Source organism: Epinephelus lanceolatus, chromosome 7 (genome assembly GCF_041903045.1).
Source record: "Epinephelus lanceolatus isolate andai-2023 chromosome 7, ASM4190304v1, whole genome shotgun sequence".
In the NCBI taxonomy this organism is placed as follows: domain Eukaryota; kingdom Metazoa; phylum Chordata; class Actinopteri; order Perciformes; family Serranidae; genus Epinephelus; species Epinephelus lanceolatus.
Genome location: NC_135740.1, coordinates 3,901,065 through 3,973,153, shown reverse-complemented (window position 1 = coordinate 3,973,153; position 72,089 = coordinate 3,901,065). Strand labels below are relative to the sequence as shown.

At 42.3% G+C, this 72,089-nt stretch overlaps 1 protein-coding gene across 1 annotated transcript; it reads right to left on the bottom strand.

Annotated features, from left to right (window-relative positions):
• Nucleotides 1-21,583: 21,583 nt before the first annotated feature.
• Nucleotides 21,584-60,421, bottom strand: fbxo38 (F-box protein 38). Its single transcript, XM_033632989.2, has 21 exons — nucleotides 60,301-60,421; nucleotides 56,009-56,246; nucleotides 53,520-53,653; nucleotides 51,136-51,299; nucleotides 48,801-48,966; nucleotides 48,262-48,537; nucleotides 47,443-47,536; nucleotides 45,741-45,871; nucleotides 44,209-44,379; nucleotides 43,841-43,983; nucleotides 41,896-42,124; nucleotides 40,869-41,069; nucleotides 39,803-39,958; nucleotides 38,533-39,270; nucleotides 34,275-34,375; nucleotides 33,773-33,875; nucleotides 32,223-32,389; nucleotides 29,972-30,117; nucleotides 25,910-26,013; nucleotides 24,548-24,661; nucleotides 21,584-24,389 (listed from the first exon to the last, which is right to left on the bottom strand). Exons 2-21 carry the CDS (start codon nucleotides 56,179-56,181, stop codon nucleotides 24,211-24,213), a joined length of 3,690 nt encoding a protein of 1,229 aa, XP_033488880.2. The 5' UTR covers nucleotides 56,182-56,246; nucleotides 60,301-60,421; the 3' UTR covers nucleotides 21,584-24,210.
• Nucleotides 60,422-72,089: the final 11,668 nt, after the last annotated feature.

Sequence of the window (72,089 nt, the reverse complement as noted above, 5' to 3'; positions counted from 1 at the left end):
TGCTAACTACGAGCTAACTTCGCTACTCCACTGCAGCTCGCCAACACCATCCAGCAGCTCAGGTCAAAGCAACAGAGCAAGGACCTGAATGATGCCCTGCTGCAGAAGCTGGATACTGAGACCAGTGTGTTTCTTCATGGGAAGATTTAGTTTTGCACATTCAGTGCACACTTGTCACTTTTATCATTAGCTTGTTTTTTGTATTTAAATAAATTCCCTTCTAAAGAGACATGTCTGCTTCTGTATGTTTTCACTTAATGATGTACAATTTAACTGTGTAATAAGTTCAAGTAAAGCTAGTAAAAACAAGCCAAGACCTCAGCAGGTTACCCATTTATGAAGATGCTTTTCATAGATGTCTTCAGTCACTGTGTTTATAAAGAAATGAGAACATGACAGCCATAATTATTTATATGAATTTATTGAACTAAAGGATGAAACAATATTGGTGACATGAAGTACTCCAGCAAACACAGGTAAAAGTAGTCAGGTAAGCATCAACAAAACAACAAAAACAATGGAGAGCAGCAGTCATAACGTGCAGCATACACAACCAGAACTAAATATAACAAACAATGAATGGCAGGTTTTTAGGAGGCACCTCCACCATCCTTTCAATCTCCCAAAAGCCATTTCCACAACCAACCGTGCACTGCTTAATCTGTAGTGATAGGTGTGTTGTTCAGGGGTCAATCTGCCAGTGTCTGCAAAGGGCTTCATGAGCCAGCTCTGCATGGGGTAGGACAAAAATGTATAGGTAAATAAGCATGTTGAATGGAGAGTGATCAATACTAAAATCAATAGCTAAGCATCCTCTTTTGTCCAGCTGAAACTACAATAAGCCCTCAGTTGTCTAAATAAGTACACAACACATAACGTTACCCATTTGCATTGTGAATTAGCTGTGCTCTGCCAGCTAACGATAGCTTACAACAAAGGCTAATATAACAATCTCACGTTCAGTGTTAGTAAGAGACAAACTGTGTTAGGTTATTACCTGTCTTCTGGAACGTAATTGCCATCCATACAAATCTTGTCGAGCAGCACAAATACGACGTATCTGCTGTGTTTGAATGCCGATGAGGCCTCGTAGCGCCAGGAGTAACAGCTGCACAAGTACGTGGTCCGCTGTTGTTGTTGTTGTTGTTCAACGTAACTGATGTATACAGTGATGCAATGATGTGGCACCCTAACCACCTCGAGCCATGGAAAAGCAAATTGGTTCTCAGCTGGTTCGCAAGTTGAACCAACTAAGAACCAGCACCAGCACTGGCCCTGAACCAGCACTGGAACTGCTTTGGTGGAAAGGGGTTATCAGGGGCCAGGCCCAAAGTTTGAGCCCATGTGGAAAGGGATGGAGCAGAGCCCCCTGTGCCTGACTCAGAAGATCCCACTGGACAGGGAGCTCCCATAGCCTTGAGGGCCAGGAGAGGCACCATCTCCAAGAACCATGTCATGTGGAGCCAGTTCGGGCCACCAGGATCAGCTACACTTCCTCCTCCCGAACTCCGTGCAGCAGATTTGGGAGAAGAGTGAATGGGGAAAACGCATACAGCAGGCCTTGAGGCAGCTGGTTTGCCATGGCATCGAGTCCCACCCCATGGAAGAGAACAGTGGGCAATGGGCATTGTCCCTGGTTGCGAAACGGTTGGCCACTGCCCTGCCGAAGCGGTGCCAGATCTCCCCGACCACCTCCTGGTGCAGCCTCCAGTCCCCTGGACTTGGGCCTCCCATGGAGAATAGGTCGCCCCCTGGCTCACCAATCTGGGCACATGCATGGCCCTGAGGGACAGGAACCGTGTCCATGCCCAGGTCTACAATCTGTGTGATATTCTGCAGAGGTTGAGGAGCCTAGGCCTCCTTGCCTGTTGGCATATGCTGCTGCCACCATACTGTTGGTTCTTACTAGCATGTGATGGTCTTGCAGACTCAGGAGAAAATGCTGTAGGGCCAGGTGAATGGCTCTCAGTTCTAGAGCATTAATATGCTGGCCCTTCCAGCGGGCTCTCTAGACCCCACTGGTGCCCCTGCCCTCGTGGAGTCCCCTCCAGGGACACATCTGTAGAGAACACCTGGCGACGCAGTACTGGACCAAGCATACTCCCCCTCAAGATGTTAGCTGGGTCCTGCCACCACCTGAGGTCCGCACAAAGCTGCATGGTATTGAGCACTGTTGCCTGCAGCTGTCTCTGCGGACAGAGCCCCAGGCTGAAGAGATGCCTCTGGACTAGACACATGTGTAGAGAAGCCAATGGCACCACTTGTACCGAGGCTGCCATAAGACTCAAGAGGCCGAGACACAGCCGCCAAGTGACCCTGGCACCCAGCCGGTGAGAGCATCACCAACCCAGCTCTGCCATCCAGCCACATGCCTAGACACTGGGTGGCCTGTGCAGGCTGCAGACTGCACTTATTGTCGTTGATGCACAGGCCCTGATCCTGAATGTGATCCAACAGTACAGACACATGATGGCGGCACCACTCTTCTGTTTGTGCACATATTAGCCAGTCTTCTAAATAGTTCAGTGTCCTGAGACCCTGATGCCACAGAGGCCCCAAGACTGCATCAATGCACCTGTTGAGGGTGCAGGGTGCAAGTGAAATTCCGAAGGGGAGGACACAGAAGGCAAACCTGAGAAACCTCCTCTGCCCCTCTGAGATTGGGATTTGAAAATAAGCATCCTTGAGGTCGACGGTTGCAAACCAGTCACCTACCCGGACAGACTACTTGACCCTGGACATGGTCAACATTTTGCACTTCAGGAGGCTGAGGAACTTGTTCAGCCCCCTGAGGTCTAGACAGGCCTGACTGTCCCGTCCCACTTTGGAACAACTAAATAGCGGGAATAAAACCCTGCCTGCTGATCTTCTTCCTTCACTTTCCTGATAGCTGACTTTGCCATGAGAGTGAAGATTTCTGAGTACAGGACCTCCCTGTGCTGGTGGTCTGCAATAATGGAAAATGCAGCCATCCTCGTCAGAGGAGTAGCGCTTCGGAACCATAAATGATACCCCTGGGTCATTGCTGAAACAACCCAGGGGTCTGCCCCCAGGGCCTCCCATGCCATCTAAGGGCAAGGGAAGGCTGGGGGTGATGTCGCGTTAGGACTGAGGTGTGGGCTTGGGTGGCCCCTGGCCACTGCCACATCCTTTGCCCCTTTAACACCTTCCCCCAAGCAGGCTAAGGTTGCTTGGGCTGCTGCGGCTGAGGCCGCTGCCAGCCCCGGCCTCGCTTCAAGGTGCCTGACACCTCCTTAGCACAGCACAGGCTTCCTGGCCCTGCTGAATCATCATGGATGCATCAGACCCACACAAGGCAGATGGCTCAACAGGCAGTTTGAGCAGATACACCCTATCCTCTGGCTGCAACATGGACTGTGACAGCCAGAGATGGTGCCTGGCCACCCAAAAACTTGCCATAGCACTGCCAGCTGCTTCACCCTGCTCTCTCATGAGCTTTGGAAGAAGTGAGGAGACATGTTGTAGTTTGGCTATTAGATCCGTACTACACCCCTCCTCTAGCTGGCCAAACAGATGGCGCTGGTACAGGGACAGTATGGCACCCGTGTTTGCCAGCTGTGTCTGCCATGGCTCCATACATTTTTCCCAACAAGCCATCAATTACCTTGCAATTTCTATTCGGGCAGTTCACCTTGCCAAGGAGGGACTTTGATGGAGCCACCAAGGCAGCCAAAGCCTGATCCATGAAGGGCAATGGCCCACAGCCTACCCCCACCCCAACCGACTCCTGACCACCTCCTTAAAATCTGAAAGGACGTGTTTTAATGAGGAAATGGGAAGCCTCCGCAAGTGTGAACCATTGTATACAGGCCTCTGGCTTCTTCAGGAAATTATATGGTTTGTAAAGAGGGGATCAATGTGAAGACACAGTACCACAAACCTGCAGCCACAGGCAGAGGGTGTGTGTGTGTGTGTGTGCGTGTGTGTGTTTAACTATGTACAGGTCTCTACTTTTCTGTTTGTTCCTCCTCTTCCTCTCCGTCAATTCATTTTTTTAAATTTAAATAATAAATTTAATTTAATTTAATCTGTGAGGAGATAAACTATATGTTGTTGAGTTGGTTGTCTCTTAGGCTGTGATATGCACTAACATATCTTGCTGCATCTATGGCGCTGACACTGATTTCCCAGAGTTTACATTTCATTTTTGTTCTGATGTCTTCATATGTGCTACATAGTAGTAGGAAATGTTGCTCTGTCTCCACCTGTCTCAGTGGACAGAGCTGACACAGCCTGTCTTTTCTGGGCAGCCAGGTCTGATTGTGTCTGCCAGTGTCTATGGCCAGGTTTTGATCACTGAGTCTGTACATAGTCAGTATCTTTGGCAGTTTTGGATCTGTAGCAGCAGTCAGATAATTTGCCATTGTGTACTGTCTGTTTAGGGCCACTACACACAACAAAAGTAGTTTTTTGTGTATGTGTATACAAATGAAACTACATGACTAAAAATGGCCACAAATCTAGTGTGAATGAAGGTTTATAAATACAAGCCCCACAATAGGAGCTGTTTGATTTGATTCGAAGCATTAAGCTACAGCAGGAAAGTGTGTGTGACAGGTATTCTGCCATTCTAAATGAGGCTGGGAACCACTGTTTACACTGCATTCACTTATATCTTCTCTCTCTTCCCAAGTTGCAGCTCATACCCTGGAACAGGGTCTGTAAAAAAACTTGAGGAACAGTCTCTAATCAAGAGCAGAGCTGATCTTACTGTCAGTGTTGTAAAATATTTTATAAACTGGAATATTTGGGTATATTGTGTTCATCAGTGACATCTATTTTATAATTTAATCTATTAATTTTATTATTATTTCTTTGTAAAGGCATGTACTTGTGTTCTTTTGTCATTTTTTTCAGTACAATTTTGTCCTACATGTTTTGAAACCCTTATGTGGACTTCCACAGGACATTCCTATAAAAGAGATTTTGCTGCTTAAAAGCAACATATCTGAATGTTTCTATTAATACAGTTTTCCCCCTGTTGATGCGTAACTATGATCATCTTTGTAAGATGTCTGGGGGTGGGGGAGGTTGTTAGGTATGAACCAGATTCAGACTCTCCTCTCTGTCTGCTCTGTCTCTTGTGTCTTAATAAGGTAATGTTTGGAGATGGTTCACTGTTTACAGCAAGACTGGGCTATTAGTGATGGCTACCAAGCAAGGACACACACACACACACACACACATACACACACACACACACACACACACAATCACTTACGTTACCCTTTACTAAATGTACCATGAGTCCATGTCAGAAGTAAATCTTACATAAATCTCCCAGAATGTTTGCAGTGTTTTCCCTCATATGGAGGGAGTCCTGCCCACTTAACTGTAGAAGCTACGTAAACATCTGCTGATCTCCTACATGCAAAATTAAAGACTAAAACCTGAAATGTTTGAGGGATGGGGAAAGTAGACAGCAACATTTGCAGCAGAGAGTAAAAAGACAGTTGTTGACTGTCTGTTCTGCTCCCAGCAACCTCCAGCAATGACGCTCAGTTCTAGATAGGTACACTTAGAATCTGGGGCCATGACTGATTCTCAGATCTGCCAATCCTTGCAAATATGGCAGATGGATGCAGCCTAAGAGAAAGGATTGGACAAAAACATCCTTGAAGTTGGTTTATTTGCTCCGCAATCCACTTGATATGATACACTGAAGGTGCTGTATCTCACACACTTAAGACTACAATGCTCTGCCCCAACTCACTCTGCTTTAAAACACAAGAAAGCTCTTAAATTACCACCAAGGCTCTAAATGTTTTATCTTGATAACAGAAAATAGTAAGACTTACACATTGGATCTGCATCTGCATCACGGTATAAATACTGTCAGAACATAAATTTAAGAACAAAAGAAGGCCTCTATTGATAGATGTCATCAGTATACCTCCTCCAAGTCATAAACTCAAATAAAACTGATCCACCCAAACAAAAGCAGCTGTGTGAAAGAACAATATTCAAGCACACTGTAAACTGCTCACTCAACATTCAATTTTTTTTTTTGAAACAGCTTGCAGTCAAAACCTTTTTATCAGTACAATACAGTAACGTACAATTTTTTGTCTGACAAGACAAAACAAAACTTTTTTGTTGTTGTTTGAGCATTTAATTCTATGTCATTTTAACATAAAAACATTGGGTACACATTTTACATAAGCTCTTTTTATTTTTTTGAACATATAAATATATTGGGGCGTCGGTAGCATAGTGGATAGTACCAGCACCCGATGTACAGAAGCATTGCCTCGCTGCAGTGGCTACGGGTTCGGTTTCGGCTTGCGGCCCTTTGCTGCGTGTCAGTCCCCACTTTCTCTACATCTCCCCATTTCACTCACTGTCCTGTCCATTAAAGGCAAAAAAGCCCACAAAAATAATCTTAAAAAAAAAAAAAGAACATTACATATATTGTGGCAAGCTCACATTTCTGAAGTACTAGAATATAGCAAAGAGATGAATTATGACTTAGGACTTATTATTATTATTTAGCTTATTATTTCACCACAGCACAACCTTATGTTAGACACTAATCTTCACAGAGGTGGGAGGTCCCTAACTGTGTACAACTTAACTCATGGTACAAGATGTCTTTTACCACAACATTAACTATAACCTATTAGAACCATTGTAAAATACATAAACATTAATCATTGCGTGATGGGTAACGATAGTGATTAAGAACAAATTTAAACACTGTTTTCCACAGCTTATGGCCTTAAACACAATGTGTCACTGCATGCTGGGAAACTCCAGCCAGCATGCAGTGCATGGCTGTGGGTAAGAACTAGTTGAGTCACAGAGAGAAGGCAAAAAAATAGACAGAGAAGAAATAGAGGTGCAGCATGCTGCGTGGTGTTCTGTGATTGCGGCACAGTCATTCAGACCACATTTTCATTGACCTCTGACCTCCAACTGCTCTCAGTGTTTCCTCCAATCAACATGACATTGACTCTTATGTTGAAATGATACTGTGACTAATAGAAACATCAGATGAGAGCCTGTGTTGTGCAGAAACAATGTGAGGAGCTAACAACAGCTGTTTAGTGTCACAGGAAGTCCAGTGGAACAGCAGGAGGCTATGTGCAGTTTCACTCTGTTTACATTAACTGACAGCAGCAGAGTAGTTGGATTCACAGGAACGTAGTGTGTGTGTGTGTGTGTGTATGTGTGTGTGTGTGACTGTCCTCCACTACAACTTGTCAAAGCAGGAAGAGCAGAGATTAGTGGAGCCAGAATTAGAACAATGTGTACAGGTAGATGTAGATCTTGTATCTGCTTTCTGTCAGCTACACTCTGCTTGCTACTTTATCATCAGCAGGAGGCTCAGAGTTTTAACATGGATATTTCAGCAGTTTGACATTCAAACACTCAATAATAACTTTTTAGTGAGGGAAAACATCACGAGTGAACAAGGATGCAGATGTTTTATTTGATATGAGGGACAAATGAAATTACGTGCAAGTCAGTCACTATGATGGGTGCAAATGAATACTATAGAGCTGGAAGACCCACCTGCCGGTTCCTGGTGCGCCGGTTAGCTACAACAGCACCGGAGAGAGAGTTATGCATAAGAATGGAACAGTGTGCTGGCGTTACTCTGCAGTTGTACGTTACATGAATGGAAACACATATACTAACATCACCCAGATGTGCGGGACGAGGAAAAAACAAATCGTAGGCCAGCTCCTAATCCCCGCTGCTTTCAAGCAGCCTTAGGACACAAAAACAGAATGGGGTACGTTGTAGACATTACAGGTGTATTAATGGAAACACACTGAACATGATAACACACAGTATGGCATGACCCAGATGTGCCAATCACCAGCACCCTTCTATGATGTAGCATATAATGACATGAGAAGACACAATAACCTTTGGGGGATATTTTCACAGTTGGCGTACTGGCAGAAGTGGAGCAATGTGGATCAGTGTGGATGAATGAAAAATAAAAACAATTGTAACAGTTTATTTCAGATGGCAGCACATTATGTGACATTGTAAATGTAATAATATTACCCGAAATCCTGTTGGTAACACATTATATTACTTCATTACTGCTAAAAGTAATACATTACTGTAACACATTACTTATGTGAGGCATTACCCCAAACACTGGAAGACATCAGTCTTAACCCCATTAATGACAATGCTTTAAAGGTCTAATGTGTAGGATTTAGTGGCATCTAGTGGTAAGTTGCACTTTACAACCAACTGAAACTTCTCCCTTGTGCCGAGCGCAAAGGAGAACTTTGATGTCCAACGATAAAAAGCAAATGGCCATATGTAGAGCCAGTATTTGGTTTGTCCTGTCTGGGCTATTGTGGGAACAACATGTCAGACTCTGTGAAAGAGGACCTGTTCTGTATGTAGATATAAAGGACTCATTCTGGACACTCAAAGTAACAAAAATCTTAGTTTCAGGTGATTATACACTAATAAAAACACACTTATGATAAATGGAGCTTAGTAAATGTTCAGTCTGGAAGACTCTCCGCTCTCATTTCATTCAGAAATCTCACTGACTCACTCCAGCTCCTGCTCTATCAGCTGACTGTTAAGTTAATCTAATGATCTTCCTAGGCTAATCATATCGAGGCTGTCAAGTTTAAAACCGTTCTCCTCTCTGCTGTTGTCAGTTGTCATTTCAGGACACTCATTCCATCATCCGCATCCTTCAGCCATCCCACTCTTCAACCTCTATCACCAGTTACCACCCCTAAATATTCACATCATGATGGGATCTAATTGCCAAAGAAATTTTCACTATTCATCTTTATCATGCACTATGTGATAAATTATTATTCAGTCCAAAAAATAAGTCTCCTCTGATTGAAATATATTTGATATAGATTATTTCCCATTCCAAAATCCTACACACTGAACTGGAGGGGCAATAACCCTATAGACAGCAACCAGTCAGAGATCCTCTGAGTGTAATGACAGCAGAGAGACCAAACAGGTGATGTAGGTGACACATCCTTGAGCTATGGTCATCAGTCAATGGTTGGCAAGATGAGAGCTGTTCAGAGCTGATGAAATTAAAATAATAATCATCTTTCTGCTTGAACTGCTTTGGTGGATATGATGGACAATGGTGGATTTTTTTTTTCTAGTGTGGTGTCACTGAGCACAGTTTATACAGGGCTATCTATTACCTTTAGAGTGGTTGCAAATAAGTTGTTGATGATAAATTTAAGATTTCATGTTCAAATCTACCATTTGGCTGCAGTCTTTATTTGTGGAGATTGCATTATCTCTTTGTGTCAGCATCGGTTTTCTCTAGGTTCTCCCGCTAGGTTAACAGTGACTTTAAATTGGTTGTAGGTGTGAATGTGAGTTTGAATGGTTGCCTCTGTGTGTCAGCCCTGTGATACTCTGGTGACCTGTCCAGCGTGTACCTCGCCTCAAACCTGAAATCCAAAACAAGTCATCAACAAATTTGTTTTGGAGAAAGATGATGTCCTTGTCAAGTGTGAGAACAAATTTGATTTTAAACATCATGCTCTATTTGAAGGTTCATAAAAAATGTACAACATTATATTATAAAAAAATTGGTTAGAGCCATAAACAAGGGAATTATCTGTGTGCATATGCTACCTCCATTAATAAATTATAATTTTTGTGCTAAAATTACTGTGAGATTAAGTTTTATTGTCAAAACAACAAATCAGATCAAGCAGAAGACTCCAACAATCCTAGTTTCCCTTCTCTGTGTCTGAGCCATTCAGCATTTGACCATATCCATGTTTCCCTTATTTGGAAGATCCTGTCTCCAACTGACAAATAATACAAGCCGAGGGCGTAGTAACGTGCTTTTGTATTCCACAGCGTCTTTGTTTTGTTACTGCCACTTGGGGGCGACAAAGTTGGAAATACTTAAATCTTTCTCATATTGTTTTTAAGTATCAGTTCAGTCCCTCCAGAAAATCATAATCTTGTGATCCCAATAATTAATGCAAATTCAACGAAAGTCCACAATATTTGCGGGGGCTTGCAATTTTTCAAAAGTCCCATGATTTTTCCATGTTTTTCCGCATTTTCCAGCTGACCGGAAGTCATCGTGCATGCGATGTCATTTGAAACGTCATCAGATGCGCCATGAAATTGCACTAATGGCATTGCAGTATGGAAAAACGCTCTGTATTGACATAAGAATTTGCACTGTTTAAATGCATACAATATGAGTTCAATGTATTAAAATGTTATGTTTACAGAAGATGTAGCTTATATGTTGTTTTACAGTCACATTGTCTGGTTTGAGAGCTACAATATTCACTCAGGATTTTTTACAACATCATTGGAGTCCATGTTTTGAAACTAATTAAATGAAACTAAAGAAGAGAACTATAAAAAAACATTTGCAGCTATTTTTGTAATGTATGATTATTATAGCAAATGATTATATGACTTATTTTTTGGAGGTAGTAAAAATCACATTTTTTTTCTCCTTTTGTCATTTGCCACAATTTCCTGCAAAAAAAAATCACATAAAAATGCTGCAATTTTTATCTCAATTTTTTTTTTTTTTTTACAAAATTGGCTGCAAATTCAAGGGTTTTGGGTTGCGAATTCAAGTTTTTTTTGCGCGAGATCCTGGAGTGACTGATTAGTTTAATCAACTAACTAGAAGTATCAGTAGAGAGTTTTTCATTTGTTACCAACTGGTTCAGAATTATGGAAATGTATAGTTTTATTTTAATCAGTAACTGTATACTTTTGACTCATCAGCTGTGGTGGATGAAGTACCTGAAAGTCATACTTAGGTCAGAGTACAGATATCTTGCCAGACAATGATAATAATAATAATAATAATAATAATAATAATAATAATAACAATACATTTTATTTGTAGAGCGCTTTTCAAAAACTCAAAGACACTTTATAGGCAGACAAAAAAAGTGCAGGGAAATACAATCAAAAGTGCAAAACAGCAGACGAATGAGGAAAAAATTACAGACAGGAGTTACTGACAAAGTTATAGAAAAATAAGAGTGCTGACATTACAAAGTTAGGTGAGTACAAGGGAAGAGCCAAAAAAAAGTAGAATGGAACAAATGACAGGGTGGCGGAGAGAGATGCTAAGACGTCTTGTGGCAAGATGGATTTGAGGTTTCTAAAGGATATTGTACATTTTTCTTTGGAAAGGTGGGTGGGGAGGTGGATGTCCATGATGATAGCCAGGTGGTCGGAGATGTGGAGGTTGATGCTGAAGAGTTGTTGGATGGTGAGACTAGTGGAGCAGACTAAATCCAGGGTGTGGCCGTGGAAGTGGGTGGGGAAGTTGACATGCTGAGTGAGGTTTAGGCAGTCGAGGAGATCCAGAAAATCAGAGGCTTGTTTACAGTTAGTGTTGTCAAAATGGAAGTTGAAGTAGAAGACGAAAAGAAGAAGAAGAAGTAAAACTGAAAGTTTGATGGCTGAGAGGTGTGTGACAAAATCTGAAAAGTCAGAGAGAAAAGATGGATGTGGTTTGGGGGGGGGGGGGGGGGGGGCATTTTATGTTAATGAGGTTGCTTTTGTTAGCAGAATTGAGGCAGTTATGGGGATGATGAGATCTAACAGAGTTAACAGGCTGAATGGTGTAGGGAGCAGCAGGAGGAGGGAGCGACAGCTGGGGCCTGTAGGTGGAGCTGTGGAAAGTGGTGGTGTTCTAAGTTGGGACCGTAGAAGGGGGGCGCTGCATGGGGAGTGTAAACAGTCAGTCACATCCCAGATAGCACACAAACATCTGGCTGACGTCGGCCCGATGTATCAAGTTTAGATCGTTAAGACGTAGCAGGGAGAGCGTTTGCTCATTGCCAGGATGTCGCTGAGACGTCGGCCTTTAATCTAAAATGACCACCACGCGACGTTCAAACGATCAATAAAAGAAGCTGCGCTCAGTGGGTGCTCCTTCATTAATATTCATATGCTTCGTTAACTACGACCTTAGTTCATTTAGGTCGGACCTTTCAAACTACAAATATTTCACCATTCAATGTGAGAAATCAATGCTAACATTCAGAAATAGCTGACTGTTACCCTATTTTGTGTGTAAGTGTGCACAATGAAGAGACAAAAGTCAATTTGAGAAACTTTATTTTCAAATTTCCACAAACAATATCTGATGGCCAGTCTGCTTCTCCTGGCAGCCTGCAAGAGACAGAAAAGATGATGAGCTTCAAGAAACAAATCCCAACTTCACCACTGTATTTTGTTTTTTTTAGCATTTCAGCTGTCTTTTAGCCAGATTGAAGGCTTTGGGTCCATCACTCTGCTTAATTTAGTGTTGAAACTGTTAAATAATGGGATCCGGCGTTAACTCCGTTAACTGTTAACAGCAGCTCAACAATCAGTCCTTCAACTCGGAAAAACAGTGGTTTCAAAACTGCGCTATTACCTGTAGCCACCGGGTCAGTTTGCTTTGCAGAGGAGGAGACCTCGACTGATAAATTGCCCATAAAATCATATTAACAACATAACGAAGACGAAGGCATCCTTAAACTTCACTATTTGACCTGCGCGCTCCTCTCCGCTCCTGTCACTCACACTTGAGCACCCGTTCTGGGATACACAGTGTCGGCCCACCCCACCTTACGTCCGTGCTCCTCTCCGCTCCTGTCACCCACACTTAAGCACCCGTTCTGGGAATACACAGTGTCGGCCCACCCCGCCTTACCTCCGCGCTCCTCTCGGTCCTCTCCGCTCCTGTCACCCACACTTGAGCATCTGTCCAGGGCCCCGGAGGTCAGGCCGGGGGGCCGCGGGACCAGGGGTGGCAGCTCCGGGCACTTCCACTTTAACCCAAAAGGAGTGCTCACAATAACCAGATGAGCAGATAACGTCAACTAGGGAAAATAAAATGAAAACACCACAGTTGTAGCCTGTTAGCTAACATCTGCTAAACTAGCTATCAGCTAACGAAAGATAACGTTAGCTGGTGGAGACGTGCTTTATACACCCAGTCGTGCCTCACTACTCACCAGGAACCTCTTTTAACGATCACAGAAGAAACAACATAGCTATTTTCTGCCAGTTTATTCCACTTAGCTTACCTGAAACCAACTGCGATGAGATGCTGTGTCCTGCGAGCTCAGTTCCAAACAAACACCGTGGAGATGAAATTCCGCCTCTGTGGCGACTTCCGTATGTGGGCAGACATTCTACGGCACTGGGCCGACCCAAAGCCGACGTAACAGAGACGTTTGATGAGCTGGGACAAAATATTAAATTTAAAGATATCCTCCCATGCGGCCGACGCTTGTCAGATGTTATAAATTCATGGCCGATGTGTCGTCCTCAGGCTGACGTCGGCCAGATGTATGTGTGCTATCTGGGATGGTTGATTGTGAACAGCATGCTGCAAGTTAAGCCTAGTTCACATTACACGATTTTCATCGTGATTTTGACGTCGCAGAGGATCTTGAGAGCCACCTTGGGTCGGAGGTGAGTCGGTAGACAGTCTGCCATGATGAGTCCTCAAGCCTACGAGCAAGTCGCCCCCTTGTCTGTGACTGGGACTGGATATCTGGCATGCAAGAAAACTGGAGAAGGCTGACACGACTGACAAAGAGCATCAGTCAATAAGAGGCAGGATACGTCCCACATCAGCACGCGGGAGGATGGAAGAAATGTGAGGAGGACAAGCCGCAGGGTTGCCACTTGCCAGGTCCGCTTATTAGCCACGACTTTGGGCTTGTTTCTGAAGTGGAGTTGCTTATTTGGGCTTGCTCTCTAAACCAATCAATCAGTTCAATCAGTTTTATTTATAAAACCCATCCATCCATCCATCTTCTAACCGCTTCATCCTCTTGAGGGTCGCGGGGGGGCTGAAGCCTATCCCAGCTGACATTGGGTGAGAGGCAGGGTACAGCATATGACATCCCTCTGTCCTTAGGACCCTCGCAGCGGACAAGGAAAAACTCCCAATTCCAAAAAAAACCCTTTAACAGGGGGGAAAAAATGTTAGAAACCTCAGGAAGAGCAACTGAGGAGGGATCCCTCTTCCAGGACGGACAGACGTCGCCTTTCTCTATATATCCGTCTAATAAAGCTAAGTTCACATTACACGATGTTCACCCTGATTTTGGTCTCTGCGATGCAAAATCAGAGTGAAAATCGTGTAATGTGAACTAGGCTAATATGCGGCTTCCTAAAAAAAGGATTTTCGGCCCCAGAACAGATTGAAATTGTCTATGAAGCTCACGGAGTGTGTTTTGCAGGCAGATTGAAGCCATGTGTGAAGGGATATGTTATGGCTGAATATTCCATACCCACAGCTGTGAGGAGAGAGTTGGCCACTTATGAAAACTGATTTTCCGATGGTGTGGAGGAATTGAAATAGTTTGTTGAACTCTGCTTTGGTCATCTCAGACTGTCGGCGTGAAGCATCCACACAGCCAACGTGAATGATTACTCTGTGGACAGATGACGGGAGTGTTTGGACTATGCCGCGGAGTTTAGCAAGAATGACAGGGACAGTTGCTCCAAGGAAACAGTGAGTAACTGTATTGAAGAAGTGGACATTTCTTGTCATGGCGTCTCCAATTATTAGAGTAGTCAGGGGGAAAAGGGTGCAAGGAGGTAGTGGTGATGAAGGGAGAGAGGGTTCTGATGCAGATCTGGGTAGAGCGGGTGGAGAGGCGCAGGTGGAGGATGAGACAGGAGAATGCTGCGGAGCCAGTGTGAAGTGCAGGATGGAGAGGTGGCGAGCTCCGGGGAGAGCAGGGCACCGAGGGGGGGACTGAATGACGGTGCGTTGTTGGACTGTGGGTAAGGCAGTGGTGAAGCTTGGGGTTCAGGTGGCCAGGGACCTGGGCTTAGCCCCCCAGGTGGAGTTGGTGTTGGAGTTCAGTGGAGGGATGTCAGGGATAACAGCTGCCTGATGAGGAGCGTTGACATCATGCACCAGGGGAGAGGTGCTATCGGCAGGGGCAGCAACAGAGGCAGGACTGGTGGTTGATTCAGACTCTGGTGGTGTGGAACAGAAGATGATGGTGTCCATTTGCAGTTCAGCTTCATGGATCTTGCAAAGTGTGGTAATACGTTGTTCCAGCTCGGTGACCTTCTCAGCGAGGACAGTGCAGTTGACGCAGCCAGATGGAGAGGTGAGTGGGGCCATGGTGAATGTAGTGCCTTGAGTTTCCTCTGCTTAACAGCGCTGTGGAAGACTTTGAAGGACTCTTGCTGACAGTGGACTGTGTGGTGACAGTCACTTACCTGTCACAGATCTCTGTCTCCTGGACTTGCCCTTTCTGCTGTGGGACGCCATTTTCTGCTTTCATCATGAAGTCAGTTTCATCATAGAGTTGAATATAGCCTCTAACATGTAGCATCTAATCTGACATGCAGCCTGGGCTTGACTAGAAATCCAAACTTAACTGCAGCTTTAAGAGCACTTGTTTGCACTTGCGCTTATGTGATTAACCTATGATTGAGCTTGCAAGCTAGGACCACTTATTCCCTAAACCCTCTGATTTTAGTTTGTAGTAACAGAACTAGATAAGACATAAAAAATACTGCAGCAAAACTGCAAAAAAAAAATACTTTTAATCCAATACATAGAAATGTAATGTAGTTAAAGTATACATTTTATTTAGAAAATGTTGTGGAGTAAAAGTTGACAGAAATATAAAAACTTAAAAGGGATAGTGCATGTCGGGGCTTCAGGACACTTCGATCACTACGGATGAGCAGTATGGAGTTCTCTATCGTCTCGAGACTATCTCTCCACTCCGTTACATATTCCATATGTACGGTGTATGATCCCCCTGGCGTATAAACACTGATTGTTTGATCTCCACTTGTGCGTCGGGTTGCAGTGTCTCACAATCCGTATTGCAAAAAAAAAAAAAAGAAAAGAATTAAGTTGTAAGGAAAGAGAAGGAAGGTGTACAGCTTTGAGTCCGCTTACCTGTGTAAGTCGGGGTGTCTATCTTTGGCAGCCTCCCTGGATTGCTGTGTCCTAGAGCTCTTTCTGCCCTGTGTCAGCAGAGTCATCATCCTGCCTGGTCGAGCCGGAGGTTGTCTGGCTCCCGGCAGCGGTGGCTGTGTGTTATTCCCGGTGTATTGCTCGAGGCTCGTGAGCTAACGCGCTTGGTAGATACGCGCTGAGTTCTGACGGTTTTTGCTTTAAGCGTTCCCTCACCGGCGTATTGCTCGCGGCTCGTGAGCTGACGCGCTTGGTGAAGTTCACGTTGAGCATTGTCTGTCCTGGTCTGGTCGAGCCGGAGGTCTCTGTCTCCCAGCTTTGGCGGAGTTTCTCCCCGGCGTATTGCTCGCGGCTCGCGGGCTGACGCGCTCGGCGGCGAACCCTCTCCCTCTCCCAGTTCAAGCACTCCCCCGCTCACCCCCTCATAGCGTACGGCTCCCACAGCTGCCGGCACGCAGAGTAAACTTCAAACAAACAAACAAACAAACAAAAATAAGTAAATAAATAAATAAATATAAAGCAAAGTTAGCTGTGGTGCTACTGGCTAACGGTAAACAGGAAGTGGCGGAGTATTTCCGGGTTCCGGTCCCTGGCAGTATGGCACATCAGGAGGGACATTGCTGTGTGGGTTGTGGGGTGGCCATGCCCCTAGAGGATGGGCATGATAGCTGCGTACTATGTTTGGGACATGAGCATGCTCTGGTTTCTAAGGAGAATCCTCAGTCATGCATGGACTGTTTTATTTTGCCTGCATGTACTAGGGAGGCTCGTTGTCGCTTTTTTGTTGCAAAGCGTGCAGGCTCCCATGTTTCTGAAGGGCCTAGGCAGAAAACTGGGAGAATGGCTGCAGCCTCGGAGGGAAGGGAGTGTTAAGGAGCCTGGCAGGCTTCATTGCCTCCTCTTCAGCCTATGGTGGTCCGACCTCCGCTTAGCTCCTTCCTTCCCCCGCCTTCAGAGTTAGGCAGGGAGGAAGAGGAAGCTGAGGAGGAGGATGTGGATGTGGAAACCGTCTTTTCCTCTGAGGACAATGACCTCTCTTGTGCACAGCAGACAGTGGGCGAAGTAACAAGAGGGGAGTTAGCCCGCCGTTTTGAGGAGGTGATTAACAGGGCTTCCCGGGCTCTGGCGTTGCCCTCCCTGAGAACCCCCAAGCTGCATCCTCTAGGTTTGAGGAGCATATGGATATGCGGCTGCTCACAAGTGGTCTGTGACATGTCACCGGTTTTCCAATGTGCATGACAGGGACCAGATTGCCTGTGGGCCACTTCCCCCAGTGGACCAAACCCTCACCCCACTAGTTTCTCCCTCCAGCTCCATCCTTGGTAATGCCACCTGTTCCAGCAAGAACTGCAGGGTTATGGATAATCTGCTCACTAAGCTACATAAGGCTATGGCGGTGCAGACTCGGCTGGCCAATACCGGGGTTATTCTGTCCCTTTACCTCCGCGACTTGTCTCGTCAGGTTCAGGATGACACCGGTGTAGGTGAGGAGCTGCAGATGGCCTCCTCATGCCTCTCCTCGGTGATGAAGAAGCAGGCTGGGGCAGCAGGCAGTGCCTTGGCTTCCTTCTGGGTGGTTAGGCGCCACTTGTGGTTGTCTCAATCCCAGCTACAGCAGGGGGATAGAGACTGCCTGCTTAAAGTGCTGGTGGAACCCACTGCTATGTTTGGGCCTCATGCTACCGCCTTGATGCAGCAGGCACAGGAGAGCCATCGCTGTGCGAAGGAGGTCTCAGGGGGCCTTGCCAGGAGTGTCACAGGCTCTAGGGAGTCAAGGCCGTCTCGGTCTCAGCCGGCACCAACTCCAGAGGCCTCGACAAGCGGTCAAGGGGATCTCAGACTCCAGTTGGACGCATCACGGCGGGGTCTGTACCGCCGACAGGCCAGAAGGAGAGGACCACCCACTAAGGCCATGGGGTCCTCCAAGCGCCCCCCGCCATCCTGACAATTACCAGGCCCTGGCCAACCTGTCTCCTCTGCCTGCCTCTCACGAGACAGCCTGATTGGCCCTGGGAGCAGACCCATGGGTGGTCTCAACCATGACCCATGGATACCATATCCAGTTTTCACGCCGGCTACCTGTAACAAGGAAACCCACCTTTACAACGGTGAGCGATCCTCAGCAGAGACTAGTTTTGGAGGCGGAGCTGTCCACCCTCCTGGAGAAGGCAGCTATAAGGGAGGTGGCCTCTGGGGATCACCAGGCCGGGTTTTTCTCCTGCTACTTCCTGACCCCAAAGAAGGACGGGGGGCTTCGCCCGATTCTGGACCTCAGGGGGCTCAACAGGTATCTCCGGCCCCTGCGATACCAGTTCCTGACAGTTTCCAGGGTGAGACAGGCGGTCACAGCAGGGGACTGGTTTTCCACCATAGACCTCAAGGATGCGTATTTCCAGATACCCATCTGGAGGGGTCACTGGCGGTTCCTGTGCTTCGGTTTCGCAGGCAGGGTGTACGAGTTTCGGGTGCTGCCATTCGGTATTTCTCTGGCACCCCAAACCTTCACTCACTGTATGGATGCAGCCCTCTCCCCCCTGAGGCAGAGAGGAACCAGGATCCTAAATTACCTCAACAACTGGCTGGTCTGTGCAGTCTCAGAAGAGCAGTGCTGCCACCACGTTGCCCTGCTGTTGGAGCACGTTCAGCGCCTAGGTCTGCGCCTGAACTACAAGAAGAGCTTTCCCAGTTGACGACCTTCCTGGGGATGGTCCTGGACTCGAGGAGGGCGATGGTTACGTTGACCCTGGAGAGGCAGCAGGCTTTCAGAACTTGCCTCGCCCTTTTCCAGTTGCATGCTCGGGTCAACTGAGGACTCTGCCTTCGCCTCATGGGCTTAATGGCAGCCACGGTGCAGGTAGTCCCCCTCGCCCTCTTGCTCATGCAGCCTGTACAGAGATGACTGCTGGGCTTGGGTCTGTGCCCTCAGATGTCCCACAAGACCAAAGTGGTAGTCTCTCGGAGGCTCCACAGGGCCCTCCAGTGGTGGAAGGTCCCAGCAAATATCGCAGTAGGCCGGGCTCTGGGTCCAGTGGTCTATCGCCAGCTGGTGTACACGGACGCATCCTCCTCGGGGTGGGGCGCAGTACACGAAGGCCGCGGCATCATCGGTGTCTGGATCGGCCGGCTGCTATGTCAGCACATAAATGTCCTAGAGCTGAGGGCAGTTCTCCTCGCTCTGCGTCATTTCCTGCCGAGGCTGAGGGGTCATCACGTCATTGTCCGCACCGATAGCACAGTGACGGCCGATTATATATCAACAGGCAGGGGGACCTGGGCTCCCCTGCCCTGTGCAAGTTGGCAACCACTCTGTGGCAGTGGGCTCACCCGCTCTTCCTCTCACTCAGGGCCGTGCATGTGCCAGGGGCACTGAACTCCGCGGCAGACATCATGTCGAGAAGAGGGCCCCAGCCGGGGGAGTGGAGACTCCACCCTCAGGTGGTCTCCGAGATATGGCACCGCTTTGGCAGGGCAGAGGTCGACCTGTTCGCGTCCAGGGAGTCGACACATTGCCCGCTCTTCTTCTCCCTGAGGAACGACGATCCCCCCTCGGGGTGGGATGCTCTGGCCCATCCGTGGCCCCGGGTTCTGCTCTACGCGTTTCCTCCCTTCACTCTTCTCCAGCCTCTTCTCTGAAGAGTTCTGGTGGAGCAGGTGCAGCTTATATTGGTGGCACCTATGTGGCCCCACATGCTGTGGTTCTCGGCGATTCCGCCTCTGCTGGACGGGCCCCCATGGGAGCTCCCACACCGGAGGGACCTGCTCTCCCAGGCGAGCGGAGCCCTGTTCCACCCCTTTCCAGCGGGGCTCAGGCTGGTGGCTTGGCCCCTGAGAGGGAAAGGCTCCTGGCCTTAGGATTGCCAGAGCCTGTGGTGGCGACAATGCAGCATGCATGGGCACCATCCACAAGGGCTGCTTATTCACACCATTGGCAGGTGTTTACCAACTGGTGTGAGTCTCAGCAGGTGGACCCCTACTTGGCTCCGGCTCAGGAGATCCTGCGGTTCTTGCAGTCCCAGCTTGAGGCACAGAAAGCTGCTGTAACACTGCGAGGGTTGGTGGCAGCAATCAAGGCAGTGCGTACCGGCGAGTTTGCACTGAGTACGGAGGACTTGTGTCCTCATTTCCCGGTTCCTTCGGGGGGCCGATTTGAAGTGGTTCTCCATGAAAACCGCCTTTCTGCTCGCCGTCACTTCGGCGAGAAGAGTGAGTGAAGTCCATGCCTTGTCAGTGCATGGTGACTGTTGTCGGTTCTCCCCAGATGGCTTGAGTGTGGTTCTCCGCCCCAACCCAGCCTTCCTGCCTAAGGTCCTTACTGAGTTCCATCTGTCTCAGTCAGTCGAGCTTAGGTCTCTCTCCTCTCCTAGTGCTGGCGAGGAGGTTGAGCAGGGCCAGTCTGCTCTGTGCCCAGTCAGGGCCTTGACAGAGTACATTCGGCGCACTCAGGCTGTCCGGAGGTCAGACATTTTTGTCTCCCCCTCAGCCTTGCGTCTTGTGGGCTGAGTGAGCAGCTGCTCCGTGAACAGGATGGCCTTTGCGTCTTGCGGGGCCCCTACCTGTCCCCCTTGGGTTAGCCTTGCGTCTTGCGGGCTTCCCGGGCAGTCCTTCCCTCCCATGGGCGGCCCTAGCGCCTTGCGGGGCTTACTCCTGTGAGTTGTATATAGTGTACATTTGTAAATAGTTCGATTGTTGCACGTTGTGGTGTGGGATTGTGGGCTGCACCGTCTCCTCACGGGGTGTCTTAAAGATCTACCACGTACATACGGAATATGTAACGGAGTGGAGAGATAGTCTTGAGACGATAGAGAACGTATGGTTACACTGTAACCTTGGTTCTCTGAGTGAAGAGACTATCTCTCCAATCCTTAGGCTGCTCGGAGACACGTTTCAATCAAAACTATCAGTGATTACACGCCAGCGCAGGCGCTTTATAGCTACGCAATGGGGCGTGGCTGGGCAAGCCGGTGTGTCTTAAAGAATTATCCACGTACCCTGACAAGCAGGGGGATCATACCCCGTACATATGGAATATGTAACAGAGTGGAGAGATAGTCTCTTCACTCAGAGAACCAAGGTTACAGTGTAACCATACGATACTTTGTGGTTTCAATTATGCGTTTTGGATGTTTGAATCTGGAGTGCCGTAAACCTCCATTAGGTGAAGTTGTGTTACTACCCCCTCTCCCCTGGGATCTCTGAAAGTGTTGTGAGGACTCTAAAACTTCACCTGAGCCTCCATCGGCATATGTGTGAGTAGATAATGGCTTAATTTTCATTTTTATCAGATACTCCCCAAAACACATAAGTATTGTAACAAAGTATTACTTCATTACATTACTGCTTTCTGTGGCTCTATACCCTTGACTTAATTCACCATATCAACAAATAATAATCAAATTACCCTTTTTGCACAGTGTATTTGATATCATTAAAGGATAAAGATAAACCTTGATGTCTTGCTAGCATCTTCCTCTAGAACCACAGGGCACAATTTTCATTCCAATATTAGAATTTAATAATAATAATAATAATAATAAAATACGCTCAATGGTCGAGAATTAGAAATGAGGACATGAAGCAACAAAGACAAATGAGAACATGTAACAACGGACAATGAGAGCATTTAACAAAAAAGACAACAAAAGCTTTTTTCCATAATTTTATTTTCAGTATGTGAAATAGTCTTGTTCTTTCATTATAAACATATAAACACCATGGAAGCATATCGTCATCCATGACATCTGTACAGTTGTCAATACATAAACAGAAGGCTGGACTCGCATCATATTCAGTCCATTGAGCCTGCAAAAAGAATTTTCACCTCCTTGAACAGTCGACATTCACCATTAGTTAATCTTGTTGAACCCAAACCCTTTTCCATATTTGAGGAATACCCACAACCTGAACCAAGACAGTTCTATCCACTGTCTTTACAGTCCTACAGGGCAGAGCTGTCCATTTACTGTACATGACCAATGAAATCCTTTATAAGACAACTAATCGGATTCCTTTGAGAAGCTAGAGGAAAAAGTAATGCAGCACCTTTTGGAGGGTAGGAATCTGTAGCAATGGAAATAAGTACAAAAAAAAAAAATCAGTTTGATGGTTCAGTTCAGCTCAAGGGCACACTCCACACTATTTTAGAACTAGGAGTAGCTCCATCTGTTATATTATATACAATTTCAATCTAGCAGTCTGATTTCCCTCCATGAAGGCCATCACAAAGACTTGGATAAGAAGATAAGCATCAGGGGACAGGCAGAGCACTTAGCTCTCTCTTAGAGAGATTTGTTGTGTCTTTGTTTGCTATATTGTTCCAATTTCTTCCCTTTGCCTGATGGTCATCAGCTATATCCAAGTGATATATACTGTATGGATGCAGGTAAACAACACTGACCCATTCTTCTTTTACAATCCCAGTAGGGAGATGGAAATAAGAAAAAACAAACCTACTAAAACAAAAAGTGTCAAGAACAAAATATAGCCTCATTATCTGCTTAATCAGCAAACCAGATATGTTCAGTGGCAACATCATACATAAATGTACTTCTACTTTGAAACATCCTGACTGTGACTGGACATCGCTGACAACCAAAATACTGGCTTTGAAAAGCACTTCAACAACACTCTGGTTTCCTGTGGTCACTCTGTTTATGCAATTGTGCACATTAACTTTAAGTTGTACATTGCTCTCTAACACACCAGGACCTGCCAGTACAGCCCAGTCACCAGAAGATAATGTTTGCATTGTACATTTCTGGACACCACAAACGTTACATTTGCACGTAATATATGCATCATATCAACATTTCTAATATGACGTAGTGTATGAGGTGGGGATTGGGAAATGGAGGGGATGGTGGATTGTGTGTCACATGGTGAGATACCTGCCAAGCTGCGGTCTAACGAGTCTTTACTTTTTTTTTTAAGCGACCTGTGGCTGTTTTTCCAGTGGGGAGAGTTTCCCTGAAACCAATTTTAAGCCAAAACATAACTGTTTCTTTTGTGCCTAACCCTAACCACATGTTAACCACAGTGCTGCCACATGATAAGGTCCAAATGTAACATGTCCATGGTTTGCAGAAACGTACAATGCCAACATTCGCCAACATACATACATCCAACTTTTTTGGAGATTAGGTTGCCCAGTTTATCATGATGATGAAAGAGAGAGGAGAGCAACTAAACGTAGCATCACATGTTCATTCTTACATTTTTGGGACGTCTGACCAAGGCTGAACTATTCAATCAAAAGCATTTTGTTTGGTCACTGGGAAAGGTCAGAACTGATCGACTGAAACAAAGCTTGTTTTAGAATGTGCATCAGCTCCCTTTATGCTGCTCAGTCAGTGTTAACTATAGCATCTCAACATGACAAAGCCATGTAGGCATGTTATATTTGCATGGGGGTATTGTGATTTGTGTCCAGGTCAGGCTGGCTGTGAGACTGTGAGCCGTCATCTGATCCATCATTTTCCAAGAGAAGTTCCCTGGCAGCGGGGCTTTTAGTGCAAAGAGGACTGACACTTTGTACGAAAATCAACTGCAGGGAAGTTAATCTGCAACTGTTCCAACATATTTTTGTCTCTTCACCATTTGGTGTTTGCGGAGGTAAAACACAAAGCTAAGACACATACCATCCACCATCCAGAACCACCAAAAAATATCCAAAGGATGACTTAAAACTGAATTAAAAGCATATTTTTTTGGACATTTCTGTCTAAGGCCATTTCTGTCTGTGACTGGTCTTGTGTGGTACAGAGGTAGGCAGACCATGGCAGCGGACAGGTGAGAGATCAGACCAACACTACAGCAGAATCCTTCTCTGCATGATCGAAGACAAGCAGCTTAAAACACTAGCTGGGCTTATGCTCTTAATAATGGCCTTTACTTGGAACAGGACTGTTAGAGACAGGCCTTTACTCCTAACCATGCCATGTTGAAAGCAAATGGTTTCATTCACTCAATGACAAAAGTATCTTCTGCTGAATTTACCATTTTAGCCATTATTTCCACCATCTCAGTGACTCTTCTTTTGCTCTGCTTTTATTTGAGAATTTCTGTTTCTAAGGCGCTTATACATGCTTCAAGATTTTGCTCAAATAATAACAAATTCAGCGCTGTTGTGAACCTCATCCCACCATACTAAACATCTGTCTCTTCTCCAAATAAAACCATCAAAAAGCATATGCATTCAGAAGATCAGGCAGTGCTGCAGCAGGACTGTCATCTGTCGGGATCCCTCCTGATGTGACGAACAAAGAGGTGTTTTGTGGTCTTCAGATGTAGTCATCGTCCACAGGTTCTCCTGGTGTATCACAGTGATGGAGGAAGAGCACCACCACTCTCTGAAACACTCCTCTTTTGCTCTGTCGGCGCTCTGAGATCTCCTCCCCAATGGTCTCCATGCAGATGTCAGCTGACAGCTGGCCTTTACGCCGGGGTGCGTAGATGGTGGCTAACACACGACACAACACAGAGGAAAACATTTCAAGTGCTTATATGATCAGGCTTTGTCTTGCAATGACTTGTAAATACCAAGCATTGTGCCCATTTAAGGAAAAACCACATGGTGTATGTGCCGGTAGTATAAATGGATGTATTGACTACACTCACTGCTTTCATCATCCTCAAAGTCATAGCGGGCGTAGCTGTTGGGATCAGCTGCTCTCAGAGTCCTCAGCCAGGGGAAGTCTGTTATCATGCTGTAGGGAGCCCCATCCACTACTCCTGAACAATCAATCACAGACGACAGTTAAAAGCTACAGTTTGCCACAAAACACAGGTAATGATTTCTACACTGTTCAATTAATGTGGCCGCAAACACCCTCAAGTTAAACTTCAAAACTTGAGTCACTGTTTCAGTTAAATTCCAACAACACTAAAGCCCTGTTTCCACCAAGTAGTACAGTACGGCTAGCTTCAGTTCGGTATGCATTTTTTTCCGTTTCCACTGTGAAAAGTTGTGGATGGTACCGATGGAACCACCTCTCTTTTGGGGAGCGAGAAACACTGCAATCTGTTGACTGGTCAATAAAAACAGTCACTCTTGGTCAGAGCTGAGTTGTGGTTGGTTTTGAAGCTTATGTAACCACTGTTCATACCGTGGCAAGTCTAACATACATCAGTAAACTATAACTATATAATGAAAGGATGTTTTGCTGCCTCTCGCAGCAGCTGTAGTCTGAACAAAAAACAACTTGATTCACTGGGCCGACTGCCAGCAACTTTTAGGTGGAATGTTTACTTGTAATGTTACTCAATGCAGGAGTTGACAATGTAAATCCATCAACACATCTTAAATTTCAATGTGACAACTTTGACCATTCTATGAGTTTTTATTGTCTCTCTTGGATGATACAGACTTTTAGTAATGGGTGGATCTTCAAGTGTTTAAAAACATATATTAATTTCAACCGAATTATGTGAACTGCATATATTCTAATCCTCACTTGTGTTGATTAAAGCTTTGCGGCGCATCATTCCTGTGGACTCCGGCAACACTAAACCCCTGTGCCTGCCTGAGAAGGACGAAATGCACAAACCTGCTATTTTTAAATATCCCATCGAGAGAAACACTCAATCTTGGCTTTTCTTTTTTGTTTTGAAAATGTCAGCTTGCAAACCCATTTTGTGGATGACAAAGAGGTGCAGACCTCCATCCGTGTCACTGGTGTAGAGGAAATACAGCGAGTGATGGACGGAGCAGTGAGTGAGAACAACCCCACCCACATTTAAGAGTACTATTTGTGTTTAAAATGCTAAATGGACCTAGGGTCTAGGTACTATGTCTGAAGGGTTACTTTTGGTTCAACAGGTACTATACCCAAAGTGTTTGGTGGAAATGAGGCTTAAGAGTAGACCGGACATAATCAAAATGTGTTAATGGCTACAACACAGATAAAATGTTTGGCTAATGTCTCCCTTCAGTGTTAAACTACAAATCTGTGAGAATTAATGTAGGTTTGACAGTATTACCCTCCAGTGTATAGATGTCACGACCCCAGGGGTATTTGGGATACTTCTTCACATCCTCTTCTGTCCTGGTGGCCTCTGGGAAGAACTCATACTTAATCAACTCTCTGAAAGAGACATAGACATACAGAGATCAGTTCATGATCAACTTCAAGTTAACATTTGGCCTCATACTTGCTCATTGAATTTCATGTGATTATAGATTTCTGAGTGGACTGGTTATTTTGTGGACTCACATCAGAAAAACTAATTTTTGCCACCACTGTTATTAATGTGCTGATCACAGTTTAATCAAACAGGCTTCATTTGACTTTCTCTGGGGCTTTTTGTTTTGCTACATCCAATGTCTCAGTATAATGCAATCCAATACAACACCATTACTAACTCATTTCCAAAACACAAAATTTAACCAACACCTCTATGACGGTGTCAATAAAATCTGAACATTATAGGCATCATAAAAAGCACTTCATGGCAGAGCAGTTGTATTGGATTGCATTAGACTGCAGGTCCAGATATTTAGCACGCTAAATATCCAGGGAATGTCTGAGATGCCTCTCGGCTTGTGCCTTTGAACAGTTCACACAACGCTCAAGCACCAATTTGAGTACCAGTTTTCCAAAAACTATCTGTGAGTAGGAAATCAGGGCTAAAGTTGTGCAGTGTAACCTAGGCATTACCTACCAAGATGAGCAGTAGAAGTTTGTGAACACACTATAAAGTTCAAGTGATTTCCCCATCTAAACAGTAATTGCAATATAGTCTTTAATCAGCCAGGGACAAAGTCCCCAGACTCCCTTAAAATTGGAATTATCGCCCTGTGGTTATATGCCTCTGTGCACCAGTCAAGTTCCTCTTTCAGTTTACATCCATGTCTGTGAAAACATAGATGCTTAGCACACAGAAGATCTACACAATCAGCACAGTTTCAAGGTGGACACCCAAGATAAGTGTCATCAATTCAGTATCTGACCAAATATTTTCCCTTTTATTCCTGAGATATGACATTGAGTAATGGCCAAAAAAGTGTTTTAGTGCAGAACATTATGATGTCACAGTGAAGTTGACCTTTGACCACCAAAATCCAATCAGTATATCATTGAGTCCAAGTGGGCATTTGTGCCAAATTTGAAGAAATTCCCTTCAGGCGTTCTTCAGATATCATGTTCACAAGGATGGGACGGATGGACAGATGTATGGTGGGTCGATCCCTGACCCCATGTGTTGAACTGTCTGTTGTTGCTCAAGCAATAGCAGGGAGTTTATGCATTTTTTGTAGGGATGCACCGAAATGAAAATTTGTGGCTGAAGCCGAATATTATTAAACACTTGGCCGAATACCGAGTACCAAATATCATTGTTTAGTTGTTCATTAGTTTTTGCAGATGAACCCCCTCCAGATTAGTGTTGTCACGCTATCAAAATTGGGACCCACTGTGCGATACCAATGAAAATATTATGGTTCTGAGTAGTATCACGATACCACAGCGAAAATGAGGCAGATGTGCCTTTTGTCATTTATGAAAAGATAAATCACTTTTCTATAATACATCAATGATATTTCAATGGAATAAATTACTTATTGACTTATTCATACTTCAAAAACAGCATCAATAAGTGATTAACATAGGGGGGGATCAAAATAAAATAAATAAATTAAATAAAAATCAACCAGCCACCCTCCTCCCCTGACAGTCCCTTCATAAGTAATGAACAGTCCCTAAAGTGCGGTGAGGTTTGTGGGCCGTTACTGCCAGAAAGAGAGAAATGTGAAAGGCTCGTTTCTCCTCTGACATATCACATACCTGTGTTCGGCTGGCTCGGCTGTTCAGGTACTTCTGGGCAGTCATGACACCAAGAAGAGGACTTCTCCGTCGCCCGGTAAGCCGATGGCCGCCGCATTTGACAGGAATACATTAACGTTACTGTCTGTGTCTGTCACCCCCGTTCAACCCACAATCGGTGGGATTCGCCTTTCATTTCTGCTGCTGGTTGAAATATGTAGGCTGCTCGCACAGCGCACTGAATGATTTAAGCCTATTTTGCTCGCTCAAAACTATTTTTAGTCGCAAATGCGAGTGCCGTGATGGATGGATCGCCACACTACTGTCATTTTATTCCGCCCGTCACGGCACGCCGTTTGACTGCGTTATCAAAACGCCGCTATTATTCGGCCTTGCTTTTAACTTATTCCACCGAATACCGAATGTGTGTTTTTTTGCAATATTCGGCCGAATATATTCGGTTACCGAATATTCGGTGCATCCCTAATTTTTTGTCAAATGAAGGTTTTATTTTTTATTCAACATTCATTTACCCAGGAGGTCCCATTGAGATTCAAAATCTCTTTTACAAGAGAGACCTGGCCAAGGTAGCAGCCAATCACAACACATTAAAATGCAACAAATACAACATACAATAAAAAGGTCCACAATAAAATGACTTCAAACATAGTGGCCTCAAGAAAAACAAGCACGACTCTATTTTTGCAGATGGTTCCATATCCAAGGTGCAGACTACCCAGGGTCCATTAAAAGTAACCACTTGGAGGAGCGTAGCTGGTCCCTACCAGAGCTGACACACAGAGGGGTGCAGAGGTAGGCTGGAAGTTTGTCCAATATTGCTTTATAGATAAATACATGCCAGTGCTGTTGTCTGTGAGTGGTCAGTGACGTCCAACTCACCAAATCATAAAGAATGCAGTGGTGAGTAAAGGACTTTGCAAATGTTGAGATGCATGTACTGAATCAAGGCTACGTAAAATGGAGGAGATTGCCTTCATACACAGTATTTCACTGTAATCAATTACAGACAGAAAGGCAGGTTGCACAAAGTTTTTATAAGCACTGAAACTAAAACAAGCCTTATTTTTAAAATAAAAGCCAATCTTTACGTTACGCTTCCTAACTAGAGCAGCAATATGTACATTAAAAAAAAGGCTGTCATCTATCCATATACCCAACTACTTGTACGAGGGCAAGTTTTCAGTGGATTTACCATCAGAAGTGAAAATGCTAAAATCATCATGCAACTGTGAGCAAGCTCTTGAGAAGACCATGAACTTTGTTTTCTGAGCGTTTTAAACTCAGCAGAGCGGTTTGTAATGACTGAAATGCAGTCTAAAGCTCTTGCACCGCCTGCACTGTGGAAGGAGCATGCATGTAAATGACAGTGTCATCCACATATGAATGTTTTTTCCTTGAATGTCTTTACTCAAATCATTTACGAAAATCACCAAACTTGCATATTTATTTATTTTGGATCAAAGTACTGAAATTATGGATAACATTGTTTGTAAGCTTTTCGTTAGTAACGTACTGTAATGTTTATTTTTTAAAGAATATATTTGTCTTCGGTGGGAGTGGGGAGCCCGATATGGGTCAAATTTGAGGGTCCCTGGAATGGTTTGCCATTCTGGTCAATCAAGCTACATTCCAAGGACCCTGACACACCAAGCCAACGGCTGGCCGTCAGTCAAAGTTGGGCCATTGGTGTCTGCCGCCCTAATTGGTACAATGTGTCCCGCACTGTTGGCCCTTGTCAGTGCTAGTTGACTTTTTTTTGGCATCAGCAATAGTGGGAACCAGTCAGCAAATAAAATCTCTGATAGGCAGCTCAGCTCAACAAGGAAAGTAAACAAAGAGCTAAAGCCAAGAGGGAGTGAGATCGAAAATAACTTGTTACACAAGGATAGATTGTTTTTCTTTAGCCACTGAGCTCTTAAGCACAAATGTTTCCTGATGGTTTGTGTTATTGTTCACTGGTGTGCGGTAAATACCATCTGTTCTTTCAACATTGGATTGTGTTGTTAATGTGCTAATTAGCTAACTATGGCATTGGGGGGGGGGGGGGGGTCTTTTCACGCTGGCCAAAACATACATGTTTGTTGGCTGTTGGTTCTGTGTGTTCATGTGCACCTTTTTGACCAAGACACAATTGGTGTGTCTGGGCCTTAACACTCTATAATATAGGTTAACAGAGTAAAAAATTAGTTCAAATCAAACAGAGTGATGTCAGAAAGTGACCAAATTCTTATGGAATGCCCCTGATATTAGCATTACTCACTGGCTGATGTTGGCTATGGTGTCCATCCAGCTGCGAATGCGAACCTTGTTGCGTATATTTGGAGGGTTGCTGAACTCGTGCACTATAGCGATGTGATAGGGATAGGGCCCCTGGAAGAGCTGACGCTCCAATGCTACTGAGTCAATCTGAGGAGAGCACAGAGAGAGAGAGGAGTGTTCCAGTGAGCACAAAAAGAACAAGGGAAGAGAAACGAGACAATCAGGTAGAAGGAGAATTATTTGAGCATTATGGAAAGCATGGAGAATTGTTTGCCTAGCTTTGCTTCACATGTAGGAGAATTTATCTTTATTTGCGGCTCCACGGATCAAAAGGAACAAAAAATGTCCAACTGGCTGAAAAACAAAATCAGCTGGATTCTCAGTGATTGTTACTCAAGCCTTCCATTGTTGTTTAAAAATAAAAGCCTAAAAAAATTATCTTTGCTGGAGGACTTTCAGTATGAGCCAAATGCAGAAATTTTGTAGCGTGCCTTAACAGTATAGAAACAAAAATCTGTAATTATATTGACACTGCAGTTTTGGATTTTGGCACAAAATAACTAATAAAAAATATCTGCATAACTACAGTTTTTTTTCTGTGAACACAAAGTATGTCTGAATTTAACTTTAATTCTGATGAGTGATGGCAGCATATATTATGATCTAAATGTTCACTGTCATGCCTGGTTAACAGATACTGACATGTCTTTAGTACACTGTAGATTAGTTTCATTGATATATTACTGGAACAAGAATCAAAGATGGCTCCCAGTCACTTGAAAACTTAAAACTGCTCACCTAGCCACATTTCCCCTGTTCACGCTCTGCCTATAAAGATTACACTGGGCTGACATCACACACTTCATAGGGGACCTATTATGCTCTTGTATTTTGTGTCATATAAATAGAGTTAGAATAAAGGATGTTCATATCACACATGACCTAAGTTTCAAATAATGAGGTACACATATGTGCAAGTAATTTGTAAGTAATTTGAGCAAAAACCTTAGGTTAACTACTGTTCTGAACACTCCGTTTACCAACAGTTCTTTCTACTCTGGCAACAGTATCACACTACAGAATTGTGTGCCTGATTTCTTTACATAATCATCTGCTCCTTGCATGCTACTCCAAATGTTTACATTGTTTAATCTACACTGCTGCATGTAGCTACATGCTAATATCAGGGAAACATGTAAACTCATTTGCTTTGTTACAGTCATTTCCTGTCTGCAATGACGGTGCAAAGACATCAAGATGCGGAAAACCCAGACACACCGGCCAATCAGAGCTGACTGGGCTTTTTTCAGGAGGGGGGCTTCAAGAGACAGGTGCTAACTGGAGTGTCTCACACAATGGGTGAATACAGGTGTTCCAGTACAGACAGTTAAAGCATGTAAACATGTTCTCGTAGAAACCTTATATACACATATGAACCTTAAAATGAGCAGAACAGGTCCTCTTTAAAATTGCTTTTCAGGCATAAACTGTAAAAAATAATGGATGTTGCTATGGTAGTATCACCCACAGGTTTGTGGACTCACATTTTTTTTGAGCCAGAAGTGACCATATTAGGGTGAGAGGGTGGAGCTGTAGAGCAGTGACGAGTGGATTTGACTGACAGGTTGAGGACACCATCAGCAGACAGCCTGTCAATCAAGCGGCCCTGCACTTGATGACGTGTAATTTTAAGCCTTAATAAAAATGTAAACAGGTAAGTTATATAAAAATTCACCCTCTGCACAGTTGTCATGAAGGGGGAAACAGCTATAGGGACCAAAACCATTTTTTGTACCAGGTTGTAAACATATTTATTTCTGCTGGAAAGCTGGCCATTTCAACATGTGGGTATATGGGGATTGACTCCATTCGATGAACTGCAATTTTTGCCGCCTCAGTGTTGGCAACATTTTTAAGCCCCAAAGGCTGCTCCTTTTTTTAAGGCTTTGGGAACATTTCACTAATGTAAAACCTTTATCATTTGTGAATTCATAATAGAAAGAGTAATAACTGGGTGTGTTTGCAGTTTGAGGTGTCCTGTCAACAGTTATACAGATGTCTCTTTTATTATGGAGGTCTATGAAGAAAATACTTTTGAGCTGCAGGGGATTTTTCTGTTGCAATACCACAGTGGGCCACTGACACAAATTGTCAGCAAGGCTGAGTGGCTGTGTGGTATCCAGCTCTCCTGATAGGACTCCAGTTAGGACTCTATTTCTAAGGCAACAGAGGTGACATCACAGATGACCAACCTGGTGCATAGGACGCATGTAGATGATGCGGTTCCTCTCAGGAGGCATTCTCAGTATCTGATCCAGGACCTGTTCCATGTCCAGCTTCTTACACTGAGCGTAATCAAACCTGTTCACTATGGGTGCGCTTTCTACTCGCAGCTGCTTCAAAACTCGACATCTGGTGGCTACAAAAAGAGAGGGGACACAAAGAGACAAAGCAGTTTGAGACTGAATGTTTTTCAACTGGATGTATCTAGAGGACTACACCACTTTCACACAAAACCATGGGCTGAAGGAAGAAGTGTTCTCCCCTCGTTTTATTTACACCAACACAGGTCTACAAATAAGTTTGCTTCACTGAGTTATCTGAGCTATCAGTACTAACCCTTACACTATACAATCAAAGACTGTGTTGCTGCCAAACAGGAAATCAGTCACTGGTTTTGGACAAGCCGATTTATTGGCCTAAAACTGGTATCGGCTGATATTTGCCTTGTTGACTGCCATCCACCTATCGAATTTTGCGGAGGCTGAAAGTCAGCATTATTTTGTCCCAGAAACAATACAGTGGAAAATGTGTTTGGAACAAACAGAGATCTTCCCCGGGATGCTGTTGGGATGAAAGCACTATTGATGCATCAGGGAACACACCTTATTGTTTCCCTGAGTTTGCTCCATTGTGAACAACAAACCGGTGTTGACATCAGCAGGAGAGCTAGCTAATGTTAGTTGTTGGCAGCTACTTAATGTTAGCTAGTTGGTGAACAGCTGATTATGATGTGTTCAAGCTCTATTCAGTAAAAATTAGTATTAAGAGAAGGTATATTGTAATGTTTTCATGATGTGCTCAAATAAAATTATGTAAAATGTAGTTTTTGGTGAGAAACTTAAATAAGTTGTTTGTAAGAGAAATGTGTTGACATCTTAAAAGCAATTTAAAAAAGACATTAGAGAGGGAATTAGTGTTTAATTTATACTATAAAGGGGTTTGATATTTTTCTTTATTAAAGGTTATATTAAAGGATGTTTCATAAATGTGTAATTTTGCTCATTCAAAAGGTAGTGTAATGAAGGTTGAATGATTTTAAAACAGTTTTTTTTATAATGAAGAATCTGTTGTTTCCCTGGCACAAAAGGTTAATTAAAAAAAACAAAACAAAAACAAAACATACAATAACAACAAAAAACATTGGCATCAGTATCAGCTACTGGCAAAATATGGCCAATAGCTGATACTGATACTGATACTGATTTCAAATATTGGTATTGGTTCAGAATTTTGCAGTGCATCCCTACATTATTATATTGATCCTTCAAAGTCAATAGGGGTCATTTTCTTTTTCAGTCGGCTAGACTTCCTTCTCTAGTACCTACCTCACAAATTCAACATAAAAAAAAAATGTATAAGTATAAAAATAATCAGAGCAACAATAGCACCAATACTCCATTTTTCCCAAATGGTAGTTGAAAATTACGAACACATTTTTAGTTCAAAGAATTCAAAAGGACAAATGAGGAAAAACATCCATATGAGTCATCAAATATCAGAGTTCTTGTCTGTCTGTTACCATGAATGAACATCATCTTGGGGCAGTCTTTGAGGACCAGGTCAGTGATTCCACAGTTGGTCAGAGTGATGCCCACCAGGTTCTTACTCTTCAGAGACAAAATCTGCACAAGCAAAAGTATGTTAAATATACTGAGAAAGAAAACACAAATACAGCTGTTAAAGCCAACATTAATACCCTCTCACATGTGCATCCTGGCTCAGTGGAACTCTTATCACACTGATTTTGCATAAGTAATTCCCACTAAAAGCATTTACAACAAAAAAAACAACACAGAAACCAGGGTGTGCCACTGTCTGAACAACAAATAAGGAAGAAGGGACCTCTGAGCCCCAGCTGCAACACTCTGGCTCCCCCCAGGGGAGGAAAAAAATAATATTTTACTTTGTAACAGGTTTACTAAGTAAATTTTCATACTTAATATATACAGTGCAACTACATACAATATAAAACATACAAAAAGTGTGTGTGTGTTTGTGTTTGTGTGTGTGTGTGCGTGCACCTGTACGTGGTCATCCTCAGTGACTGGGTCTGAGGTGCTGGTTGATTTGTCAGCCATTCGTTTCCTCCTCACTGTAACTCGAGGTCTGGCTCTTGAAAGATCTTAACAACATAGAGTAAAACTATCACCTTAAGTAACACAAAGACAGTGTTAAACATTTAAGTGTCTTTTACTGCCAAATTATTAAGTATTTTAAAACAACTGTAGGCAATACAGTTTTAAGCATCAATTTAGCATCGCAGTCTCAGAACATTATCAGACTCACGATAGACAGAAAAAAAAGGAATAAAATCAATGCAGCAGAACCAGAGATGTCGTCTTTTTATCCCACGTTCTTCTTCCTTGTTGAAACCTGGTACCAACATTACCCACAAGGCAACTGAACTGCTGACAGTTCAGTCGAACTTTCAGGTGGGCTATACTAGTATTGGCTAATACAGTGGCAAGAAAAAGTATGTGAACCTTTTGGAATTTCATGGTTTTCTGAATAAATTTGTCATAAAATGTGATCTGATATTCATCCAAGTCAAGGGTATTGACAAATATAATGTGTCTAAAATAATACCACAAAAAAATTGATCTTTCATGTCTTCATTGAGAATAACAAAAAAAACTCAGAGTGCTTGTGGAAAAAGTATGGGAACCCTTGAGTTAATGACCTTAAAGCTAATTGGAGTCAGGTTATAGCACACCTGGAGTCTCGTTAAGACAATGAGTTTGGAGGTGTGGACTACAGCTACTTTGACTTAAAAAAAAACCCTCAAACTTTTGGAATTTGTTCTGCGCAAGAAGAACACGCTTATGTGAGCCATGCCTTGCCAAAAAGAGCTTTCAGAGGATCTACGATCAAGAATTGTTGATTTACATAAAGCTGGCAAGGGTTACAAAGTGATTTCAAAGACTTTAGAAATTCACCAGTCTACAGTTAGGCAAACAGTCTACAAATGGAGACACTTTGGGACTGTTGCTACTCTACCAAGAAGTGGACGCCCAGTCAAAATGACACCGAAAGCACAACGAAGACTCATTAATGAGGTAAAGAAACAACCCCGAATGACAGCCAAAGATTTGAAGGCATCATTGAAACTGGCTAACATTTCTGTTCACGAGTCTACAATACTTAAAACACTGAACAAGCAGGGTATCTACAGCAGGACACCACAAAGGAAGCCACTGCTTACTAAAAACAACATTGCTGCATGCCTGAAGTTTGCAAAAGAGCACACTGACACTCCACAGCGGTATTGGCAAAATGTTTTGTGGAGTGATGAAACTAAGATTGAACTATTTGGAAAAAACACACAGCACTACATCTGGCATAGAAAGGGCATAGCATATCATCATGAAAACATCATCCCAACCGTAAAGTTTGGTGGAGGAAACATCATGATTTGGGCCTGCTTTGCTGCATCAGGGCCTGGCCAGCTTGCAATCATTGAGAGGAAGATGAATTCCCAAGTTTATCAGACAATTCTTCAGGATAATCTGAAGATGTCTGTACGTCAGCTGAAACTGTGTAGAAGGTGGGCGATGCAACAGGACAACGACCCAAAACACCGGAGCAAGTCCACAACAGAATGGCTTCAGAAAAACAAAATCCGCCTTTTGGAGTGGCCAAGTCAGAGCCCAGACCTCAACCCAACAGAGATGCTATGGAATGATTTGAAGAGAGCCATACACATGAGACGTCCAAAGAATTTGACAGAGCTAAAGCAGTTCTGCCAGGAAGAATGGGCTATTTCTAAATTCCTCCTCAACGATGTGCAGGTCTGATCCACAGCTACAGGAAGCGCCTGGTTAAAGTTATTGCTGCTGGGGGGGGGGGGGGGGTTCAATTACTTTTTCCACTGCCATTTTGAATGTTGAATGAGTGTGTTCAATAAAGACATGAAAGATCAGGTTTTTTTGTGTGTTATTATTTTAAACACATTGTATTTGTCAATACCCTTGACTTAGATAAAGATCAGATCACATTTTATGACAAATTTATTCAGAAAACCATGACATTCCAAAAGGTTCACATACTTTTTCTTGCCACTGTATGACCTCAAGTCACGAGCCTCAGGCAGAGATGAGGAGCAGACTGCAGAGAAAGCTCACTTCAGCTTTTTTAATTTTCACGAGTAGTCTTCAGACCCAGCCAACACTGACTCAAGTGACATCACTTAAGGACATTTATCAGACTTCAGAGAGCTCTATCTGCTGACACGAAAGGCTTTACACTACTTCTTCACATTAGCAGAAGAACTCCTCATTACTTGCAAACAGATTTTGTATACAATTAAGCAACTACTGACTCAAGGTAGCACCAAAACATAAATTTAAAGCAATAAAACTCAAATTTCTATGTGTGTACATTAATGGAATGATAAACTCAAAGGGCAGTCAAAGAGCACAGATCTCTGCCAAGGTCAAATGCCACATCTCGCAACTAAAGCAAAAAATAACCTGTATCCACCCCGATTTGCATCTGCTCCAAAATGTTATAGGTTCTTCCTTCTTCCTGCTGACAGACAAAAAAACAAGACCAAGCCAAAAACATAGCCTCCTTCTCAGAGGTTATGACCTAAGAGAGTTCTTTTTAGAGATATTGAAATCATTTAGGTTTAGCAGTGCTGGCACAGACACAGCGCTATTGTATGAGTAAAAACACATTTATGACTGCCTTAGTTGCATTACATAGCATTGTCAGTGTTCATTTATGGACATAACCCCTGTAGAAATGACACGTTAAACCAACTTCTATCATGTAAAACACAAAAAATTGATTATAAACCAGAATTACTGCCCCGCAGTTGTATACCTCTGCGCACCAGTCAAGTTCTCTTACAGTTTACATCCATGTCTGTGAAAACATGGATGGTTGACACACATCGCCCCCCAGACAGCACAGACAATCTATATAATCAGCACAGTTTCAAGGTGGACACCCAAGATTAGTGTCATCAATTCAGTATCTGACTTAATGTCTCCTCTTCTGTTCGTGAGATATGACATTGAATAATGACCAGAAAAGTGTTCTATGTAGAACATTATGATGTCACAGTGAAGCTGACCTTTGACCCTTTGGATATAAATGTCATCACTTCATTATTTTATCCTATTGTGTGAAGTTTTGTCATAATGAGCATATGAATTCTTGAGTTATGGCCAACAACATATTTTGTGAGGTCACACTGACCTTGACTTTTGATCTTCAACCACAAAATTCTAAATCAGTTCATTCTTCAGTCCAAGTGGACATTTGTGTCAAATTTACAGAAATTCCCTTACGGTGTTCCTGAGATATTGTGTTAATGAGAATGAGATGGATGCAAGGTCACAACAACCTTGACCTTTGACCCTTGACCACCAAAAACCAATCAGTTCATTGTTGAGTCCAAGTGGACATGTGTGCTAAATTGAAAGAGATTCAATTGTGGTGTTCTTGAAGATATCTTGTTCACAAGGATTGGACAGACAGACAGACGGATATACACCGATCAGCCAAAACATATTATTTATACTATAATGGGGTGGGCAAGCAAATGATTAACTTTGTTGAATAATGTGTTGATTTTTAGTTACGTCTGATTCCTTGATTTAGCTCAGTTTCACTTGCTTTCATTTTACTCTGATAAATTGGGGCTTGTCAGTAACAGTGGCTAGGTTGTAAGGTTGGCAACCATTGTGAGAAATTGGCAACCAATTCAAAGCCTTTGACTGCCATCAGTGGGTAGCAGTTCTTCATTCTTTGGTACTTGCGGTCTTTTCCCAATGTATTTTTGCTGAATGTCACAATTCCCTCTCTTGGATGACATACACTTTTAGTAATGAGTGGATCTTCAAGCATTTAAAAAACTATATTAATTTCGACCGGATTATGTGAACTGCATATATTCCCATAACATCCCATGGAGGGAGTCTAACTCTTACTCTTGTTCTATTTTGTCCTGAAAATGTTGGTGTGCAACCCCGTTCTGTGGATGATAACTGAGGTGCAGACTTCCATCTGTGTCACCGGTGAGGAGATAATACAGAGAGTGCTGGACGGAGCAGTGAGTGACAACAACCCGCCCACATTAATAGAGTACTGTTTGAGGTAGAAACATTGAACAGACTTAGGGTCTAGGTACCATGTCTGAAGGGTTACTTTTGGTATCAAAGGTACTATACCGATAGTGTTTGCTGGAAATAGGGCTTAAAGAAAAAGCAGCTGCACTCCCCTAAGGTGACAGTTAGTGGGCAGATATTAAATGTGCTTGGTGCTCAGTCTTACCTGTCTCAGATATCAGGGACACAGAGGACATACGAGTGCAAGATCGGGTCAAAGGTCGTCTAGGAACAAAGTCCTCATCACTGGCCTGACCCTGCTGCAAACCTGAACCTGTAGCAGAAGCATATCCAGCAGGGGCAGGTTGTCTCTCTCCCTGTCCAGCCAGCAATAGTGGTCTCCTAGAGGCATGGTTTACAGCAGCACCTCTGGGCTCCAGACTGTCCGCACAGGCAGGACCAGAGCCCTGTCTCACCACAGCTTCCCTTGTGCAATTGTCCCCTGCCTGTTCTCCAGAGGGGCCCTCTGTGTTGTCATTAGTCCTGCCAGTTGCTGTTGCTCTGTCCGTGGTTGTGGTTGCTCTGTGGGAAGTCCCTGCCACCACCCTTCCACATCCACCCACCTGCCTGGATACAGCTGCTCCAGGCCCAGCCCTGCCCACAGATCCAGTCACTGGTCTCACTGCGGTCCTTGCTGTTGCCCCAGCACTCCCAGTGCCCCGTACTGTCCCACCGTCAGCCCCAGGTCTCCCAGTAGTCTCCACAGTCTCAGTAGCAATTCCTTTACCGCTAGTCCTCCTGCTGTTCTCAGCAGCAGCTTTCATGTCTGCCTTGATCTGTTCACTGGTCACCTGACAGCTCTTCTCACAGCTGCTTTCTAACACCTGAGCCTTTGTCTGATCTGCCGAGACTGCCACTGATACAGCCACATTGTTGCTCCGCCTCAAAGGGGTCTTTCCTTTACCTGAAAACACACACATTTATGTTACACTGGTGAGGTAAACCAAGCTCTGTTATTTTGACCATTTTCTTCTGTTTTTCAATGAACAAGAAAGGTAGGACTTTTTCCCCTCACGTATGCCCTCATACTGTAGCTGTTTTCTTACTGACCCCAGTCTACACCATAGACTGAATATAAAGATGGACAATGAATCTCTACTTCCTGAAGCCAAAATATCCTGGATACGGCCACAGCCATCTTGCGCTGGTGATGTCACTTGGAGCCAGAGTCTACCCAATAGCAATTTCCGCGGTATTGAGTTCCTGCCCAAACACCCATCCAACCAATTGCGAGCAGCCATTGATTAGGAGCACACAGCTGTCACTCATGACACCCCCCAACACCTCCATATGTTTAGGCTTCACTATGGGGGAACTATCATCTCGTCCATCTTTGTTATTAAGTCTATGGTCTACACCTAAAACCCAATGTGACATGGTAAGCTCATTAAACTAACTGCTGGAACTGCTAGGTGTGTTGTGTGTTGTGCTGACACCTTCTGCACAGGAAGCTGGCTGCTGCAAACAGGTTGCTGGCATTAGCCTTGAAACAAGGCCTTCCTCTTCCTCGCTGTCAGAGTCTGAGATGACCAGTGGGGGCTTTGGAACAGCAGTACCAGCTGGCCTGCACTGCTGGACTAAACCACTGGGACCTGGAGGTGGGTAGGGTGTATCAGTTGACATCAAAAATTTAAAAGAATCTTCCTACTTGACCTGAGAGTCTTAGAGCACAAAAACACTTAAGCTGCATTTCATTAGTCGCTGAACATGCCCTCACTGACTTTCCCTTGGTGAGAGCTATCTTCGGAGGGCTGAGGGAGTAAATGAACAACTATGGTCACTCAAGAGGTATATATTACCCACAACACATTGCAGTTATTCATTTAATGCAAGAGAATATTGGCAGATAGTTTCTCAAGAAAGTCTCTGATAGCTTGCTATAAAACTGAATAAAGTCTTATAATTAATTGCATTTAATATTTACTTTGATTGGTGTACTGTAATTTCTTTTTTCCGATATTATCTGTAGATGCATGGAAAATTTGCTGTTTTACAGGATGTCATAAATCTGTAGCAATAATAGTTATTATAATGATGATACAGATCACAAACAGATGTGTCTAAATCAGAAAATGATGCAGCAGTTAACAAGTGCCTGCCGATGTATTGCAATTATGTGCAGAAGATGCCTTCGCCTCATAAAAGAGAGTCTGCAGGTATATCTGATGATTTGTAAAAAGAAAAGCATAAAACATACTGAGCACAGCCAGTGAAAAAAACTTTTACTATGCTGGATTTGTAATTCAAGAACAGAGAACCCAGCTTAATGTGAGTGACTGTAGCCTGTGTGTGTTTAATCACAGGATTTTATTAACAGGTGCGGCTTTGACTTAGACATAAATGACAGGTAACTGGTCATTTATGGTACTGAGTTTTACAGCTATACTAAGAGCTGAGGTAAAGTGAATGAGGGCAAGTGGAACTACTAATGAAACGCAACATTTGTGTAAAAAACATGTCATCTTAACCTCTGCTAACGATGAAAAAAGAGCTGCTCCAAACCTGCTTGCTCCTCATCAGGAGGTTGTGATGTTCCAGCCGGACGACTGGGCCCTGGAGCCACATCGGCTTCTTCAACTCTCACCTCCCCTTCTGCTCCTTTCAGCTCTATTTGAGGCTCAGCCTCCATATTCTCCTCCTCCAGCATCAGCTCATCCTCCTCCTCTTCCTCATCATCCTCCATCCCATTTACTTCCACTGGTACTATGAAAAAAAACAAAACAACAACAACAACAACAAAAAAAAAAAACTCACCAAGGAGGTTATGTTTCTGGTCCAATATGTTTGTCTGTTAACAAGATCTCTCACAACAGAAACATGTCAAATTTCAATTGCCATAAGTCTGACTCGCTTCCCATTTAGAGTGCCTTGCAAAAGCATTCTTGAACTTTTCCACATTTTGTCACGTTACAAGCACAAACTTAAATGTATTTTATTGGGATTTTATGTGATAGACCAACACAAAGTAGTGCATAATTGTGAAGTGGAAGGAAAATGATGCATGGTGTTCCAGATTTTTTACAAATAAAAATCTGAAAAGTGTGGCATGCATATGTATTCAGCCCCCTTTTCTCAGATTTTTATTTGTAAAAAATCTTGAACACCACGTATAATTTTTCTTCCCCTTCACAATTATGCACATCTGTGTTGGTCTATCACATAAAATCCCAATAAAATACATTTAAGTGTGTGCTTGTACCATGACAAAATGTGGAAAAGTTCAAGGGGTATAAATACTTTTGCAAGGCACTGTAGCTCTTGTCATCTTTTTAAAGAGCATTAATATTCCCAGATAGGATTCAAGTGGGCTTCTTTTAGCACCATTGGCCCTTGTTTTGTTTATATTAAAGGTTTTCTAAAGATTGTTGGAAATTGTTTTTATTTAAAATTCAGCTGAAGTCAATAAAAAATGAAAATGTAAAAAGCAAAGGGTTCTTAACACTTGGCCTACAGTAAATAGATGTTGTTATCGAGCTGCTGTGCTGTGAATGCTGCTGCTCCACTGACTAAGAATGCAGAAGGGACTTGCCATTGTGCTGTTGTTGCTGCTGCTGCTGCTGCTGCTGCTGCTGCTGTTGTCTTTGGTTGTTATTGTTAATGTTGTTGACAGGTGGAGGAGCAGGCGGCAGGTTGGCCTCATTGTTGTGGTGGTGGTGGTTGTTGTTATTGTCATTGTCATTGTTGGAGTTCTGGTTGCTGACAAGTGCTGAGGACACACCAATACCAGTTCCTGCACTCAGGCCCACCCTAGCACAGCCCTGTCACACACACACAATGCATAAGGAGCACATCTGGTATCAGCCACAAACTCAGTAAAGTAGGACTGCGAATACTAAGAGGGCAATACATCTGCTGATAACAATTGGTCAAGTGTCATGAATGTGTCCCAAAATAATGCATTTTCATGTGAAGGCAGTAGAAGGCCTGCACCTTGAAACCCAAACTGCTGACAATGACATGAACAGCTAACATGTGGTTGTTTCAAAACAGGGCAAAATATACTGAATAAAAATATTAAAGCAACTAATTTGTTTTTGCTCCCACTTTTCACAGGTTTATTTTAAAGATCTACGAGTCTTTTCATGCATCTGTGTTATTGAGCACTTCTCCTTTTTCCAACAACAGCCAATCGGCTTGTAGTGAAGTCTGCTGGTCAAGTCAAAATGACCGAAGACGGTGTGTTCGCTTGCTGTGGCAGGTGCTCTGTCCCCACCGAGCCCCCTGTTTCCAGATTAAAGCCACACGTACCTTTCTGGAAATTTTACACTTTTCTTTGTTTAGGTTAAAATGCTATTAATAAGCTGATGGCACACAGACCGAATGCAATGATTGGTCGGAGTTTTCTCCTGTCCTTTCTGTCTTCCCCATGTGGAGGCCTCCGACTGACGTAACTGCTCGCGCTCACAAAAATGGATTACATCTGACTGTGGAGATCCACTCACCGAGGAGTGAGGGACTGCTGCATCCTTGTGTTCACTGAGACATGGATGAATGGTAACATATCAGACTCTGGTGTTGAGCTAACGGGGCTAACACTACACAGAGCAGACAAGGAGGCTGCATCATCTGGTAAGCTCCGTGGTGTATACACAAACATATGATGGTGCTGTGATGTGAAGAGGATCTCCCAGTTCTGCTCTCAGGATGTGGAGTTTTTGACTGTGAAATGTCGACCCTTTTCATCTTACTATTGCACTATATGTTCTTTCTTATATGTTGCACAAATTGTTTTTAAATATTTTGTTTCTTTTTGCTTGGGGTATGCGAAATGTCATTTCGTTTATGTGCTGCGCATAAAAATGACAAATAAAGAAGTTCCGTTCATAATGTTATATATGACAACACAGCATCCAGTTGCTAATGGCTAACTACTGTAGCGTAGCCTCTGAAACATAAACGTTATCTTCCTTGTGCATTTCCACTTACTAGTAACGTTAACACTACTATCTAACGACTGTCTTGGTTGTAACGTTACACTCGCGCTCCTCTTCGGTGTTTCTCCCGTTACCTTGCCAACGCCTACGTCTATCATAGACGAGTAGGCCTGTGGAGGGAGGTGGAATAGCAGGATGAGGGGGATGCCTTTTTCAGGGGGACCTTAAGACCCTCCCTGCCTCCACTGTGGCACACAGGTAATTTCATTTAATTAATTTAATTAATTTGATTAATTTAATTAATATACTTTATCAATCCACAAGGGGGAAATTCGATGTACTACATTCAATTTAGTGTCAACAGTTAACCTAACCTGCAAGTCTTGGACTCTTGGAGGTGTAAACCCATGCTGACACAGGGAGAACATACTGTACAAACTCCTTTTAAAGTCAAACAGTTTATCATATATAGGAAGGGATGGAGGTGGGATTCTGAGTGGATGCTGGAGACAAATAGATTTCAGAAAACGCCCTAAGCATGCATGTGAAAGATGCATATGACTGTTACTGTGTGTGTGTATTTGTAAACATACTGTGTACCTTGGGTGGTTCTCTGAACATCTGGTCCAGACAGATAAACTCCAGACTGGGCAGTAACTCAATGAACTGGGAGAAGGACTCCAGTTTGATAGCATGACAGCGAACCAGAGTCAGATCAACAAGACGACTCCATCTGGACTGATCTGAGGACAAAAACAGGCAGAATGCAACAGCTACAGAGAGCACTACAACACTTCGCTTTTCAAAGAGTGAGAGATTAAAGGCAGCAACAAAATCAAGGCTCCACTTGGAACCAGTAGAGGTTGACCAAATATTACATTATACAGAGAAAATGAGCTCACCACAAACATGGACATTAATTATCAGGCAAATAGTGGTGAGTGTGAGTGAGAGTGAGTGTGTCTTACCTGTGATCCAGTGGTGAGGGTTGTGCAGGTGAGGACAGTTGTAGATGAGCAGGTATTTAATATTGGTGAACACCTCGTTCACCACCTTTATGCCAATATCAGTGATGATGCCTGGGTTCTCAATGACATCAGCCAGACCATACTTCACCAGCTCCGAGTGACTCATCTTGCCTGCATTTACACACACACACACAGACACACACCTGTAAACCTCACATATTTCAACTCAACTTATTCAGTTCAAGTCACGAGGAACAGGATTCAAGTTTCAGAAAGGTTATAATTATCTAGAGCAGACCTGACATTTTTAAACGTTTAATTTTTTTCCTAAGTTCATTCATGTGGGATACATAATCACAGCACACGGTGGGACAGCCAGGACCCAGCTGTTCAGAAGTAATCTGATTGGGTTTTGGATATCGGATTAGATCAAATCTTGAAAATGGGTTGTTCAGAAGAACAAAAAGATTCTCTTATCTGGTGAGATCATGTAATCCAATCATGGTTTTGATCTGGATCAACCCTTTAATTTGTGTTGTTCACATTTTGGTGGGATTGGGATACCTTTGATCCAAAAAACACCCTTCGGATGGGTGGATTCAGGCTGGATATCAGGAACAAAATGCAAAAAAACTTTCAAATCAGTCAAGTGTATCTATCCATCTATCCATCCATCCATCCATCCATCCATCCATCCATCTAGACTACCTATTAAGCCTTTAGTAAGGTAAATTCAAAAAAGGTATTGTCTCCATAAAAGAATTCCCCCAATAGCTGTTTATTAATTAAACAAACATTAGAATAACCAAAACGTCTGTTTTGTTCTCTTTGGTGGCACCTATGGTGATAAGCAGTAATTGCAGTGTATATATTGGCAGACTAAGTCTTGAAAACAGGCTGACATATTGATTTGTATGACACATCCAGTTCCTAAATACTTAAAATGCAAGGGCTTTCATCAGTGAACCAAAGGCTCAATTACCATTATAATACCTCATTTGGTGATCAATAGTGACTTAACAGACATTAATTTAAATAGAAGTCTTCAAGATAATAACTTTAATTCTAACTTTATCACTTTATATTAAACTAGTTTCTAACAATCACGTCCTTCATGCGGTTTTCTGTCTCTTCAAGTGAAAATGCTTTAAGTGACCACACACTGGCTATTCTACCCTTTTTTATACATAGTCATAGCCAGTGGCCGACATTGTGATATGTAGTTTTATTTAGAACACTGATTACCTGGATTTGGTAATCTTGAAATGTTTGTATCTGCATCAGGGTGATCCATTCCAATTTTGCAACACATGGAATTTTCTGGGATTTTTTTTTTAACTGGGCCCAGGTAAGACTGCTCAATGGGTAATGTAATGAGCAAGAGCACCCTGGTGGTCTGCCATTCGAAATAATTATACAAAAAAAAGAATTAAGTATGGGATAAGCCAGCAGAATTGTTTATTCCTGTTGGGGAGGGGAACATGGCCAGTGTTCTGTGAGCATGGTGATGGTATTTGAGAGGAGAAACTAACATTGCAGCAGGAACTCATCCACGTAACCCAGATGCAGTGTCTCAAACTGAGGAAACTCTAGTTCAGCCATTTTGAGAGCTGAGAAGACTCCATCTTTAGTCAGTGAAGGCTGGATACGCAGCTCATGAAGCCTGTTAAACACACAGAAATCATATCATTAAATGTATATGTTGGTCCCTATTAAGCAATTAAAACAATAGTCTGTAACTGACAACCTTTTCTGCATTTGTGGTGCTTCGTACTTCAGTCAAGTGTCTCCAACATGGCAACCTGGTTACCAACTTTCTCATTTTACAGCTAAACAATACACTAAAATATGTTTCCAAAAACCTCTGAGGGGAGAAATAGGCAATGTAGTAACAGAATCTTGTTTCATATTTGATCAGTACTGTCTAGTTTGATAGTTTGACTGCAATTCAGGAGCAGTGACTGACATGATTGACAGCTCTGTTGGAGACTCCTCTGCTCTGACTGGTTGCCTGGTGCACTGCAGTCTGACTATAGTAAAAGCCATTAGAAGGAGCAGGAAGAGGAAGTAGGACATGATTTTTTTTACTATGTCTTATGTACTTCTTTCAGAATATAGAGACAAATTCAGCAAATATAACACTAAGTTATTTTCACAAGTGGTACCAAGTGTAGCTTTAAAGGGTTAGCTTGGATTTTTCACCTGCAGTTTGGAGAAGCAGGCAGAAGTGCCATCCTGAGGTTGTGTTAACCGAATATTCTCACAGAATTTTATTTATTTATTTTTTTTAAACAACAATGGAAAAATCTGGGGGCTATCTGTTGTTTTGACTGATTAGAATGCTGACTGCAATCTACAGTAACATTAAGTAATTGGTGGCATGCACATATTAATAAGCTATTGTCCAGTTTTGTCTTTGATCTCATGTACATAACCCTGGATTACCTCTTTACATCAGCCATCACAATGGTAGACTATATCGGTGCATACCATGGGAAAATAGCACGGCAGCTGAGTGTCCAAAGTTTCTTTAAAAAGCCCAATAATAGTAACAGCATTGATAACAAGGTGAAAAAATGTAGGGCTGGTTCATTCAATGTCTGCCTAGTAAACACGAGCTAACACAACACAAAAAAGGAGAGAGATTTATGCTGTGGAGGATTAAGGACAAGCAGATCATGGGCTATTTATAACATTTATTAGCCTGCGGCAGCTAAAATTAAAATATGGGTAATAATACATTACAACAGAATTTTTACAACCCTTTCCGTCACAATGACAGACAACTAGAACTAGCTAAGCAATGGTCTGCTGTGGGCAGGGGCAGCAGCAAAACATCTTTTAGCCACCTAACATAAGGGCCATCAAAGAAAAACAATATCATCTTAAATGAACACCATATTAGGAATATTTTCCCTGCTTTACCTTGCCATCAGACAGCCCTTTCAGACGGAGAACTGAAGCTGTTACCTATACTCTCTTCAAAGCCAGACTTAACAAAAACACTAATTTTATGTGGCAGAGCACAGGAGCTGCTGGTCTACTGCTGCCTTGATCAATTACTTAGTCTGTGCTTTTGTGTGACATTGGCGTTTTAAAGGGTTAGAGCAGCTTCACTTGAGATTGCCTCCAAGATGCAATGGCAGCTCTTCACGTTTCGCTTTACAAACCTAAGCTGTACATGGATGTGTTTTTCTCTCAGTTAGTTAAAGGAATTGAAGACTGGCTGAGCACCTTCGAGCAGCAGTGATGATGAGGTAGCCCAAGTCCACTTCCAAAGCGTTCTTACAGGCTCCAAACACAATGGTGTGGAGGTTGCGAAATCCTCCTGGAGAGACACATACAACATAACACAGAAAATAAAACATATAAACATGTCATCAAAAGTGTGAGCTTTGGGTGCATTTGCAAGTTTTTAGTTAGATTTCTAAAATTGGTAGTGAGAGGATTCAAATCATCTGTCATGACTACACACAAACAACAGTGGAAAATGATTCTCATTCTGATTAACAAAAGAAAAGAAAGCCTCGTAAGCCTAAAAGGAAATGGGAATAAAAATACTAAAATACTAAACAGGCCAGGCTTGTGCGGGAGAGCACTTGTCATATGATGGTTACTGCTGTTGATGTCGTCCCCAGCCCCTGCACGGCTAGCAGTTCTGCACTGCTAGCCACCTCCATTTTGGCTAAGCTACCTCCAAGTTGTTTATGACGTCCAAGATAAGAGCCATGTGCATGTATAATAATATATAATTCATGTATCCGCCCTGTAATTCGGATCGGCTCCAAAATGTAATGGGTTCTTCCTTGGCCCATGCTACACCCTTCCACCAAATTGGGCCAGTAGTTTTTCTGTAATCCTGCTGACAAACAAATATACAAAAAGGACTGAAAACATGACCTCCTTAAAAGGAGGTAATAAGTCCTACTAACATTGACCGTATATCCAAAGCCTGACAACAAGCCACTGAATGATTTCTATAGAATACAATTTACTCTGGTAAAACCAACACTTAGGACTGTTTACAAACTTATAGACACAGGTTTTCCTCACCTGACCTCCAGCTATCCTCCACCACATGTTGGATCAGCCCTCCCAGGAAGGGAACTCTCACCAACTCCAGCTGCTCCAGGTTCCGTGCTGATGCTAAACCAGTAACCAGGGGAACATACTTGAGCGAGTTGGTTGGCCCTGCACAGTTCCGCATGACAAAGGTCCTCAAGCTCACACACAGAAAGTCCTTAAACGGCTGTGGTTTGGTGAGACGGACCCACTTCAGGTAAAGGTGGCGCAGCATGGACACACACGGGATCTCTGGGACATTCACACCTACAACAATTTGGACAAGTCCATCTTGTTTATGTCTTGACAATTCACAACAGAAGTTTTCTCATGACAATTTTAATACAGAGCAGATCAAAACAATGCTCTTTAATGTATAGAGACTCAACATTCCACCATGAACAAGCCAGGTGACAGTGGCAAGAAAAAACTCTCCTCTAGCGGGTTGAAACCTTGGTTTACTCCTTTGTATCCCAACTGTAATGTGGAGGCATTAGCAGGAAATGTCAGTTTGTTGTGATCCTACTCACCCACTAGATGTAGGGTCTGGATCTTTGCAGTTATGGGGATGGTCAGTTTGTTCTCTGCAGGAATGGGGAAAGCCCCATTACGGTTGCGGAACTTTCCCAGTATATGAACCTGGGGCATGTAGTTCCATATGGCTTCTACCAGCTCCAGATGGGATGTCTCCACACCCTGAGATTAAAAAAAGAAAGAAATCTAAAAAGGTCTTCTTCCTAGGTTTTCTCATTCAATACTATCTTGCAGTCTTCCTTCGTAGATGGAGCATGCTTAGCTATAATGGTGACAACTTACTGCTCAACTCCATCCTCTGAGGAAGACCCTGACAGAGGGTATAAGAGTCCAAAATTAACACCCGCAAAGCGCCAAATGTGAGTTGATTTTTTGTTTGGTGACTAAATCAGGTTGATCTGTTGTTTTGTCTTGAATGTTTAATTTTTGTGTGATTTAGTTGAGGTGTGTATGGTGAATACTGGGGCTGAAAGGGGGAATAATTTATATATAATTATTTATATAATTTAAGTTTATTGATGAATATAAAAATGGGGTAGGACTTACCAACCTTCTCCTACTCCTTTCCAGATATGAAATACTTGTGTTGTTTACTGAACATGTCTGCTGGGTATTCTGGTTTTGTTTTTGTACTTATACTTTTAATTTAAATAAAATCTAAGTGAAACAAAGTGTCAGAATGCTATCCAGCACACTGGAAGACCAAAATACTCATGTATTAAAAAACTACGCTGAGTATGCCAGGGAATAAACCGATAACAATGATAGAAATATAACAAATGTTTGATGAAGATTCAACATAATTAAACCACCTATGCAACGAAACAGAGGGACACCAATGCACCTTAAATGCTAATTACACCCGCCAATAAACAGAAAAGACAAAACAAGACTGAACCAAAGCTTACCATACTATGCAACAGGTGTGACCAAGCTAATGTGTATGGTAACGTTATAAAGTTAGAACTTTGTTACAACCTTGGCCCCAACTCTGACTCTGCACCTAGTGGAATCCAGGCATTAGATCTCCCAGAAGAGGCAGAACCATTGTGCTGGCCAATTACAGGCCACAGGCTTTATAATGCCTAGGTTTGCTCTAGAGCAAAGGCTGACTCTCTACAGACTTGAAAATTATCACAAGCCTGAGGGGCAAGGACAGGCTATTAGGTGTTACAGCAGGGGTCGGCAACATTTACTAAAAAATGAGCCATTTCTGACTTATAATGTTGTAATGTATGCAAGTCTGTCTGGAGCCTATAATGAATGACAACCTATTAAGACTAAATTAGCCTGACAACATTACTAATAGGTCTAAATGAATTCATTAACATGTTTTACCACAAGGTGGCTACTGTGCAGTGAACTATTTATGATCATTTGGCAGGGATAGACGCTATTATTTTTAAGCACTGTTCCCACAGGCCACCAAGCTTTGAAATTTGGTGGGTTTTGATGACCCAAATGTAAACTTACATAAAAACAACAGCCTACAGAGGAGGCAATTAAATGTAACTTAAGACACCCTTCCTTAACGGTGACACTACAATAAATGAAAGGACTTTCACAGAATGAAAATATTTCTGTAAATATATGGTATATTCTCTCACAGTTTCTTCAATTCACAGTTTATTGGTTCTTTACTTTGTTGCCATTATCTATAGTTGTTAGTGGCATGTTAATAACATTGAAATGGTGAGGAAATAAATAAGCAGTATTCTTCAGTAAAGAGTGGAGTAAATGTATCTGGTTATTTATTTTCATCTCTGACTTCTACTTTCAAATCTTGTAAAATGTGAACACTGATGGAAAGTGTCTGTAACTCCATCCTTAAAGTACATTTAATGTTACCTCCAAACTGTACCCAGCTGAAATACTAAACTGCAGTTCACTGTTTATGCTTCATGTTCCTCTGAACAGTGAGTTTCAGTTATGCTGTGTTTAAGTTTAAGTTTAAGTTTTAAGTTTATTTACTTTATTAATCCCCTGAAGGGAAATTCAATGTTTATCTCTGTTGGCTGTTAGCCATTAGTCTGGATAGCTGTTAGCTCCATCAGCCAACACACAACAGAAATCTGCTGCCCCCCAGCTGCTAACTGCTAACTGCTAACTAGCTCTTCTCCCAGTCATAAGAGCATGAATAAGTGCTCGGTTGGGGTCGCTCAATTCAGTTTGTCATTTGCTATGTGATCGTTATACACAGGGAAAATCCTTCTTTATACCAAACACATTTTCTATCATCAAATTGATGTTGGGACTCCATTAGTCTTAAGCCTTGGCTAGCCTGTGACGTGTACTGTTTGCCACAGAGTAACTTTTTGCTTACATACTGACCAGCAGATTTGGACAGGCTTGTAGTGCTTCCAGGACTCCAGGTATACTGAAAGCCTCGTAGCCTCGGACTCGTCTCCTCTCCAGGTATCGAGGATGGAGGCCATAGAGCTGCTCCAGATCTGGCATCTTCTTCAAAAGGAGCAGAAAGCTGCTGTCTGTAAAGCCTAAACCAGAAAACACCACGAACAAGATCAGACCATTTTCTCAGTATGTGTAAAAACAGCATCGTCCACTGTAGAACCAGCTGAGGGTTACTCATGCACAAATGCCTTAGCTAGGGACACCTGTGAAATAAGCTGATATACATACACTCATCAGTACAAAAAGCTTACACTCTCCCACTGTACTATGGCAATTCCTAACATCTGCCACCAGACCACTGCTGATCTACCACTAACTTATTGTCTAAACCCTACAATCAGCCTTGACAGTCAAGCATGGTGTATACTACGGCTGTAGTCTCCTGGTCGACTAGTCGATTATTTAGTCGCTATGCTCTCGTCCGACCAAATTCTCATTGGTCGAATAATCGCCATGTTACTTTCATAAGGAGAAAAGTGCTACATCAATAGCTTTCCAGGATGAATCCATATTTCCTGTGGCGGGGGGACAGAGTAAGTTACCTGTGAAAATGGGGGTGTTTTCAAAACCCCCCCATTGTTGACAGAAAGTTGAACTGGCCAACCCTACGCTCAGCATCGCGGTGACGCAGACCTCCTGTCAGTTTCTGTATACTGACACCATTTCCCTCAGTGGAAACAAAGCTTGTATTTACTTGTATTTCACAGATAAGAAACAATAAATTGTGAAGACAGTAAAGCCTCCACTAAAATAGCATTTTAACTCTTGTGTGTGATTTATACTTAGGGATTTATCCTGGCTTCATATGAAAAGAGGAAATCTCCGCTTGTCACTAGGCAAACCTCTACAATGTAAAATGCCATAGCCTGGCGCTAATAACATTAGCATGTTGTATTTGCTTGGAAAGCGTGTTCGGTACAAGACAGTCGTTTTGTCAGTGAATCTTGTGAGTTGTAATGGAGCCAAATTATGTGCTGTTACCTTTGTTAGATGTTGTTGTTGTCCCTGGTTTTATATGAGAAGAGGACAAGATCACTAGATGCTAGGCTAATTTATACAATGTAAAATGCCATAGACTTGTGCTAATAACGTTAGCATGTTGTACTGGTGGGGGATATGTGTCCAGATAAAGACAAGTGTTTGTCTGTCAAGGCTGCGATTTATAGTGAAGCCAATTTGTGTACTTGTGTTTGAAATTGTCTCTATTAAGCCATATTTAATGTGTGTTTTGAATCAACTAAACTTTACAGCCTCCACCGCCGACTAGTGTTTTGGAGGTGTAACTGCAGAGTGACACAGACACACCACTGCAGAAGTAAAACTAACGTGCAGATTTTTTTTTTCCCCACGACTAATCGATTAGTTGAAGATTATGTACGACTTCAGTCGACCAAGATTTTCTTTGGTTGACTACAGCCCTAGTGTATACTCCCTGTAGTGTCCCGACGCAGGGTTCGCATCAGACAAGGGTTTTACCTACATAGTAAGTTTATTTTGAAAAACACTGTGATGTGACTACCCCTTTTGTGTCAAGTGAGAGGGCTCTGAAAGTTATTGCAGCACTTGGTGTGCTTGGTTTTATAACTAGGTGTCCACTGTGCATGCTGCGCTTTTAAGTTAAACAGGGAAGACTGGCCGAGCAGGTTCTCTATGACTTTTCTTTAAGAGACTGCAGGGAGACTCAAAGGCCTTGAATTCCTGGAAGGAAATAGCTCCACACTTGGGAAAGAGGAGGCTGTTTGCTAGAGGCTGAGGAAGAACATGAGAGATCATTGCAAAAGCTAAAAAACAGCCTCATGGAAAGAGTAGCTACCCCAGGGAAACAAAGCAGTACAAAATAATTTAGACATAGCGGTAAGCACCGTTGTAATAACAGTACACAAATGCAATGTTTTGTGGTACGTTGGTGTTTATTACTGTTGCCTGGCAGCCTACTTTTCAAGTCATTGACTTGCTTATCCTCAGAATCTTTTGTGAGTACACTCCTTGGTGTTTTAGAGGATATTGCCAACAATAGTGCACTGAACAATGCCCTGACTAGAAATGCCTCTGTGCATGCTCATAGCTTGGGCGCCATCTATGGAGGCCCACACCATGATGTCTCATGCTAGTATAAACAAAGCTTTACGCTCTTCTGTTTCTGGACAAGTGGCCATATTCTGGACCACAATCCCCCCCCCCCCCCAAGTCTCCCAAAATCCTGTGGGAAACACTGTATGCAGTTGTACTGCAGCACTGACCAATGAACATGCCCTTAGTTATTTGTTCAGCAGTGATGCAGTGGTTGTGCTGCGAGCTCTTACCTGAAGGCATATACTCCCACCAGCGACCAGCGCATAGATCCACTACCTTTACCACTCGCAGGTACAGAGTAACAGCTTCCCGGAGCTTTCTGGACAGACACTCCATACACATGATGTCCTTCATGGGAAGATACCTGCAAAACAAAACAAAACAAAACAAAACGAAACAAAACATGTTCACACTTTCAAAACTTTTTGCAACTTAGGATAGGTCAAGCTGTAATGCTTATCGCTACAAAGTAAAGTTTGCTAGGGCTGGATCATATGACATACGAGATGATATACCTTTGTCAGCTGCTAGAGATTTTATATATTGTTTATGCTTTAGCAGCTGTACATCTATCATCTCTGGGTGTAACAGATCACTGTTACACCCAGAGATGATAGATGTAACAGATCACTGTGGCAATGTTGCAAATGAGGACGCAGGACTGCTTTAAGGCAGTATTGGATTTATATATGATTTTTTTCATCAATGTGATGTTGAAGTACCCTAATTTTGAAATTTAAACAGTGATATCACCTTGGGCTGGGTGATATGGACAAAAATTCATATCTCGGTATTTACAGGCTGACTGGCAATACACAATATATATCTTGGTATTTTCTACAAAATGGGTCACGTTTTCAGTTGCGAGTCAAAGCCACATTTAAGATGTCACAAGCACTTTTATAAAAACAGACTGATCAAAATAAAATGCTAAGACAGGGATTTTTCCCCATTTGAAAATATACAGCTGCACTGCACATGTAAATGAAAATTATATAAAATAAATAGCAGGGCTGTACATTAAAAGTTTTGCTCATAGCACTGGAGCTTCAGAGATTTAAAGGTTTGCACCACTGGCCACAAAACTATGACATGGGTATAAAAGTATCAGGTATGCCTAAATCCATTGCAGTTTGGAACAATTAAAAATCTTTGTGGGTAGAGTTAACAAGTTGTTTTCCATGGCCTTTCAAATGAATCTAGTGCTGGAAAATAATTTCAATCTCTGTCTTTAGGTTAATAATCTTATGTATGCACATAGCGGATAACAAATGAAAAATCTAAATTGAAAATGTACAGTGCTGCGCTGCTGTGCGAGCAGCGTGTTTGACTGTGCGTAACAGCAGTCTTTTGATGGTCATTTACACACTGTCCATAACAATCACTATGTCAGGTAACAAACTGCGTCGGGCTCAGGTCAGGTTTGGACCCGGTGACGGTCAGTCAATGAGACTTTGCACATTTAAATTGAGGTTCTTTAACTATTTCGCTGACAAGTGGGCGAAATATGGAAAGAATACAATAAAGATTTGTAGAAAGAGAAGGGATTAAAAGATTGGACTTCAAGAGTGGGATGGTTCAAAGGCAGTGTGCAGATTCAGATTCTGTGTGAAATATGTACTCATCATTCAGATCTTGTTCAGCATACCAGCACTGTTACAGTGAAAGTAACATGGCTCGTTATATGCAACTTCTTTACTTTCATTTTCATTCAAGCATTTATTCTTTCCACGTTTTTGGTCGGCTAGAAAGAGTTCAAGGGCAGTAAATATAATGTATTTTTAAAGTAATTTTGGTTGCTGGTCCTGGTTGCTTGTTTCTCTCCCAAGATCTGGCAACACTGAACACAACACAGCGTGGATGAGTAGTAAGAATGAGTGCGCATAGCAAGGAAAAGTAGTTTTAGTAGTGGAGTAGTAGTTTTTTGAACCATCTTGTGTATGTTCATTTATTTGAGTGTTTTCTAATGGTTGTGTTGACATCACATTTTCCTCCGTGTGCCCTGACAGATGACTGTGATTGAAACCAGAAGAAAGCTATTGAGTTTAAAATAAATGTGTGAAAATGTATTTATTTTCTCCTGGTCCTTATTTTAAATAGGTTAGAAAAAAATGATTGATAATTATCGTTATCGATCAATATGAACCAGCTATATCGTGATATGCTTTTCAGCCATATCGCCCATCCCTAAGCAGAGGACAGTTGTAAAGACACAACCATGTAGAGACAGAAATGACATGCCTTCGTGTAAATAAGTTAAATAACATGAGGCTGGCGCTATGTAGAAAATAAAATTAAATAAAAATAACTTGATCTTCAACACTGCTCTTAGTGTTGCTGAAGAGCTTGTGAGTAAGTGAGTGAGTGAGTGAGTGAGTGAGTGAGTGAGGTGGAGCTGTGCAGAGAGTGTGAGAGAGGAGAGGTGCACACTGGTAGGTGTTACGTAATGCAACTTGACCCTATATCAATATGAACGATGTTGTCTAAATTTATATCTTGCTTGAAAATATATCAATATATCGTCCATAGTCGTTATATCGCCCAGCCCTAATATCACCTGTCTCCTTACTTGTACACAGTCTTAGGCATGGTGTTGACATCTTACTCATGGTAATGGTCATATAAGACACATGACCATAAAAACACATGGATACTGTAGAACCTGACCCAGCCCTAGAATATATTGTAAAGTACAAAGTGTAGGTGTAGTGCAGTGTACCTGAATATATGACAGAGGACTTCATGGGACAGCTCATTGATGTAGTCTTTGGGCTCACTAGGTCTCAGGACCAGTTCCCCTCCACTGCTGCCCACCACAGGCTGGAGCTTAGAGGCCTTCCTCCTTGGACCCATCACTTGTGCGTCACTGCCCAGGCTTAAACGCACACACATATACACACCGTACTTCCTCCCTCCTGCAGCCTGGAGGCTCTATTTCCCAAGCATGAACCTTAGTTCTGGACACAATATGACAGAGGAAGGTGTTAGTCAGTTAATGGGATTGAGGGAAGAGGATACAAAGACAGGGGGTGCCTCTCATTTGCCTTACTTTATCTTCCTCATGCCACCTGGAAATTTGATCTGGTCTGTCGTAAAAAAAAAAATGTCTAAGTTCCCTTATTTCTGCCCAGAGGAGGCATGAGCATGGATTAACAGGACCATCCTTCATGGAAATGATTCATAAGACTGACACACCTCTTTAATGTACGAGTTAGTGACAGGACACTGCAGCTGATCAGGCTGAAACCACATAACCACAAGATACACCAGCTCAGATGTACTTTTGCTCAGATGAACTTCTCCATTTTATTTGTTAAATAGTGAACTTGTGTTAACTGTATGTTTGACCATCAAAAAAAACATAAAACAACCCTCAGCATTCTCCAGTACGATCCGATTCTGTGATTTCTACTTTTAAGATGTGTCATGGATAATATCATATTCTGGTAGAGGAGGAGGGTCTGATGTCTTTCAGAAAGAAACACACTGTCATTATCTCTTAAGGTAATTTGTAACATTTCTCTGAGTTAGGTAAAAATATACATTCCACTGTGAGATAGGCTGTATTTAGGCTAAAGCATTTCTATTCTCCTGAAAAATAAATAATTAAAAAAACAAACAAACAAAAAAAAAACACTCATCATAATCTGGATTCTAAATTATTTGCAAGAAGAATATCAATAAATGCTGATGCATACAATACATTCAAGAAACACCTTGCTGTCAGTAGAAATGTCTGGTTGGTTTTCACTCAGTGTCTGAGCAGTGAAATCCAACGTCAAACTAATGTGATTGATCAGAATGCAGGTTTTAATGCATGTGATGATGCTTGATGGATACTATTAATTTTAGGTGGAAACATGCATAGGCTTTACATGGGAGGACATTAGTAACAACTGCAGCAGGGACAGTGATAACTGTGCACCCTTATTATTATTTGAATTTTACTTCACACTGACATCAAAAGATACCGCAGAGCTGGTGACACCTGCAGACTGTTAGCTGATCCAGCTGTGCCATGACCATCAAAAACTAGTGTTGTTCCAGATGACAGCTGCCAGGAAACAACATCTTAGTTCATTAAAAATGTGTTTCCTTAATTCCTTTATCCTCCTTTTGCTTGCACCTCTCTCACACATCTTATATGGACACAAGAAGACATTTAAGACAAACAAGAAGCACACAGAGAGTAGGACACATGCACACTAGTATCCTGGCAGTTGCTACAGTCTGTGGACATATTCAGGAGAATGTTTAAGCACTATAGAGTCTTCCTGATTATTCAGCTCCCTTTACACATGACTGACATTTTATGATCACTGCCTGCCTCCAATGTCATCAGTTGAATAAGGAATGGGAATGCGTCATCATCATCAAGTCGGCCATTTTTGGAGGATAAGGGTACGGCTGCTATCCTCAGACTGTTTGATGTAAGGGTCAAAAAGAACTACTGAACTAACACAAAACACTACTCTGTGAATAAGATTTGAAACACAAACAGTCAAATCAGTGATTGCCAAAATATGTGCGCACTAGTATGTGTGCTCTGTTCATTCCAGTGAAAGTTGCTGCGCGAGTATAAAATTACTGGGCACATCATTGGTATATCGGCATATTGGCTGTGAAATTAAATGTCGGAATCGGCCAACATGCTGGTAATATCGGAACATCATCAATATCGGCCAATATTGGCTTTAAAATCAACTATCAGAATCGGCCAACATGCTCTTCTTACTTTGCAAAATAAATGAATATAACATTGAAAGGTATTTAATTTTATGTCTCCATCTGCTGGTGGGCCATCACATTAAGAGTTACATGCTTATTATGATGTTAATTTCACTACAAAAGAGACTTCATGATCACTAAAATTAGGTCGGGGAAAAGTGGATATATCGATATCAGTAACAGTTATCAGTCAAATCAGTTGTTACATATTGGCATATCAGATATCAGCAAAAAATCTCAATGTCGTGCATCCCTACAATTTACTGCAGGAGATTCCAAAAGCAGTTAACGGCAGTTAGCAGGTAACTCAAAGAAGAACAGCCACTAAAAACATCCATAAATTGGGAAAACATTAAGGTCTGGGATAGAGCTGCAACGATTAGTTGACTAATCGATGACTAATCGACTATTAAAATAATCTGTGACTATATTAGTAGTCAACTAATCGTTTTGAGTCATTTTTCATAGAAAAGTACTATAAAAGTACCCCAAAATACTCTTATTGCAGCTTCTTACGTTCAAATATTGGCAGCTTTACACACTCTCCATGAGGGTGAACTAAAACTCTTTGGCATGAGTACGAAACAAGACATTAGATTACATAATTTAGGGGTTTGGGAAAGACAGACCAAAATTTTTCAACATTTTAACACATCTTCCGATAAAACGATTAGTCGACTAATCGAAGAAATAATCAACAGATTTGTTGACAGTGAAAATAATCGTTAATTGCAGCCCTAGTCTGGGAGCTCCTGTAATTCCATCATATGGCCCTTATGTCAAATTGGCTTCAAAGCCCAGCTGTGTTCCTGTAGGCTTGCCTTAGCTACATACCCTATCCTCCAAAAAAAGGCGGTGGCGTCCCAGAATGCTCTGCGATTCTCATTCTCTTTATGCTTCCCTTTAGTGTTGTCACGATACCAAAATCTTTGTTTCGGTACCCATACCAATATGAATTTCGATACTTTTCGATACTCTTCGGTACTTTTCCTAAGGAAAAGTCCTTTTGGATACAAACCTTTAGAACAATAAATAGTAGGGGTGTAATGGTACCAAAAAAATCATGGTTCTGTCAGTACCTCGGTACGGACGTCATGGTTTGGCTGCTCAAATGTTTCACCAAGTTCGTGTTGTCTCGTGTTGTCTCCCTTTGTGAGGCAGACTTTCTCTTGTCTTTTTTCACATGCGCCAGCTGCGAATGTTGATACAGGTGTTGTCATACACACCACTTGTGCAATCTGTGCTCCAATAGGAACAAGAAAGGCGTTTGTGTGCATAAATGAGTAAAATAAATTAACTAAATTAATGAATTGAATCAATTTCAAAGTACCGGTATTTTCCAAATGCAGTATAGTACTGTTTGGAATACTCTAGTACCACAGTACTATTTTAGTACCGGTATACCGTGCAACACTACTTCCCTTTAATGTCAGGCTGCCTGGACATTGCTGCACATTAATTGTCTCTGCTGGTGTCCATGTCCCCAATTGATCCCCAATGACAGAAGCTAAGGACAACAAGCATTAACCTAAAGATCCCCCAGGTAAGCAGTTTTCGCTCTGTTTAGGTCTCCACCAACTCTACAGAGAATCACCAGGCTCTTCAGCTGTCTGATACTAAACTGTGTTCACCAGCTAATCAGTAACCTTTTTGACTTTATACTTCAGCATCTTTCTTGTGCAACTGTTCGTGTTAAGATCACATTAGACACGGTCTAACGTTACAGCACGTGCACAAGTTAACTAACGTTACGCCTGTAAACACAACAGCACGAGCTTACTTGGTCGAAGTTTTGTGCCTTTAACTGATGTCAGTCAATTCACTCTCCAGATATGCTTCTTTTCAATGCGAATTTGTGTAGGTAAAATCTTTGAAAAGTAAACCAACTCACTCATGGTAAGGTATTTAATACATGTCACTTCCGCTGGGAAGCTTTGAGCAAAATCACTAAAAGATAAACAGCATTCTCCATGTTTGTGCAAGTCAACTGACAAACGACACTACGTTTGTTGACGAACAAGTGTCATTTTAACGTTTATGTCCAATGTGAGGACTACTATTAAAACTGAAGCAGCCCCATTATTCCACACCTGCCACACTCGCTTAACGTTATCATGCAATAGAAAGTTCAACCTGGTCTTTGTCAAAGCTAGCTTACTAGTTAGCATAGCCGCAGCTAACAGTGTACACAAAGACAAAACCACCACAGTAAACAATACAGCAGACACACTGACTCACACTATATCGTCTTAAACAGAGCATTTAGCAGTGGTGCCAACCTACCGGCATTTGTCGATCCAAGCTGCTGTGATGTTGCTCTTCAGCCATCCTGTGAGTGCTGCACATTTGCTAAACACAGAGTTATGCTCATGTTGCGCTCTATCACTTGTTCTTCTTCTTCTTTGTGTCATTTGACGGATTGCAAATCAACCTAAAAGGTCCATACCGCCTCCTACTGTAAGGGAGGGGGACTCCCTCCTGCAATACCGGAGGCTGCGGTACCGCACTTCTGGGACCGCATTTCTAGGACCCTTGATTTTCGCGACAGCGCGACCTATCGTTACGGAATTGGATAACCACTGACCGCATTTCTGAGCGGAAAGATGGATGATATGAGTGTGAGTAACTAAATGTTAATTAAGAATTGTTTTCTGTTACAAAAATTACAAAGTTATTGTTTGCTAGCTGAAGTGTGAGTAGACATTTTACAATCTACCTCGACAGTGAGGAACAGCAGGACATACTGTACGCCTATCTGAAGGAAACTACTGCAAATGACACTAACGCAGTTGAGCTACTCAGATGAAGTGCAGTTCATGTTTAGTGTTCTGTTTCCAGAGGTAGGCCTAATGTAAAGTATTTGTGCGTGTTCATGCTACTGTGTTCATGTTACTTGTGTACAGACCCATGTATAATGGCTTTCTGTTGTGTACTGGTACAATAGTATTAGATTATAGTCTTTAAAAACTATTCATTTTCTTTGGGTAGGCCATCATATATGGCCTGTCAGTGCTGCAGAATGTGTCTGTACAGGAGGCTCAGCAGGTCTTCCTCTCTGGGCCACTCTATAATCAGAGGTAAGTAGAGAATCTACTATCTAATATTTACTTACCTGGTTAACTAATTATCACCTTAATTAAGAAGTGGTAATGTTATTTAATTTACCGTTTTTTTACCAGTGTTAACAATACTTCTGTTAACAAAGCAGTGATTATGTTCTCTGTTTACTATTTCAGTTAAGTGGAGGAATTTAGTTGAGGTATACACAAACACTTGATGAAAGAAGGGGGAACATTGGTAGGTAGTGATGTTACCTACTTCACAATCTGGGGTTTGAACACTGAAGGGCCAGGAAAAGTCAGATGTCAATAACATGTTATTTCTGTGTTTTTTCGGTTGTCTTGTCTTTGTCTCTAGAAGAGGAAACCATAGAGGCAGCTGTATTTCCATGGGTTCCCATGGGTTCTTGGGCCTCGTGACATAAACAATTCAGTTTTCTTTGTGTTTTTTTGTGACTTGTAACTACTGATCCTGATTCATTTCTTACACTACTGAACTGCTATCCCACCTCTCCATTCGATTGCACACACTTGCTAGGTTTCATTTTACTCAGTAAGATGGGGGTGATTAAGGCGAAATGGCCACGTGTCTGTTTAACAGTTGAATTGCAGGTCATGTGTTTGCCTGATAAATAAGGGCTGATGTAATTAGCGTGTGTTTGGTTGAGAAGTTGCATTGTTAGACAGTCAATGTTATTCTATTTTTGTGGCAATACTGAAGCAATATAAATCCTTAATGTTGAGGGATTACGAATGGAAGCCTCACCTGTACAGCCAACTCTGATTGGCTTCCAGAGGACCCCTGAGTCATCATCACTTGAGTTGATGATGTAACCAGGAGATAATCTCTCACTCGCCCTGGTGTGTGTGTGTGTGTGTGTGTGTGTGTGAAAAATGTTGTTGTGAAAAGTTGAAATAATAAATGATTTCCATTACTCATATATATTGTGTCTTCCGTCTCTCCAACCATTCAAATATCTGTTTTTTGATGTAGTAACTGTGAAGGTCTTAGCATGTGATTCTGTATTTGTAATAAGTAATAAGTAAATTATGCTACTTACAGAAATTGCTTAAGTTGAATAATATAAGTACTTAGACAAAGTAGTATTTGGGTGGAATAAACCTTTAAAACTAGGGTTTGGGTAGAATAAACCTTTAAAACTATAAGTGCTTAAACAAAGTAATATTTGGGTGGAATAACCTTTAAAACTAGGGTCCTAGAAATGCAGTCCTGAAACTGCAGCCTATGGTCATCCAATTCGTTAGGTGGCGCTGACGCGAAAATCTAGGATCCTAGAAATGCGGTCCCAGAAGTGGGGTCCTGAAACTGCAGCCTCCGGTATTGCAGGAACATAGTATTGATCACCTGTTATAGGCCGGGCACAGTTTGTGACAGACCGAAAATGCAGTCTGAAATAACATGTATCTCCCTGTAAATTTTGTTGTAGGAAAGAATACACTTTTCTCATCTTCACCCAGATTATAATGGATGATCTGAAGTAAAATTGAAGCATAGTAACGTTGGAACAGACACATGTGTGGTCCCACAGCCAGGGATACAAATCCTATCCCTCTTGTGTTTGCCAATATACTCCTTCTCCTCCTTCCAAGGAATTTAATTTACCATGCATGAAAATAAACCAAGCTTGGCATAAAGGTCCAGTCCCATGCTAAATTTTTTCAACATGAATCAGGGGCCAATAGTCCTGATTAGTGATGTGACGTTCACGAATGAACCCACTATCCACTAGCACTTGCATGTATTGACAGGCTTGTTGTTTATAAAGGCCGTTGCTATGGCTACACCAAACTTTATATCTGTGGAGTCTATTCTGGGTCCACATTACAATATCACGTGATGCGATAAATCAGCAATACAATTCGTCGACGACCACACACAGCAAAAAAACCCCAAAAAAACAAAAACGAGAGTGAATGAGAGCCAAAGAACCCGCTCTCACAAGTGAACGAGAAATCCCATCACTAGTCCTGATGGTGGCACTACAGCAACTGTTTAAAATTCAAAACACAGAACAACACCCAGGGGTCCACCCCAAGGGTCTCTCCGGACAGGTGCTTTTCTGAGAGGTGGCAAGGAGGGGCTGGGTTACGAGAGCCGTCAGGACTGAGTGAAGTGGAATAGTGATGTGACGTTTGCGAACGAGCCGAGTCTTTGAACCGGCTCTTTGAAGTGAACGAGTGAACCGGCTTTTTAGAGTGAACGAGCCAGTTCCTAATTTCTTTGTTTTTTTGCTTTAATTTACTCTGTATCCATTCATTTCAGATTATTTGATCCGTAACAAGTTGAGAGAGACTAGTTTGTGAGGGAGAAAGACAGTGCAGCTGCTCACTTGTTCACTTCAGATAGCCGGTTCAAAGACTCGGCTCGTTCACTAAAGTTAACCCACTATCTGCTAGCACTTGCATGTATTGACAGGCTTGTTGTTTATAAAGGCCGTTGCTATGGCTACACCAAACTTTATATCTGTGGAGTCTATTCTGGGTCCACATTACAATATCACGTGATGCGATAAATCAGCAATGCAATTCATCGTCGTCCACACACAGCAAAAAACAACAACAAAAAAAAACAAACAAACGAACCGCATCTTTGAACCAGCTCTTCAAAGTGAATGAGAGCCAAAGAACCGGCTCTCACAAGTGAACGAGAAATCCCATCACTAAAGCTGAAGCACTTGGTGGGGCCTTCTGCTGGATCATTTTACCTGCATCTGGCCCGAGCACGAAAGATGGTACCACAGGCAGCCAAAGCAGACAGGCCTGGTCTTCCCCCTGTAGCTATGACTAGAATAACCAGGGGTGGCGTCTCACCATCCAGAGGACGCTAGGCTAATTTATACAATGTAAAATGCCATAGACTTGCGCTAATAATGTTAGCATGTTGTAGTTGTGGGGAAAATGTGTCCAGCAAAAAAGCAAATGCTTTGTCTATGAATGCTGTGAGTGATAGTGAAGCTGATTTGTGTACTTGTGTTTGAAATTGTCTCTATTCAGCTATGTTTAATATGTGTTTTGAATCAACTAAACTTCACAGCACTTCACAGAAACCCCGCCACTGACTAATGTTTTGGAGGTGTAAAGCCTGATTTATGGTCCTGCGGCGTACCTACGACGTACCTACGCTGTACCTACGTCGTACCTACGTTGTACCTACGTCGTTGCCGTGACGCCGTTGCCATGACGCCGTTGCCGTGACGCCGTTGTGAACCCTTCGATCTTCTCCGTCACTCCATTTCATCGCGGTGCAATACACCGGGGTTGTGTTCCTTTCCTGAATGGTTATCGTCATCTCTAGTTGATTCTTTGTTTAGCTTCCGGCTTTTCCGGTCACAGTGAACAATGGCGACTGAGAGAGAGAGAGAATCTTGCTGGAGTTGGAGTTGTTGGATGTCGAAGAAAGTATGTTAATACTGCAACATCTACATTGCAACAGAAGATGTTTAAAGATGGCGGGGATGGTGCAATCTGGAAATACAGAACCGGAAATGCGTTGCTACCAAGCAAACCAATCACAGCCCTCTCGGTCTGCGCTGGGTCTGCGTCGCCTCGACGTGTAGTTACATTTTTTGGGAGGTGCACGTCAGGCTACACCAGGGGCTACGGCGAGCCTCCTGCGTAGCCACGTACCCTACAACGTAGGTACGTAGTTGATTTAACGCAGGACCATAGATCAGGCTTAACTGCAGAGTGACACCGACACACCACTGCACAAGTATAAATGCTCACAATGGCGCAGGCCATGTGCGTATCCAACGTTGTAAGACCTGCTGCACAACTATAAATCCCGCTTAACGCATGCAAATCAAGCAACCTGCAGAGTAGCATTCACATCATGTTTGCCCCAAGCTGTGGCATTGTTTGTCACTGTTGTGAAATTAATCCACCATTAAAACATCTAAATACAGCCAGTCTAATTTAGGCAATAACACAATATTAAGTAGCAGCTAGCAAGCTAGTCTGGTGTAAAATCAAACCGCCTACCTCTGAACTGCCTGGTTAAATTGGTGGCCTGATGCAAGCGGAGACTAAAGCTAAATTGCTTTACCAACTGCAATTGTCTCTAAAAACCATAACTTAACTTGAAATAATACTTACAACTCCCACAGTGCAGCTCTGACAGTTCATTTAAAGAAATCTAAAATGTGGTTTGGTGCAGCACGAACATGCGATGTGCAAAGACCGCAGAGAAGGAGAGGAGGAGCATGGAGCTGCAGCCGCTGCACACGACTGTTTTTTAGGATTATTTAAGAACATTTAAATCTTATTTATTTCATTTACTTTATTATTTAGAGGACATTTATAACAATTAGTACATAACTATTCAACTAAATAATGGCATTTTTTTCCTAATACACAAACATCATTGTTTGAAAATTCGAAGGCGGTGGGGGTCCATCCCCATACATATGGAATATAGGGTTGTGAGATAATCTCGATAAATTCAGTCTAAGACTTAAAGTTCATTTTAGTCATTAAAACCCTTTCCCTTTAACTGTGTTTAAAAAAAAAGAAACAACAGCCACATTTGATTTCTGCAGCTATACAGTTATAGAAGAAAACCCAGGATGTTAATGAGTCTATAATCTTCTCTTCAGTGCCACCCTCAGGACAAACTCACATCATTCGCATCCTCCTGACTCAACTATCTTTTCAGCCGTGACAGACTCTCTATCCTACAGAGAACACAGAGACACTGAGGAACCTGAGGACCTGGACCAGAATCCAAAACCAGGATTAAGAGGTTCAGTGAATGTGGATCAGTGTGTCAGAGGAGACTCTGTAGAAGGACAGGGTGCCAGCAGGACAGTCCACATACACAGCAACTCTGTTTGAGACTGGGGAGCTGGAGGAGGAGGTGATGAGTGTTTCTCTGTTATTGTGCCACACATAGTAGCCACTATTAAAACAGTTTAGACTCCAGGACCAACGATTCCTTCCAAACACACAGTCTTCTCTCTTTCCTCTCCTGCTGACTCCTCTGCAACTCACTGATATAGAAACCAGTCCGCTCCACTCAACCTCCCAGTAACAGTGACCAGTCAGACCAGTGCTACACAGCAGCTGAGGCCAGAAGTCAAATCTGTCTGGATGATCAGAATATGACTGATCCTCCTCTACACGAGTCACCTTCCTGTTGTTGTCAGACAGTTTGAGGTTTGTGTTCACTGTGTTTGTGTCAATTGTGAGTTCACAGGAATCTGATGGAGATAAGAAGACACAATGCAGCTGCAGTTATAAAAGGGATAGTGGGGTTGTATAAGGTACATATCCACAGACATAAAGAACCTTAAAAAAGGCCTTTCTCTTTGATCGCCTGCAGAAAGAGGTGAGTAAGGTCTAGCAACACACACGGCTTCTTTGAGGGGGAGAAGGGAAGTTGCCATTCGTTGGCTACAGTCTGCGAGACGTCACTGCTACCCGCTTAAGGGCGATGCAGCGTGGCCTGACTCGATGGAGCCAAAAGTGACAGTGGAAAAGTGGCCTTTCCCCATTTTGGACCTGAGTGGTTGGGGCAATTAAGGAATGTACGCCATATTTTTGCTTTCTTGAAGACAAATCTGTTCTACCAGTGGGACTTACAAAGGCATTTCCTTCGGGATCAATAAAGTATCTATCTATCTATCTATCTATCTATCTATGATCTTGATGCTACCAAGATAATACTATGGAACTGGAAAAAAAACAAGCACACCTTGTTATGAGGACTGGATTGATCTCATGACTGTTACAGCCTCATAAGAGTTGATACTGGCTAAACTGAAAGATTCAGAGTCGAGGTTCACTGGAAGATTCCTAAGATTTATTTATAGAAAGCAATAAATGTATGTTATGCAGTGGGTGTGAGTATACAATGAGTATTGTATGCTGTAAATGACAAAAAAATATATTATTTTCTTCTAAGCCAGACTCCACTGAGAAAAACACCAATTTAACATTGCTGAACACAGGAGCTGCTGGTCCACCGCTGCTTCAAACAGTTAGTTAGTTGTGTTATTGTGTGACATTAGCATTTAAAAGGGTTAGTTCGGATTCACCAAAGTTACAAACAAACTAATTGATCGAAGCAGCAGAAGACCAGCAGCTCCTGTTTTCAGCAAAATAAAATGATATGAATGAATGTTGTTGAATGAAATGTTTTTGTCAGTGGAGTCTGGTGACTTTGACAATGGGGAACAGAAGCCATTAACCACGCTCCCGTTGGAACAGACTGTCTGACATTAAGGTAAACCAGTGAAAATACTCTCAATATTGCGTACACTCAAATTGATGTTTTGGGTTGTTTTTTTTTTTTTAGGTGGGACTTTTTTTAGGTGGCTAAAAAATGTTTTGTCAATGACCCCCACCCACAGCAGTACATTGCTTAGCTTCCATGTCAGACTGCTTCTCCAAACTGGGGGCGTGCTGACTGACATCCACTATGTAACATAAGGTCTATGGATAGGTACCCCCTACAACCCCACTTAAAAAAACCCTGAACTATCTTTAATCTATCATCACTTTAATGATGACATCAGAGATTGGAAAGAGTGTTGTCACAGCCTGAAGATGGTTGATTTTCATGAATCAAGTTAAAAACACACTTACACTTCCTGAGACCTGGGCCCGTATTTATCAAGCTTCTTAGAATTACTCCTAAGAGCACTGCTAACAGTCAACTTATGACTAAAAAAATTCTTCGCTGAAAGCTGCACTTAAAAGTTAGCTATCAAGCGTCCTACTCATACTTTTAGTCAAGTGTAGGACTGAATCTTAAGTGTCGGTCTCAGAGCTGAATCACGACAGTACTATGTACCATAAATGGAATTTTAGGTGACGTCACTTCCAAGTCCATAGAAATGACCAATCACTGAAGGGAATCCCTTATCTAAGAATATATAAATATCTTAGAAATATCTCAGTGAATAGTTAAATGGACAATGGGAGTGTATATTTTGACAATAATCTACAAATAATACAAAACATATAATACGCATTGCCAATGAATCAAAAATAAATGTTTCCTTATCTTTCCAATTCATTAATTAGGCAACTAACTTGTGTGCAGTATGGCTCTATATACTGCAGCCACAGTCCACCAAGCTGAAACCAACATGGAATCAAAAAGAAAACCAAACTGGAGAGAAGAAGAGATACTATCAGATGGATGGATGTTGCTTGGGACGCTCGTATCTCCATCTCCTCCCTCATCAGTGTAGTTGGGAAGTCGATGAAATGCATGACGAGGTGAGGAGCAGTAAGGGCCATTATTGTTTCCATAACAATTCTGCTAATTGATGGTTGTAATGGCCCCAAATAATCAGCGTTACACTGTTGCATTTTTCCAGTGGCAAGATATCGAAGCATTGTGATGACCTTTAATTCTGCCGTGAAAGCTCTGCTGCGTGACGTTACTGATGAGATGACGTCCCTTATTAAATCTGTGACAATAATAATACCCGCTTTGTCCAAACAATACCATTAATATTTAGATTTAACATTTAGATTTAGATTTAATATTTAGATTTAACATTTAGATTTAGATTTAATATTTAGATTTAACATTTAGATTTAGATTTAATATTTAGATTTAACATTTAACATTTAGGTGCCACATTTAGTATTTAGATTTAATTATTTAATAATTAAGTTAACAAAGTTAAAGTTAACAAATATTGCTGTAAATGTGGTAAAAGGTGACATGAAAAAATTCACAACACTTTTTTAAACATTGTTTGAAGCTAAATGTGGCAAAATGTCGATGTTATTTTCAGTGTGAGCCACTTTACAAACGGCACCCCATATTCTACAGGGGATGTCATGTCGGCCCGTTTAATGCTGCTTCTATGTTCATTCAGCCTGATTTTTAATTTGCAGGCTGTCTGACCAATATAGTATTTCCTACATGGGCAAAACATTAAGTAAATGACATGAGATGTGTTACAGGTAATTAGAGATCTAATGTTATACTCCTTTCCAGTATGCGGATCGTGGAATTTGTCAGTTTTTACTATATTGTCGCACGAAGTGCAAGATCTACAAGGAAAACTACCACAAATAAATGATTTAGGTCCAGCAGGACAAGAATCAGCCTTCACTAAACGGTCTGAATGGTCTGAAGGCTGAATGAATATCCCCTGTAGCACGCCACTTCTGTGAACATGGACACAGGGTTAAAGATCTCAAATGTATCAGCATTGAGAAGGTGGTGTTGAACCGCAGAGGTGGTGACCAGGAAAAAAGACTGTTACAACGTGTGCCTGGATCCACAAACTAAAAACTCTTTTTCCATCCGGCATGAATGAGGATTTCAATATGTGCCCTTTATTGTAACAGGTGACACAAACTTGCCTCCATGTTTCTCTCCACCCATGTCATTAAAAGAAATTGAAAAAATTAAAAATGAAATCTTTTTTTAGGAAATTCTGATAGATTTTTCAAAGATTGTTTTTTTCTGAGGAACCTTACATCTATAAATATGAATACAAATTACATCTGACATTTAGAGTTTCCCAGACGGGTTACATGGAGTCTATGTTGGGAACCTTAGTATGTCCAAATTGTGATCAACTGTTATATATTTAATCAACTTGTACCTGTCCTGATGTATGAACAGTAGTCATACCTGATGTTTTCAGTAACAGTTGGAGTTGGTGAAAGACATGTTTTTTAACTCAGCACATATGAATGTGACATTGGATTGTCTGTTTATTGTCTTTTGTTTTCAATATGTTGTGTGTAGCATGTACCATCTTACATGCCACTCTAGGATCTGTATCGGTGATTGTTGATTGAACACAGCTGATCTGCAGACTCACCTGCAGCTGTTAAATCAGTACATGCACTGCTAGTCTTGTAACACACTGATGAAGGCCAGACAGCCAAAAGCGTTTTGTCCTTAAAAATGCTTGAAAGGCTTCATTAAAAACTTTTTATCTGCTGACAGACATATCTGTGTGTGATCTTCAAACTATTTTTGTTCTTTCTCAACAAACCTTTATCCTTCATCAGTATGTGTGCGTTCATGCGTGTGTGTGTGTGTGTGTGTGTGTCTGTGTGTGTGTCCTGACTACATTATGAAAACATGCAATCAGCCCAGTCAGAGTGAATGTGAGCTGCGTTCACAGGATCAAATGTTATTGTGAACAGAACCCCCCTAATGGCTCCAACAAAAATCTTTCAGGCTCAAATTTTAAGCTTCTGTGGAAAAATCATTACAACCTGTAAAGAGTTGCTTTGACATCAGACTGGATTCTGTCAGAGATCAACCAAATATCAATTTAACAGTTAGAGACAGTTTTGTACTGATATGTGGACTTCTTAAATGTTGCATCACGTCATCTCTGCTCAGTAGTTTTGGAGGGTGGGAACTAAAGAAAAGAACTTTGTGTTCCCTCCCATCAGAAAGAGACTTATTTTCTCTTTCTGACCTGTCACTGTTAAAAGAATGGGACCTTTGATTCTCTTGATGACCAGGTCAGGCATCAATCAATCAATCAATTTTATTTATAAAGCCCAATATCACAAATCACAATTTGCCTCACAGGGCTTTACAACATACGACATCCCTCTGTCCTTTGGACCCTCGGGAGTTTTAAGGAAAAACTCCCCCCAAAAAACCCTTTAATGCGGGAAAAAAACGGTAGAAACCTCAGGAAGAGCAACTGAGGAGGAATCCCTCTTCCAGGATGGACAGATGTGCAATAGATGTCGTACAGAACAGATCAGCATAATAAATTAACAGTAATCCGTATGACACAATGAGACAGAAAAAGAGAGAGAGAGAGACAGAGAGAGAGAGAGAGATGCAGGACAGACGGTTATGACAGTAGCTTACAACAACATTAATGAAAGTAATAATATTATAATTATAGTTCTGGCTACTGTGGTACAATATGTTGAAAGTATATATTAATATCTGAGGAGAGAAGGTGTCCGGTGTATTATAGGGGGGTCCTCCGGCAGACTAGGCCTAAGTCAGCCTAACTAGGGGCTGGTACAAGGCAAGCCTGAGCCAGCCCTAACTATAAGCTTTATCAAAGAGGAAAGTCTTAAGTCTAGTCTTAAATGTGGAGACGGTGTCTGCCTCCTGGACTGTAACATGAAGATGATTCCACAGGAGAGGAGCCTGATAGCTGAAGGCTCTGGCTCCTGATCTACTTTTGGAGACTTAAGAGACCACGAGTAACCCTGCGTTCTCAGAGCGCAGAGTTCTGGTGGGATTATATGGCACTATGAGCTCTCTAAGATATGACAGAGCTTGACCATTTAGAGCTTTATAAGTTAACAGTAGGATTTTAAAAAACTGAGTAATCCAGCCTTGAGGTAACAAAAGCATGGACCAATTTTTCTGCATCTTTTTGGGTCAGGATAGGCCTAATTTTCGCAATATTACGCAGATGAAAAAATGCAGTCCGTGAGGTTTGTTTTAAATGAGAATTAATAGACAAATCTTGATCAAATGTTACTCCGAGGTTTCCTACGGTAGTGGTAGAGGCCAGAGCAATGTCATCCAGAGAAACTATGTCATCAGATAAAGAGTCTCTGAGTTGTTTGGGGCCAAGAACAATAACTTCAGTTTTGTCTGAATTTAACATCAGGAAATTGGTGCTCATCCAGGTTTTTATGTATTTAAGGTAGTTATGAAGTTTAGTTAATTGATTACTTTCTTCTGGCTTCATCGATAAATACAACTGTGTATCATCCGCATAACAATGGAAATTTACAGAGTGATTTCTAATGATGTAACCTAAGGGAAGCATATATAGAGTAAATAGGATTGGTCTGAGCACAGAACCTTGTGGAACACCAAACAAACTTTAGTATGTAAGGATGATTCATTATGTACGTGAACAAACTGAAAACGATCAGAAAAATAAGATTTAAACCAGCTTAGTGCAGAACCTTTTAGGCCAATTAAGTGTTCCAGTCTCTGTAGCAGAATTTGATGGTCAATAGTGTCAAACGCCGCACTAAGATCTAATAAAACAAGTATAGAGACGAGTCCTTTGTCTG

Excerpts from the sequence above, each read along its gene's own strand:
- fbxo38 (XM_033632989.2), bottom strand. The coding sequence starts at position 56,181 with ATGTGTGTGCGTTTAAGCCTGGGCAGTGACGCACAAGTGATGGGTCCA. Across the intron at positions 47,537-48,261 it reads GGAGGATAGCTGGAGGTCAG|GAGGATTTCGCAACCTCCAC; the intron begins GTGAGGAAAACC and ends GTGTCTCTCCAG. Across the intron at positions 42,125-43,840 it reads TGTTCAGAGAACCACCCAAG|GGCTGTGCTAGGGTGGGCCT; the intron begins GTACACAGTATG and ends TGTGTGTGACAG.